This window comes from Phyllobates terribilis, unplaced genomic scaffold (genome assembly GCF_046119375.1).
Source record: "Phyllobates terribilis strain yellow unplaced genomic scaffold, ASM4611937v1 Scaffold_3__8_contigs__length_932513732, whole genome shotgun sequence".
Classification (NCBI taxonomy): domain Eukaryota; kingdom Metazoa; phylum Chordata; class Amphibia; order Anura; family Dendrobatidae; genus Phyllobates; species Phyllobates terribilis.
This window is the reverse complement of record NW_027362763.1, coordinates 693,993,677-694,065,765: the sequence shown is the minus strand read 5'-3', so window position 1 is coordinate 694,065,765 and position 72,089 is coordinate 693,993,677. Positions and strand designations below refer to the sequence as shown.

Genomic DNA, 72,089 nt, shown 5'->3' with positions numbered 1-72,089 from the left:
GTGGTAAGCACCTTGTGGACTCATCAGAAGACACTATTATAAGGGCACTGTATTAGACACCTTGTGGACACATCAGAAGACACTATTATAGGGGCACTGTGGCAGGCACCTTGTGGACAAATAAGAAGGCACTATTATAGGGGCACTGGGGTAGACACCTTGTGGACTCATCAGAAAACACTATTATAGGGGCACTGTGGTAGACACCTTGTGGACACATCAGGAGGCACTATTACAGGTACACTGTGGTAGACCCCTTGTGGACACATCAGAAGGCACAATTATAGGGGCACTATGATAGACACCTTGTAGACACATGAGAAGGCACTATTATAGGGGCACTGTGGCAGGCACCTTGTGGACACATCAGGAGGCACTGTTATAGGGGCAGTGTGGTAGGCACCTTGTGGACACATCAAAAGACGCTATAATAGGGGCATTGTGGTAGGCACCTCGTGGGCACATCAGAAGACACTATTATAGGTGCACTGTTGTAGGCACCTTGTGGACACATCAGAAGAACTATTATAGGTGCAGTGTGGTAGGCACCTTGTGGACACATCAGAAGACACTATTATAGGGGCACTGTGGTAGGCTCCTCGTGGGCACATCAGAAGACACTGTTATAGGTGCACTGTTGTAGGCACCTTGTGTACACATCAGAAGAACTATTATAGGTGCAGTGTGGTAGGCACCTTGTGGACACATCAGAAGACACTGTTATAAGGGCACTGTGGCAGGCACCTTGTGGACTCATCATAAGACACTATTATAGGGCGGTGTCGTAGGCACCTTGTGGACACATCAGAAGACACTATTATAGGGCCACTGTGGTAGGTACGTTGTGGACTCATCAGAAGACACTATTATAGGGGCACCGTGGCAGGCACCTTGTGGACACATCAGGAGGCACTATTATAGGGGCACTGTGATAGACACCTTGTGGACACATGAGAAGGCACTATTATAGGGGCACTGTGGCAGGCACCTTGTGGACAAATAAGAAGGGACTATTATAGGGGCACTGTGGTAGGCACCTTGTGGACACATCTGAAGAGACTATAATAGGGGCAGTGTGGTAGGCACCTTGTGGACACATCAGAAGACACTGTTATAGGTGCACTGTGGCTGGCACCTTGTGGACAAATAAGAAGGGACTATTATAGGGGCACTGTGGTAGGCACTATGTGGGCACATCAGGAGGCACTATTATAGGGGCACCGTGGCAGGCACCTTGTGGACACATCAGGAGGCACTGTTGTAGGGGCACTGTGATAGATACCTTGTGGACACATGAGAAGGCACTATTATCGGGGCACTGTGGCAGGCACCTTGTGGACAAATAAGAAGGGACTATTATAGGGACAATGTGGTAGGAACCTTGTGGACACATCAGTAGGCACTATTATAGGGGCACTGTGGTAGACACCTTGTGGACACATGAGAAGGCGCTATTATAGGGGCACTGTGGCAGGCACCTTGTGGACAAATAAGAAGGCACTATTATAGGGGCACTGGGGTAGACACCTTGTGGACTCATCAGAAAACACTATTATAGGGGCACTGTGGTAGACACCTTGTGGACACATCAGGAGGCACTATTATAGGGACACTGTGGTAGACCCCTTGTGGACACATCAGAAGGCACAATTATAGGGGCACTATGATAGACACCTTGTAGACACATGAGAAGGCACTATTATAGGGTCACTGTTGCAGGCACCTTGTGGACACATCAGGAGGCACTGTTATAGGGGCAGTGTGGTAGGCACCTTGTGGACACATCAGAAGACGCTATAATAGGGGCAGTGTGGTAGGCACCTCGTGGGCACATCAGAAGACACTGTTATAGGTGCACTGTTGTAGGCTCCTTGTGGACACATCAGAAGAACTATTATAGGTGCAGTGTGGTAGGCACCTTGTGGACACATCAGAAGACACTATTATAGGGGCACTGTGGTTGGCTCCTCGTGGGCACATCAGAAGACACTGTTATAGGTGCACTGTTGTAGGCACCTTGTGGACACATCAGAAGAACTATTATAGGTGCAGTGTGGTAGGCACCTTGTGGACACATCAGAAGACACTGTTATAGGGGCACTGTGGCAGGCACCTTGTGGACTCATCATAAGACACTATTATAGGGTGGTGTCGTAGGCACCTTGTGGACACATCAGAAGACACTATTATAGGGCCACTGTAGTAGGTACGTTGTGGACTCATCAGAAGACACTATTATAGGGGCACCATGGCAGGCACCTTGTGGACACATCAGGAGGCACTATTATAGGGGCACTGTGATAGACACCTTGTGGACACATGAGAAGGCACTATTATAGGGGCACTGTGGCAGGCACCTTTTGGACAAATAAGAAGGGACAATTATAGGGGCACTGTGGTAGGCACCTTGTGGACACATCTGAAGACACTATAATAGGGGCAGTGTGGTAGGCACCTTGTGGACACATCAGAAGACACTGTTATAGGTGCACTGTGGCTGGCACCTTGTGGACAAATAAGAAGGGACTATTATAGGGGCACTGTGGTAGGCACCTTGTGGACACATCAGGAGGCACTATTATAGGGGCACCGTGGCAGGCACCTTGTGGACACATCAGGAGGCACTATTATAGGGGCACTGTGATAGACACCTTGTGGACACATGAGAAGGCACTATTATAGGGGCACTGTGGCAGGCACCTTGTGGACAAATAAGAAGGGACTATTATAGGGCCATGTGGTAGGAACCTTGTGGACACATCAGGAGGCACTATTATAGGGGCACTGTGGTAGACACCTTGTGGACACATGAGAAGGCGCTATTATAGGGGCACTGTGGCAGGCACCTTGTGGACAAATAAGAAGGGACTATTATAGGGGCACTGTGGTAGGCACCTTGTGGACACATCTGAAGACACTATATTATGGGCAGTGTGGTAGGCACCTTGTGGACACATCAGAAGACACTGTTATAGGTGCACTGTGGCTGGCACCTTGTGGACAAATAAGAAGGGACTCTTATAGGGGCACTGTGGTAGGCACCTTGTGGACACATCAGGAGGCACTATTATAGGGGCACTGTGATAGACACCTTGTGACACATGAGAAGGGACTATTATGGGGCACTGTGGCAGGCACCTTGTGGACACATCAGAAGACACTATAATAGGGGAAGTGTTGTAGGCACCTCGTGGGCACATTAGAAGACACTGTTATAGGTGCACTGTGGTAGGCACCTTGTGGACACATCAGAAGACACTGTTATAGGGTTACTGTGGCATGCACCTTGTGGACTCATCAGAAGATACTATTATAGGGGCAGTGTCATAGGCACCTTGTGAACACATCAGAAGACACTATTATAGGGGCACTGTGGTAGACACCTTGTGGACAAATATAATGGCACTATTATAGGGGCACTGTGGTAGACACCTTGTGGACTCATCAGAAGACACTATTATAGGGGCAGTGTGGTAGACACCTTATGGACTCATCAAAATACACTATTATAGGGTCACTGTGGTAGACACCTTGTGGGCTCATCAAAAGACATTATTATAGGGGCACTGTGGTAAACACCTTGTGGAATCATCAGAAGACACTGTTATAGGGCACTGTGGTAGACTCCTTGTGGACACATCAGAAGGCAGTATTATAGGTGCACTGTGGCAGACACCTTGTGGACTCATTAGAAGACACTATTATAGGCGCACTGTGGTAGACACCTTGTGGATTCATCAGAAGACACTATTATAGGGGCACTGCGGTAGACACCTTGTGGACAAATAAGAAGGCACTATTTTAGGGGCACTGTGGTAGACACCTTGTGGACAAATAAGAAGGCACTATTATATGGGCACTGCGGTAGACACCTTGTGGACACATCAGGAGGCACTATTATAGAGGGACTGTGGTAGACACCTTGTGGAGTCATCAGAAGACGCTATTGTAGGGGCACTGTGGTAGACACCTTGTGGACACATCAGAAGACACTATTATAGGGGCACTGTGGTAGACACCTTGTGGACACATCAGAAGACACTATTATAGTGGCAGTGTGGTAGACACTTTGTGGACACATCAGTAGGCACTATTATAGGGGCAGTGTGGTAGACACTTTGTGGACACATCATGAGGCACTATTATAGAGGGACTGTGGTAGACACATTGTGGACACATCAGAAGGCACAATTATAGGAGCACTGTGATAGACACCTTGTGGACACATGAGAAGGCACAATTATAGGGGCACTGTGGCAGGCACCTTGTGGACATATCAGGAGGCACTAATATAGGAGCTCTATGATAGGTACCTTGTGGATACTTCAGGAGGCACTATTATAGGGGCACTGTGGTAGACACCTTATGGACGCATCAGAAGGCACAGTTATAGGGCCACTGTGGTAGACACCTTGTGGTCTCATCAGAAGACTCTATTACAGTGGCACTGTGGTAGACACCTTGTGGACACATCAGAAGACACTATTATAGGGGCATTGTGGTAGACACTTTGTGGACACATCAGGAGGCACTATTATAGAGGGACTGTGGTAGACACCTTATGGAGTCATCAGAAGACGCTATTGTAGGGGCACTGTGGTAGGCACGTTATGGACACATCAGAAGACGCTATTATAGGAGCACTGTGGCAGGCATGTGGTAGATTGTTACGGGGCCGAGTGGTGGAACCTCTGTGCCGAGGTGCAAGGAGGGACCCAGAGGGGCGTGACTAAGTATCCACCCGAACCGACCCTGGTCGTACGGCAGCAAACAACACCGTGACCAGGGAGGATCCGGGCTGAGGGACCAGGTGCTACTCTGGGGACGACCTTGTAAGAGAGCAGGTGGCTCCCATGGGTCAGATGGCTGGGACTGACCGGTATGGCGGATGGACACGGCAAGCAGGCGGAAGTCTCTGGTAGCTGGCAGTTGGACACAGTTCGAGAAAGCAGGGCAGGTAGCAGTCTATAGGTTTTAGCAGGAAGATGGTCACAACAAGTGACGGCAGGGTCTCCAGGCAGGCTGGCAGGAAACAGACAGGTGCTCCCACGTGAGCGGGCAGACAGACAAGGCGGGTAACTGGCAGGTAACTAGTGGGCGCTCCCAGGTGAGCGGGCAGACAGACGAGGCAGGTAACAGGCAGGTAACTGGTGGACGCTCCCAGGTGAGCGGTCTGACAGACGAGGCAGGTAACAGTCAGGTAACTGGTGGACGCTCCCAGGTGAGCGGTCAGACAGACGCGGCAGGTAACAGGCAGGTAACTGGTGGACGCTCCCAGGTGAGCGATCTGACAGACGAGGCAGGTAACAGTCAGGTAACTGGCGGACGCTCCCAGGTGAGCGGTCAAACAGACAAGGCAAGTAACAGGTTGGCAGGCAGGACGAGGAGTCAGGCTAGCAGCGGAACCTGAGGGCTGAAGCACAGGTGAGACACAGTGCAAACAACTTTGCTCGGGCACCTACATTTTGGAGGATGTGCCTTATATATGGGAAGTCCTCCGGCAATTGGCCGGGGACCCCTTAGGACGACGCGCGCGGCCCCTTTAAGAGAGGGGGAGCGCGTGCGCCCTAAGCACAGTGCCCGGGAAGGAGCGCGCGCCGGCAGCAGCGAGGGAAGGAGCGCAGGAGGACGCCGCGCGCTGAACAGGAAGGTGAGAGGGACGGCGTCTCTGCCTAGCAGGAGGCAGAGACGCCGATGCTACATAGATACTGTCACCGTCTCATGGTTTCCTTGTATTGCAGAGAACACTCCGCTCTGTGGTGCTGTATGCTACCTGGAAATAGCTCCAGAGATCTCTACTTAGATATGGCGGTACAGAGCCCTATTACAGAGCTCCCGTGCAGCCGCCATTGTCCTCCTACCTCAGAAGTGAATCAGACTGCCTGCCATAAACCAGCATTCTGGGCATTAGCCAGGCATGGATAAGGGGGCAGTCTGCTCGGAATAATTATTCCCGACAGGTATAGTTGCAATCCGGCTTTACACAGGGGGCGCTGAGGGCGGCTGACTTGGGCATGGTGGATTTTACTGTAGTGGGAGCAATGTGGCTGTCACCGGGAACTCCATAACTTATATGTCTGATGTTCCGGGAAGTGTTCGGATGTAAGGCTGTCGCTTTCATCTGCTCATTGCACCCTGTGACTCAGCCTGTGATTACCTATAATGCCATTTTCATATCTTGTGTTACTTGCGCTGTCTGCAGATTTCTGGGGTAACGTGATCCGCTCCAGATTGCGCCATTAACTGAGAACTCCACCAAAGTTTTATGTTGTGTCATGTGATCGGTGAGCAAAAATTGGTTGCAATTGCAACCTCACCCCCGATCACTAATCGAGAGGTCCAGGGAACCATTTGAAGGCAACACTAAATTTCAGCCCTCTGATTGGTCATCATGCACGTGTAGTCATTTAAAGGGACACTGAAGCTAAAGTCTGACTGTATGCACCATTTTAGTTCTTCATTGTTATGTAATTTTTTTCTTCTTCTTGATACTTTTTTTTTAGAACTTTGGAAAAGCTATAAGAACCGCCGGCCGCTACATGCTTATTGGACTGCAAGGACTGGCGAACGCTTATGTGGCTCCATTCGGGGTCACTTCAGTTGTGCTTTCAGCGTCATCTCATTAAATCTGGTTGGAGAACTGTGTCCCAGCATTTCATAGAAAAAAAGAAAAAAAAAATGGACCAAACAGCGGAAGTCACATGATGACATGATGAGGAACCGCGAGGAAGGAACATGGCGGCACATGATCATCTCTTGTATTTTACCACTGGACTGTAGTCGCCGTCTCCTCCTAAAGAAGTCTAAAAACTGGAAACACTGACCCTTTAAAAAAATATATGAAGTCACATAAACCCTTGGGTGACAACCAATATGGCTGCCATGACAGGTCTTAAAGGGATTGTCCTAAGAGTCATAATATAGTAAATTCAACATAAAATCACTTATTAATCACTGCAGAACTAGGACCATTCTGTCCTCTATCAATGTCTATGGAGACCCATTTGAAGGGCTATCATGGTGGCCATATTGGTTCCCGGAAACAGCTGAACAAGCTGATAAAAAAAGACGACCCAAGTATTTAGAATTACTGGCGATTTAGGAAAAAGGAGTTTCACAGTGTTTAGATTTACTCACTACATTTTCTACACCTGTATATTAGAAGATATGGATGTTGCTCAGGATCGCCTCCATTAGTCAGTCTCTATTGCTTTGATGAGGACTGGCCTCCACTGTGGAGGACTCCGCACAACAAAGGTTGTACTTTCAATAGTTGACATGTAATTCTCCATTTCACCTTTAGAGGCCACTATAGGGAAAATGAGTAACCTCTCCTTGCTTAGAAGGGTTGTCCGGCTTTGGGGACAATTTTTTTTAAAGGGGTTGTATAGAGGACTTGTCATGCTTTTATGAAGACAAATGTATGGGGATCAAAGCATAAATCAATGTCTAGCAACTTTCCTGTTGTGAATTTTTAGGAAGCGGAGTTTAGTAGCCACATCTTGGGCAGATTCTTGAGTGGTCCATGGCCCCCCGGGCTAAGAGGAGAGCAGCACTATCTGCGGTGGCATAAGGATACACTGTGTTTTCACAATATGATTACATTGTATGCGGAGACTATAAGCAATGTAACAATGTGTCAATGACAGCTCAAGGTCAAGCAGTCACCCGTAAAGTTTGAGGTTTAGGTGAAGATGTTGTATGGGAGCTCTAGAGCTTTAAGATACGTCTCTGCTGGTGCCACACCCTTATGTGAAGAGTATTTGGATTTATCTAGATAACACCGAGGCATAAAGTACCCCATGCCTCAATAACGTCATTCATTTCTAGTGTCTTCATAGGCAGAGTATTTTTCTTACAGTTAAACCACTGTAAGCAGGAGATATGTGCATTTTAGGAAGAGGATCAGAGAGATTTGGTATGTTGCTGAAGGATAGTCGGTTTGTATTATAGTAGAGCATAGGAGGAGGAGATTTTATTATTTGTGGTGAGGAGGATACAGGATGGAGTATGTGGCATTCACAGATGTCTCACAAGGGAATTTAGGGTTAAGTCTTGGTTGTATAGAATATTAGAATCGACGAGGTATTTTAGAAGGGTTCCTGAAAAACAAGCTGATCCTCTGGTGATCAGATGTGATGGTGATAACCCCAGTAACAGGTGGTCAATTTCCCTGCAGTGCCTCCAGAGGTGAAATGAGGTATTACATAGCACCCATTGAAATCTAAAAGTAACTGATGTAGTAGAGAGACATGCTGGGTCCTCCAGAAAGATACACTCTTTGTAGTAGCTTATCTCACTGGCTTATACATCGTGGTCCTAAACTGCCCCTTCTATTAACTCAAAATTGTCTTGAAAATAAGTTATGTAAACCAGAAAACCCTTTTAAAGAGGACCTGTCACCAGGTGAAAAGTAGTATTTTTTTTCTCTTATTGTATTCCCGCTGATCCCCTGAGTATTCTGCTTTTTGTTTTTTTAAAATCCGCCACACAGTTCCAGAGATATGGATCTTTTTATTTAGTGGTAATTTTATGGTCTTTACTAAGGGGGCGTGGCTCACAGGGTTCTCTGGGGGCGTGTCTTTAGGCTATGCTACATTATTACCGTTTGAGCCACGCCTCCTTGCAAGACACCAAAAACATTTGCACCAAATAGAAAGGCCCATATCTCTAGAACTGTATTTTGGATTTGAAAAGCGAAAAAACTGCAATACTCAGGGGAGCTGCGGGAATAAAATGAGAGCAAAAACTGGCCACTTCTGACCTTTAGACATGCCCCCTTTAAGCAGTGATATTTTCCTTTCTGTTTTAGACTCCGATCATCCGGGAATGTAGATTACACTGATTGTTCTTATGTTTACAAATGGGACTTTATATAAGTGTTATACCAGCAACTAATTGAACAGTATTGAGGATGTCTGCCTCATCCTATATATATGTAATGATAAAAAAAAATTGCGAAATTGAAATGATATAATATAAAACAAAACGTCCTGTATATTTTAATTAGATTTAATACTTTCAATACTTCTGCTTGCTGTTAGTGAATGGAAACCCGATTTTTATCTTTTCCGTCATGTCCTGCTGCTATAGGCTCATTACAAGAAAAATACACTGCAACTAGTCACTTACCTAAGTCTGTTGGGCATGATCAGAACAGATTTGCAGCCTCTGGATGCAAATAAAAACATTTCTAGCCAATAATCATAAGCAGAGATATTAAAAAATGAGAACGTGAAATAGAGTATTTCTGAAAAAAAAAAATCTTATACAGTGAAACAGCTTTAGTTACATAAACCCCTTTAAAGGGAAATTAGCATTATTAATAATACCCTAGCACATATTTGTATATTAGAACTGTCCCTTTAAAATAAAACTTCATCTTTAAACAACAGGTTGAATTTACATCTAAGACACCATGCTAAATTATTTTTTAATGAGTCTTAATAAGTTCCAGATCACCTGTATAGGTAAAAGTTGATAAGATTCTGGCTATCTGCAGTCACCACTAGAGGGAGCTGAGACGTTTACTGCATACAGTTTGCAGTGACCTCTAGTGGTGGCTTGAGGGAGACACTATTTTGTCCGTTAATTCTTTGTCTACTATGGAAATTCTATGGCCACTATAAAGATATATTAAGAAATGAATCAATACAGAACACCAAACCTTAATTAGATTAAAAACACAAAATAGTGTTCACATGGAGACATTCACCTTAAGGAGAAGGTGCAATTCACAAAAGGCAAAAAATATAGCAGTGATAGTTGATAGATATACTTGTTTACAATGACTCTGGGCTAAATGGTAATGTGACAGTGACATCTCAAGACATAAGGAAATTGGGATATATTTATATTAACTTATTTCCATATTCATTGATGGCTATTGTTGGATAGAGCTTTTAAAAACAAGCACTTTTGCAATTTACTGCTTGATAAAATTTTCAGCCGTTCTTGAGATATTAACATTTTGCTTTTGTTTACACCTCGTTGCCTAGGAGACCGGCCACCGCTGCTATTTAACTTGTAAGCACTGTGCTGAAGCTGGCCGTGATTAGCAGGTTAAGGCATGCTCTTGCGATCATGGGCAGCCTCATAACTGTGTTTAAAAGCTCAGGCTCAAAAAAAAAAGAATTTTGGTTTTTGTAAAAGCTCAAGCACAGCACATGCTCTGCTGTCTAGCAGCGGTGGTCGGTTTCCAAGGTAGCAGTCTGTAAAGAATAGGAAAATGTTAATATCTCGGGAACGGATGAAAATTTTAATAAGCAGTAAATTGCAAAATTGCTTGTATTTACACGATCTATCCAACAATTCCACCATTTATGAAGATGGGAATAACCCTTTAAATTAAACATGAAATAGCAGTGTCCTGTCTGTTTGTCAGTCTGGAGCATTTTCTGTATGATCAGTCTTAAATACAGGGGTTAATCTGCTGATGGTCAGTTCCATCTTTGACTGCTGGTGGAATGAAGTCCTGCTCTCTTAGCCTTAGTAATATTTTGTCCTCCTGCACACAGTTCAGAGGGGGGAGTCTCCTGCTGCAGCCAGGACAGTGAGGAGAAATAAGGACATGGTTGAGCTTGAGAAAAGATTTCTTTATATATTTCTCTGTAATCTAAAGCTACATAAGCTCAAAGGAGGAAATTAAAGGGAAGAATTGCTGCTCTGGTTGTGAATGGAGAAAACGACCTACAAAATAGCTAAAATCAGTACAAATACAGTAGAAAAGTTTTTTTCAAATGGACTCAACTTTTTAAAGAGATGTAATCTGTAGAAAATTGAATTAATGTATTGAATATATGGAGCAGAGATGCTGTATGGGACGTAGGAGAACCACCATGATTGGGACTGACAACTTATCGAGATCCTGTCTCCAACTAATCAGATTCAGGTTGTCAGATTTTTCCGTACAGGCTTAAAAGCCGTGATCTGATAGGCTGAATTCAACCTCTTATTATAGTCCTGCAACCACTGCTTATTCTGTATATTTGTTCTGTAGGAAGAAGTTTTGAGGGAAATTAACCCTAAAAGTATTTTGACACTGTAATCTTTGCCAATGTATATTCTGTATAAATAAAGTTTTTTTTCCCAATCTTTTCAAATAGAATCTTGCGGGAAACTAACAACTATTGTCAATACAAACAGGTCTCTTGACCTTGTGGACCAATCAAATAACAGATGTCTCCAAAGTGATTGTGGCACAGGCAGACATACTGGTTCAGCTGCACAGGGGCCCATGGGGAGTGGGGCCCAGCGAGGGTGTGCCGTTACTTATTTTGGGTTACACAGATTCATAACAATACACATCCTAGTACACGGGACACTATTATGTTCATTATCTCCCTGTGTGGACTGGGGAAAGTGGTCCTTCTCTGCATGTGAATTAATCTTCCCCTAGACAGGGTCACTCCTCTCCTAACATATAAAAGTGCTCACTAGATGCTTTTAAATATTTAAATTTTTTAATAACCAGAATTCAAACTCAGAACCCCTGACCTGGGAGGAAGAAACTGTAACAGTAAGCCATAGGCTGCACTGTTAAGTATAGGAGAATCTTCTCTGCCTAAAGATCTAAATAGTTTTCTTCACTTATAGTGGCACAATGTACTGGTACATAGAGGTAACAGTACATTAGGGATAAAAAAAAGAGGAAAAATTGAAAAAATAAATCTTGTTTTTCCTTATAATGTTACTAAAAAAGAATGAAAAACAATTTAAATAACTACATTTTTATACACTTTTTAAAAATATACATCACAAACTGGTAAATAACATAGTCGTATTTGGTATCCCTGTAATCGTAACAACCCGTCCAATATAGGCATCATAACATTTTCGGCTACTGGTAAATGGTGTAAATAAAAATGGTGCAAATGTTTTTGTTTTTTTTTCCATGTAACTCATAATAAAAGTTAATAGAATGGTAACACTTACATATACGAGTATGGTAAAATGGCATCTAAAAATAAACTCGCAAAAGAGTTTGACAAAGAACAAGACCTCATAAAAAAGTCGATGCAAAAAGTTATGTTTGTGAAGGCTTTGGATGGGGGAAGAGGAAAACAAGAATATTCTTCTTGTAACCGAAAATTACATCAGAGAGGGTAAACTACAAAATATGCAGCGGCAGCATACTGCGTCCTCTCTTCATTTTTAGGGTACGGTCACACATGAAGGGATTTTTGGTGTTCGGTAGAAATGACAGGAAACTGGCACGTGTGTAATGTGTATATGCGTGTAATGTGAACCTTTGTGCATAGTGTGCACATATGTGTTCACTATGTATATGTGTGTATCGTGTGTGCGTGCATATGTAATGTGTATTTTTTATATGCCTGTGCATGTGTATACTATGTATAAAATATATTTGTGATGTGCATAATAATATGGTGATGTGTGTATAAAGTGTTGACAAGTGTACATTTTATATACCTGTGTGTATATGTGGGGTCACAGCTGTGCTGCAGAACTGCACGTACCAGCCACAAATAACAGGGTGTGAATGGCGGCACGTGCAGCATGATATTTTTATGCAGCTATGCTGAGCTGTTTTTTTCTGGACTCCCATGGAAGTGCGTCAAGAAAACCCAACCTGCACAGCCATCTCTCCATTCACAGTGGTCACATCACTCGGCTGGCCAGGACATGGATGCCATGCCTAGAGCCAAGCGTGCACATTTTGGGGAAATTTTAGCTTGTATTTAGGTGAAGTAAAGAGCTTGGTTGTCCCATATGAAAAGCAAGGTAGATTTATGGACAGCTCAGCTAGCACACTGTTTGGAGCGTGCTCGATTAGTGCACATTTTGAATCACATCCTCATCTAATGCACTGATTGGATAAAGCTCAATACGCGCGGGGTTTGGAGCATGCTCGATTAGCGCACTGTTTGGAGCATGCTCGATAAGTGCACTGTTTGGAGCGTGCTTGATTAGCACACTGGAGCGTGCTCGATTAGCGCACTGTGTGGAGTGTGCGCAATTAGCATACTGTTTTGAGTGTGCTCGACTAGCTCACTGTTTGGAGCGTGCTCAATTTGTGCACTGTTTGGCGTGTGCTCGATTAGCGCAGTGTTTGGAGTGTGCACGATTATCACACTGGAGCGTGCTCGATTAGCGCACTGTTTGGAGCATGCTCGATTAGGGCACTGTTTGGAGCGGCTCGATTAGCGCACTGTTTGGAGCGTGCTCGACTAGCGTACTGTTTGGAGCAGCTCGATTAGCGCAGGGTTTGGAGTGTGCTCGATTAGCTCAGTGTTTGGAGTGTGCTCGATTAGCGCACTGGAGCGTACTCGATTAGCACACTGGAGCGTGCTCGATTAGCGCACTGTTTGGAGCGTGCTCGGTTAACGCACTGTTTGGAGCGTGCTCGGTTAGCACACTGTTTGGAGTGTGCTTGATTAGCGCACTGGAACATGCTCGATTAGCGCACTGGAGCGTGCTCGATTAGCGCACTGTTTGGAGTGTGCTCGATTAGCGCACTGTTTGGAGCGTGCTCGATTAGCACACTGGAGTGTGCTCGATTAGCGCACTGTTTGGAGTGTGCTCGATTAGCGCACTGTTTGGAGGGTGCTCGATTAGCGCACTGTTTGGAGTGTGCTCGATTAGCGCACTGTTTGGAGCGTGCTCGATTAGCGCACTGTTTGGAGCGTGCTCGATTAGCACACTGGAGTGTGCTCGATTAGCGCATGTTTTGAAGTGTGCTCGATTAGCGTACTGTTTGGAGTGTGCTCGGTAAGCGCACTGTTTGGAGTGTGCTCGGTTAGCGCACTGTTTGGAGCATACTCGATTAGCGCACTGTTTGGAGCGTGCTCGATTAGCGCACGGTTTGGAGCGTGCTCGATTAGCGCACTGTTTGGAGCGTGCTCGATTAGCGCACTGGAGCGTGCTCAATTAGCACACTGGAGTGTGCTCGATTAGCGCATGTTTTGAAGTGTGCTCGATTAGCGTACTGTTTGGAGTGTGCTCGGTAAGCGCACTGTTTGGAGTGTGCTCGGTTAGCGCACTGTTTGGAGCATACTCGATTAGCGCACTGTTTGGAGCGTGCTCGATTAGCGCACGGTTTGGAGTGTGCTCGATTAGCGCACTGTTTGGAGCGTGCTCGATTAGCGCACTGGAGCGTGCTCGATTAGCACACTGGAGTGTGCTCGATTAGCGCATGTTTTGAAGTATGCTCGATTAGCGAACTGTTTGGTGTCTGCTCGGTTAGTGCACTGTTTGGAGTGTGCTCGGTTAGCGCACTGGTGCATACTCGATTAGCGCACTGTTTGGAGCGTGCTCGATTAGCGCACGGTTTGGAGTGTGCTCGATTAGCGCACGGTTTTGAGTGTGCTCGATTAGCGCACTGTTTGGAGCGTGCTCGATTACCGCAATGTTTGGAGCATGCTCGATTAGCGCACTGTTTGGAGTGTGCTCGATTAGCGCACTGTTTTGAGCATGCTCGATTAGCGCACTGTTTGGAGCGTGCTCGATTAGCGCACTGTTTGGAGCGTGCTCAATTTGTGCACTGTTTGGAGCATTCTCGATTAGCGCACTGTTTGGAGTGTGCTAGGTTAGCGCAGTGTTTGGAGTGTGCTCAATTAACGCACTGGAGCGTGCTCGATTAGCTCATTGTTTGGAGCGTGCTCAATTAGCGCACTGGAGCGTGCTTGGTTAGCGCACTGTTTGGAGCATGCTCGATTAGCGCACTGTTTGGAGCATGCTCGATTAGCGCACTGTTTGGAGTATGCTCGATTAGCGCACTGTTTGGAGCATGCTCGATTAGCGCACTGTTTGGAGCATGCTCGATTAGTGCACGGTTTGGAGCGTGCTCGATTAGCGCATTGTTTGGAGCGTGCTCGATTAGCGCATTGTTTGGAGTGTGCTCGATTAGCGCATTGTTTGGAGCGTGCTCGATTAGCGCACTGTTTGGAGCGTGCTCAATTAGCGCACTGTTTGGAGCGTGCTCAATTAGCGCACTGTTTGGAGCGTGCTCAATTAGCGCACTGTTTGGAGCGTGCTCAATTAGTGCACTGTTTGGAGCGTGCTCTATTAGCACCCTGTTTGGAGCGTGTTCGATTAGCGCACTGTTTGGAGTGTGCTCGATTAGCGCACAGTTTGGAGCGTGCTCGATTAGCTCACTGTTTGGAGTGTGCTCAATTAACGCACTGTTTGGAGCGTGCTCAATTTGCGCACTGTTTGGAGCATGCTCGATTAGCTCACTGGAGTGTGCTCAATGAGCGCACTGTTTGGAGCGTGCTCAATTTGCGCACTGTTTGGAGCGGCTCGATTAGTGCACTGTTTGGAGTGTGCTCGATTAGCACCCTGTTTGGAGCGTGTTCGATTAGCGCACTGTTTGGAGTGTGCTCGATTAGCGCACTGTTTGGAAGTCATGGAAGTGCGTCAAGAAAACCCAACCTGCACAGCCATCTCTCCATTCACAGTGGTCACATCACTCGGCTGGCCAGGACATGGATGCCATGCCTAGAGCCAAGCGTGCACATTTTTGGGAAATTTTAGCTTGTATTTAGGTGAAGTAAAGAGCTTGGTTGTCCCATATGAAAAGCAAGGTAGATTTATGGACAGCTCAGCTAGCACACTGTTTGGAGCGTGCTCGATTAGTGCACATTTTGAATCACATCCTCATCTAATGCACTGATTGGATAAAGCTCAATACGCGCGGGGTTTGGAGCATGCTCGATTAGCGCACTGTTTGGAGCATGCTCGATAAGTGCACCGTTTGGAGCGTGCTTGATTAGCACACTGGAGCGTGCTCGATTAGCGCACTGTGTGGAGTGTGCGCAATTAGCATACTGTTTTGAGTGTGCTCGACTAGCTCACTGTTTGGAGCGTGCTCAATTTGTGCACTGTTTGGCATGTGCTCGATTAGCGCAGTGTTTGGAGTGTGCACGATTATCACACTGGAGCGTGCTCGATTAGCGCACTGTTTGGAGCATGCTCGATTAGGGCACTGTTTGGAGCGGCTCGATTAGCGCACTGTTTGGAGCGTGCTCGACTAGCGTACTGTTTGGAGCAGCTCGATTAGCGCAGGGTTTGGAGTGTGCTCGATTAGCTCAGTGTTTGGAGTGTGCTCGATTAGCACACTGGAGTGTGCTCGATTAGCGCATGTTTTGAAGTGTGCTCGATTAGCGTACTGTTTGGAGTGTGCTCGGTAAGCGCACTGTTTGAAGTGTGCTCGGTTAGCGCACTGTTTGGAGCATACTCGATTAGCGCACTGTTTGGAGCGTGCTCGATTAGCGCACGGTTTGGAGTGTGCTCGATTAGCGCACTGTTTGGAGCGTGCTCGATTAGCGCACTGTTTGGAGTGTGCTCGATTAGCGCACTGTTTGGAGTGTGCTCGATTAGCGCACTGTTTGGAGCGTGCTCGACTAGCGTACTGTTTGGAGCAGCTCGATTAGTGCAGGGTTTGGAGTGTGCTCGATTTGCTCAGTGTTTGGAGTGTGCTCGATTAGCGCACTGGAGCGTACTCGATTAGCACACTGGAGCGTGCTCGATTAGCGCACTGTTTGGAGCATGCTCGATTAGCGCACTGTTTGGAGCGTGCTCGGTTAACGCACTGTTTGGAGCGTGCTCGGTTAGCACACTGTTTGGAGTGTGCTTGATTAGCGCACTGGAACATGCTCGATTAGCGCACTGGAGCGTGCTCGATTAGCGCACTGTTTGGAGTGTGCTCGATTAGCGCACTGTTTGGAGCGTGCTCGATTAGCACACTGGAGTGTGCTCGATTAGCGCACTGTTTGGAGTGTGCTCGATTAGCGCACTGTTTGGAGCGTGCTCGATTAGCACACTGTTTGGAGTGTGCTCGATTAGCGCACTGTTTGGAGTGTGCTCGATTAGCGCACTGTTTGGAGGGTGCTCGATTAGCGCACTGTTTGGAGTGTGCTCGATTAGCGCACTGTTTGGAGCGTGCTCGATTAGCGCACTGTTTGGAGCGTGCTCGATTAGCACACTGGAGTGTGCTCGATTAGCGCATGTTTTGAAGTGTGCTCGATTAGCGTACTGTTTGGAGTGTGCTCGGTAAGCGCACTGTTTGGAGTGTGCTCGGTTAGCGCACTGTTTGGAGCATACTCGATTAGCGCACTGTTTGGAGCGTGCTCGATTAGCGCACGGTTTGGAGTGTGCTCAATGAGCGCACTGTTTGGAGCGTGCTCAATTTGCGCACTGTTTGGAGCGGCTCGATTAGTGCACTGTTTGGAGTGTGCTCGATTAGCACCCTGTTTGGAGGGTGTTCGATTAGCACACTGTTTGGAGTGTGCTCGATTAGCGCACTGTTTGGAAGTCATGGAAGTGCGTCAAGAAAACCCAACCTGCACAGCCATCTCTCCATTCACAGTGGTCACATCACTTGGCTGGCCAGGACATGGATGCCATGCCTAGAGCCAAGCGTGCACATTTTTGGGAAATTTTAGCTTGTATTTAGGTGAAGTAAAGAGCTTGGTAGTCCCATATGAAAAGCAAGGTAGATTTATGGACAGCTCAGCTAGCACACTGTTTGGAGCGTGCTCGATTAGTGCACATTTTGAATCACATCCTCATCTAATGCACTGATTGGATAAAGCTCAATACGCGCGGGGTTTGGAGCATGCTCGATTAGCGCACTGTTTGGAGCATGCTCGATAAGTGCACTGTTTGGAGCGTGCTTGATTAGCACACTGGAGCGTGCTCGATTAGCGCACTGTGTGGAGTGTGCGCAATTAGCATACTGTTTTAAGTGTGCTCGACTAGCTCACTGTTTGGAGCGTGCTCAATTTGTGCACTGTTTGGCGTGTGCTCGATTAGCGCAGTGTTTGGAGTGTGCACGATTATCACACTGGAGCGTGCTCGATTAGCGCACTGTTTGGAGCATGCTCGATTAGGGCACTGTTTGGAGCGGCTCGATTAGCGCACTGTTTGGAGCGTGCTCGACTAGCGTACTGTTTGGAGCAGCTCGATTAGCGCAGGGTTTGGAGTGTGCTCGATTAGCTCAGTGTTTGGAGTGTGCTCGATTAGCACACTGGAGCGTGCTCGATTAGCGCACTGTTTGGAGCATGCTCGATTAGCGCACTGTTTGGAGCGTGCTCGGTTAACGCACTGTTTGGAGCGTGCTCGGTTAGCACACTGTTTGGAGTGTGCTTGATTAGCGCACTGGAACATGCTCGATTAGCGCACTGGAGCGTTCTCGATTAGCGCACTGTTTGGAGTGTGCTCGATTAGCGCACTGTTTGGAGCGTGCTCGATTAGCACACTGGAGTGTGCTCGATTAGTGCACTGTTTGGAGTGTGCTCGATTAGCGCACTGTTTGGAGGGTGCTCGATTAGCGCACTGTTTGGAGTGTGCTCGATTAGCGCACTGTTTGGAGCGTGCTCGATTAGCGCACTGTTTGGAGCGTGCTCGATTAGCACACTGGAGTGTGCTCGATTAGCGCATGTTTTGAAGTGTGCTCGATTAGCGTACTGTTTGGAGTGTGCTCGGTAAGCGCACTGTTTGGAGTGTGCTCGGTTAGCGCACTGTTTGGAGCATACTCGATTAGCACACTGTTTGGAGCGTGCTCGATTAGCGCATGGTTTGGAGTGTGCTCGATTAGCGCACTGTTTGGAGCGTGCTCGATTAGCGCACTGTTTGGAGTGTGCTCGATTAGCGCACTGTTTGGAGTGTGCTCGATTAGCGCACTGTTTGGAGCGTGCTCGACTAGCGTACTGTTTGGAGCAGCTCGATTAGCGCAGGGTTTGGAGTGTGCTCGATTAGCTCAGTGTTTGGAGTGTGCTCGATTAGCGCACTGGAGCGTACTCGATTAGCACACTGGAGCGTGCTCGATTAGCGCACTGTTTGGAGCATGCTCGATTAGCGCACTGTTTGGAGCGTGCTCGGTTAACGCACTGTTTGGAGCGTGCTCGGTTAGCACACTGTTTGGAGTGTGCTTGATTAGCGCACTGGAACATGCTCGATTAGCGCACTGGAGCGTGCTCGATTAGCGCACTGTTTGGAGTGTGCTCGATTAGCGCACTGTTTGGAGCGTGCTCGATTAGCACACTGTTTGGAGTGTGCTCGATTAGCGCACTGTTTGGAGTGTGCTCGATTAGCGCACTGTTTGGAGGGTGCTCGATTAGCGCACTGTTTGGAGTGTGCTCGATTAGCGCACTGTTTGGAGCGTGCTCGATTAGCGCACTGTTTGGAGCGTGCTCGATTAGCACACTGGAGTGTGCTCGATTAGCGCATGTTTTGAAGTGTGCTCGATTAGCGTACTGTTTGGAGTGTGCTCGGTAAGCGCACTGTTTGGAGTGTGCTCGGTTAGCGCACTGTTTGGAGCATACTCGATTAGCGCACTGTTTGGAGCGTGCTCGATTAGCGCACTGTTTGGAAGTCATGGAAGTGCGTCAAGAAAACCCAACCTGCACAGCCATCTCTCCATTCACAGTGGTCACATCACTCGGCTGGCCAGGACATGGATGCCATGCCTAGAGCCAAGCGTGCACATTTTTGGGAAATTTTAGCTTGTATTTAGGTGAAGTAAAGAGCTTGGTTGTCCCATATGAAAAGCAAGGTAGATTTATGGACAGCTCAGCTAGCACACTGTTTGGAGCGTGCTCGATTAGTGCACATTTTGAATCACATCCTCATCTAATGCACTGATTGGATAAAGCTCAATACGCGCGGGGTTTGGAGCATGCTCGATTAGCGCACTGTTTGGAGCATGCTCGATAAGTGCACTGTTTGGAGCGTGCTTGATTAGCACACTGGAGCGTGCTCGATTAGCGCACTGTGTGGAGTGTGCGCAATTAGCATACTGTTTTGAGTGTGCTCGACTAGCTCACTGTTTGGAGCGTGCTCAATTTGTGCACTGTTTGGCGTGTGCTCGATTAGCGCAGTGTTTGGAGTGTGCACGATTATCACACTGGAGCGTGCTCGATTAGCGCACTGTTTGGAGCATGCTCGATTAGGGCACTGTTTGGAGCGGCTCGATTAGCGCACTGTTTGGAGCGTGCTCGACTAGCGTACTGTTTGGAGCAGCTCGATTAGCGCAGGGTTTGGAGTGTGCTCGATTAGCGCACTGGAGCGTACTCGATTAGCACACTGGAGCGTGCTCGATTAGCGCACTGTTTGGAGCATGCTCGATTAGCGCACTGTTTGGAGCGTGCTCGGTTAACGCACTGTTTGGAGCGTGCTCGGTTAGCACACTGTTTGGAGTGTGCTTGATTAGCATGCTCGATTAGCGCACTGGGGCGTGCTCGATTAGCGCACTGTTTGGAGTGTGCTCGATTAGCGCACTGTTTGGAGCGTGCTCGATTAGCACACTGTTTGGAGTGTGCTCGATTAGCGCACTGTTTGGAGTGTGCTCGATTAGCGCACTGTTTGGAGTGTGCTCGATTAGTGCACTGTTTGGAGTGTGCTCGATTAGCGCACTGTTTGGAGTGTGCTTGATTAGCGCACTGTTTGGAGTGTGCTCAATTAGCGCACTGTTTGGAAAGTGCTCGATTAGCGCACTGTTTGGAGCGTGCTCGATTAGCACACTGGAGTGTGCTCGATTAGCGCATGTTTTGAAGTGTGCTCGATTAGCGTACTGTTTGGAGTGTGCTCGGTTAGCACACTGTTTGGAGTGTGCTCGGTTAGTGCACTGTTTGGAGCATACTCGATTAGCGCACTGTTTGGAGCGTGCTCGATTAGCGCACGGTTTGGAGCGTGCTTGATTAGCGCACTGTTTGGAGCGTGCTCGATTAGCGCACTGTTTGGAGTGTGCTCGATTAGCGCACTGTTTGGAGTGTGCTCGATTAGCGCACTGTTTGGAGTGTGCTCGATTAGCGCACTGTTTGGAGCATGCTCGATTAGCACACTGGAGTGTGCTCGATTAGCGCATGTTTTGAAGTGTGCTCGATTAGCGAGCTGTTTGGAGTCTGCTCGGTTAGCGCACTGTTTGGAGTGTGCTCGGTTAGCGCACTGTTTGGTGCATACTCGATTACCGCACTGTTTGGAGCGTGCTCAATTAGCGCACGGTTTGGAGTGTGCTCGATTAGCGCACGGTTTGGAGTGTGCTCGATTAGCGCACTGTTTGGAGCGTGCTCGATTACCGCAATGTTTGGAGCATGCTCGATTAGCGCACTGTTTGGAGCGTGCTCGATTAGCGCACTGTTTTGAGCATGCTCGATTAGCGCACTGTTTTGAGCATGCTCGATTAGCGCACTGTTTGGAGCGTGCTCGATTAGCGCACTGTTTGGAGCGTGCTCAATTTGTGCACTGTTTGGCGCATGCTCGATTAGCGCACTGTTTGGAGTGTGCTAGGTTAGCGCAGTGTTTGGAGTGTGCTCAATTAACGCACTGGAGCGTGCTCGATTAGCTCATTGTTTGGAGCGTGCTCAATTAGCGCACTGGAGCGTGCTTGGTTAGCGCACTGTTTGGAGCATGCTCGATTAGCGCACTGTTTGGAGCATGCTCGATTAGCGCACTGTTTGGAGTATGCTCGATTAGCGCACTGTTTGGAGCATGCTCGATTAGCGCACTGTTTGGATCATGCTCGATTAGTGCACGGTTTGGAGCGTGCTCGATTAGCGCATTGTTTGGCGCGTGCTCGATTAGCGCATTGTTTGGAGTGTGCTCGATTAGCGCATTGTTTGGAGCGTGCTCGATTAGCGCACTGTTTGGAGCGTGCTCAATTAGCGCACTGTTTGGAGCCTGCTCAATTAGCGCACTGTTTGGAGCGTGCTCAATTAGCGCACTGTTTGGAGCGTGCTCAATTAGCGCACTGTTTGGAGCGGCTCGATTAGTGCACTGTTTGGAGCATGCTCGATTAGCACCCTGTTTGGAGCGTGTTCGATTAGCGCACTGTTTGGAGTGTGCTCGATTAGCGCACAGTTTGGAGCGTGCTCGATTAGCTCACTGTTTGGAGTGTGCTCAATTTGCGCACTGTTTGGAGCGTGCTCAATTTGCGCACTGTTTGGAGCGTGCTCGATTAGCTCACTGTTTGGAGCGTGCTCGATTAGCGCACGGTTTGGAGTGTGCTCAATGAGCGCACTGTTTGGAGCGTGCTCAATTTGCGCACTGTTTGGAGCGGCTCGATTAGTGCACTGTTTGGAGTGTGCTCGATTAGCACCCTGTTTGGAGCGTGTTCGATTAGCGCACTGTTTGGAGTGTGCTCGATTAGCGCACTGTTTGGAAGTCATGGAAGTGCGTCAAGAAAACCCAACCTGCACAGCCATCTCTCCATTCACAGTGGTCACATCACTCGGCTGGCCAGGACATGGATGCCATGCCTAGAGCCAAGCGTGCACATTTTTGGGAAATTTTAGCTTGTATTTAGGTGAAGTAAAGAGCTTGGTTGTCCCATATGAAAAGCAAGGTAGATTTATGGACAGCTCAGCTAGCACACTGTTTGGAGCGTGCTCGATTAGTGCACATTTTGAATCACATCCTCATCTAATGCACTGATTGGATAAAGCTCAATACGCGCGGGGTTTGGAGCATGCTCGATTAGCGCACTGTTTGGAGCATGCTCGATAAGTGCACTGTTTGGAGCGTGCTTGATTAGCACACTGGAGCGTGCTCGATTAGCGCACTGTGTGGAGTGTGCGCAATTAGCATACTGTTTTGAGTGTGCTCGACTAGCTCACTGTTTGGAGCGTGCTCAATTTGTGCACTGTTTGGCGTGTGCTCGATTAGCGCAGTGTTTGGAGTGTGCACAATTATCACACTGGAGCGTGCTCGATTAGCGCACTGTTTGGAGCATGCTCGATTAGGGCACTGTTTGGAGCGGCTCGATTAGCGCACTGTTTGGAGCGTGCTCGACTAGCGTACTGTTTGGAGCAGCTCGATTAGCGCAGGGTTTGGAGTGTGCTCGATTAGCTTAGTGTTTGGAGTGTGCTCGATTAGCGCACTGGAGCGTACTCGATTAGCACACTGGAGCGTGCTCGATTAGCGCACTGTTTGGAGCATGCTCGATTAGCGCACTGTTTGGAGCGTGCTCGGTTAACGCACTGTTTGGAGCGTGCTCGGTTAGCACACTGTTTGGAGTGTGCTTGATTAGCATGCTCGATTAGCGCACTGGGGCGTGCTCGATTAGCGCACTGTTTGGAGTGTGCTCGATTAGCGCACTGTTTGGAGCGTGCTCGATTAGCACACTGTTTGGAGTGTGCTCGATTAGCGCACTGTTTGGAGTGTGCTCGATTAGCGCACTGTTTGGAGTGTGCTCGATTAGCGCACTGTTTGGAGTGTGCTCGATTAGCGCACTGTTTGGAGTGTGCTCGATTAGCGCACTGTTTGGAGTGTGCTCGATTAGCGCACTGTTTGGAGTGTGCTCGATTAGCGCACTGTTTGGAGAGTGCTCGATTAGCGCATTGTTTGGAGCGTGCTCGATTAGCACACTGGAGTGTGCTCGATTAGCGCATGTTTTGAAGTGTGCTCGATTAGCGTACTGTTTGGAGTGTGCTCGGTTAGCACACTGTTTGGAGTGTGCTCGGTTAGTGCACTGTTTGGAGCATACTCGATTAGCGCACTGTTTGGAGCGTGCTCGATTAGCGCACGGTTTGGAGTGTGCTTGATTAGCGCACTGTTTGGAGCGTGCTCGATTAGCGCACTGTTTGGAGTGTGCTCGATTAGCGCACTGTTTGGAGTGTGCTCGATTAGCGCACTGTTTGGAGTGTGCTCGATTAGCGCACTGTTTGGAGCGTGCTCGATTAGCACACTGGAGTGTGCTCGATTAGCGCATGTTTTGAAGTGTGCTCGATTAGCGAACTGTTTGGAGTCTGCTCGGTTAGCGCACTGTTTGGAGTGTGCTCGGTTAGCGCACTGTTTGGTGCATACTCGATTAGCGCACTGTTTGGAGCGTGCTCAATTAGCGCACGGTTTGGAGTGTGCTCGATTAGCGCACGGTTTGGAGTGTGCTCGATTAGCGCACTGTTTGGAGCGTGCTCGATTACCGCAATGTTTGGAGCATGCTCGATTAGCGCACTGTTTGGCGCGTGCTCGATTAGCGCACTGTTTTGAGCATGCTCGATTAGCGCACTGTTTGGAGCGTGCTCGATTAGCGCACTGTTTGGAGCGTGCTCAATTTGTGCACTGTTTGGAGCATGCTCGATTAGCGCACTCTTTGGAGTGTGCTAGGTTAGCGCAGTGTTTGGAGTGTGCTCAATTAACGCACTGGAGCGTGCTCGATTAGCTCATTGTTTGGAGCGTGCTCAATTAGCGCACTGGAGCGTGCTTGGTTAGCGCACTGTTTGGAGCATGCTCGATTAGCGCACTGTTTGGAGCATGCTCGATTAGCGCACTGTTTGGAGCATGCTCGATTAGCGCACTGTTTGGATCATGCTCGATTAGCGCACTTGTTGGATCATGCTCGATTAGTGCACGGTTTGGAGCGTGCTCGATTAGCGCATTGTTTGGCGCGTGCTCGATTAGCGCATTGTTTGGAGTGTGCTCGATTAGCGCATTGTTTGGAGCGTGCTCGATTAGCGCACTGTTTGGAGCGTGCTCAATTAGCGCACTGTTTGGAGCGTGCTCAATTAGCGCACTGTTTGGAGCGTGCTCAATTAGCGCACTGTTTGGAGCGTGCTCAATTAGCGCACTGTTTGGAGCGGCTCGATTAGCGCACTGTTTGGAGCATGCTCGATTAGCACCCTGTTTGGAGCGTGTTCGATTAGCGCACTGTTTGGAGTGTGCTCGATTAGCGCACAGTTTGGAGCGTGCTCGATTAGCTCACTGTTTGGAGTGTGCTCAATTTGCGCACTGTTTGGAGCGTGCTCAGTTTGCGCACTGTTTGGAGCGTGCTCGATTAGCGCACTGTTTGGAGCGTGCTCGATTAGCGCACTGTTTGGAGCGTGCTCAATTTGTGCACTGTTTGGAGCATGCTCGATTAGCGCACTCTTTGGAGTGTGCTAGGTTAGCGCAGTGTTTGGAGTGTGCTCAATTAACGCACTGGAGCGTGCTCGATTAGCTCATTGTTTGGAGCGTGCTCAATTAGTGCACTGGAGCGTGCTTGGTTAGCGCACTGTTTGGAGCATGCTCGATTAGCGCACTGTTTGGAGCATGCTCGATTAGCGCACTGTTTGGAGCATGCTCGATTAGCGCACTGTTTGGATCATGCTCGATTAGCGCACTGTTTGGATCATGCTCGATTAGTGCACGGTTTGGAGCGTGCTCGATTAGCGCATTGTTTGGCGCGTGCTCGATTAGCGCATTGTTTGGAGTGTGCTCGATTAGCGCATTGTTTGGAGCGTGCTCGATTAGCGCACTGTTTGGAGCGTGCTCAATTAGTGCACTGTTTGGAGCGGCTCGATTAGCGCACTGTTTGGAGCATGCTCGATTAGCACCCTGTTTGGAGCGTGTTCGATTAGCGCACTGTTTGGAGTGTGCTCGATTAGCGCACAGTTTGGAGCGTGCTCGATTAGCTCACTGTTTGGAGTGTGCTCAATTTGCGCACTGTTTGGAGCGTGCTCAATTTGCGCACTGTTTGGAGCGTGCTCGATTAGCTCACTGTTTGGAGTGTGCTCAGTTAGTGCTCTGTTTGGAGCATACTCGATTAGCGCACTGTTTGGAGTGTGCTCGATTAGCGCACTGTTTGGAGCGTACTCGATTAGCGCACTGTTTGGAGTGTGCTCGATTAGTGCACTGTTTGGAGTGTGCTCGATTAACGCACATTTTGAAGCGTGCTCGATTAGCGTACTGTTTGGAGTGTGCTCGGTTAGCGCACTGTTTGTAGTGTGCTCGATTAGCGCACTGTTTGGAGCATACTCGATTAGCGCACTGGAGCGTGCTCAATTAGCGCACGGTTTGGAGTGTACTCGATTAGCGCACTGTTTGGAGTGTGCTCGGTTAGCGCACTGTTTGGAGCGTGCTCGATTAGCGCACGTTTTGAAGTGTGCTCGATTAGCGTACTGTTTGGAGTGTGCTCAGTTAGCGCACCATTTGGAGCGTGCTCGATTAGCTCCTCCCATTCAGTTTCATCCCATTGCTTCTAGTCTTTCCTTGTACAAATGAGAATAAAGATGATCCTTCTACAATGTGACAGCCCTTGAGATATTTGTAGACAGCTATTAAGTCTCCTCTTCTTTTTTGCAAGCTAAACATTCCCAAATCCTGTAACCGTTCCTCATAGGACATGGTTTGCAGACCGGTCACCATTCTGGTCGCTCTTCTCTGAACTTGCTCCAGTTTGTCAATGTCTTTTTTAAAATGTGGTGCCCAAAACTGGACGCAGTATTCCAGATGAGGTCTGACCAAAGAGGAGTAAAGTGCGATAATGACTTCACGTGATCTAGACTGTATGCTTCTGTTAATACATCCCAGAATTGTATTTGCCTTTTTTGCTGCTGCATCACACTGTTGACTCATGTTCAGTCTATGATCTATTAGTATACCTAAGTCTTTTTCACATGTACTCTTGCTTAGCTCTATTCCTCCCATTTTGTATATGCTTTTTTCATATTTATTGCCCAGATGTAGTACTTTGCATTTTTCCCTGTTAAAAACCATTCTGTTAGTTGCTGCCCACTACTCCAGTTTATTTAGGTCTTTTTGAATCCTCTCTCTCTTCTCTAGTATTAGCTATCCCTCCTAGCTTTGTGTCATCAGCAAATTTAATCAGTTTACCCTCAATTCCTTCATCTAAATCATTGATAAAGATGTTGAACAATACAGGTCTCAGGACAGAGCCCTGTGGTACCCCACTTGAGACATTCATCCAACTGGATGTGAAGCCATTTACGACCACTTTTTGAGTCCGATCACTAAGCCAGTTATGAATCCACCTAACAGTTGCCTTGTCCATTCCATACTTGGTCATTTTTTCAATAAGGATGGTGTGAGATACTTTGTCAAATGCTTTGCTGAAGTCAAGATATACTATATCTACAGCATTTCCCTGATCCACCCAGTCAGTGATTCTGTCATAGAAGGAAATTAAGTTAGTCTGACATGACTTGTTAGTTACAAACCCATGCTGACTCTGGCTAATCACTTCATTCTTATCCAGGTATGTACTTACATACATGTTGTTTAATAATTTGTTCAAAGATCTTTCCTGGTATAGAAGTCAGACTCACCGGCAGGGCCGGCGTCAGCACCCGGCGTACCCGGGCAAGTGCCGGGGCCCTGGAAAATCAGAGGGGCCCACCGCCCACTCACTGTCGGGGCCCTGGCCGCTTCCTCGGCACCTGTTCAATGACGCAGGCGCTGCTTGATTCCCAGCACTTCAGACATTGCCGCGCGCTGTGCGGCTGTGTCTGCTAGTAATGACACGGCAGGATTGATGGCACTGCACCTTTAATTGTGCTTGTGTGTCGCCCCTGCTGCGTCATTACTAGCAGACACAGCCGCACAGCGTGCGGCCATGTCTGGGGGAGTGCCGGCAATCAAACACCGTTGGAGGTCCTGCACAGATGGGGGGGAGCGGCCCGGACCCGACTGCAAGTGGGCCCCTTTGATGTTCCAGGGCCATGAAGTCTGTGACCCACCGGGGGCCCTGCACTGCCCCATACCCGAGGAGCTGCTGGACAGGACACTGGACCAGGGACAGGTGAGTGAGGCTTCCCCAATCCCCATATTAAAAATATTTGTAATGGGTCTGTGTGAGTGCATGTATGTGAATGTCAGTGTGTATGACTGTGTATATATATTTGTCTGTTTTATATATGTTTTTAAGAATTTGTGTAAAAATGTGTGTATGTCTGTATGTGTACATATCTGTGTACCATGTGTGCGTGCGTGTGTATGCGTACCGTGTGTGCGTGCATGTGTCTGCGTACCGTGTGTGCGTGCATGTGTCTGCGTACCGTGTGTGCGTGCATGTGTCTGCGTACCATGTGTGCGTGCGCATGTCTGCGTACCATGTCTGCGCACCGTGTGTGCGTGCGCATGTCTGCGTACCGTGTGTGCGCGTGTCTGCGTACCGTGTGTGTGCGCATGTCTGCGTACCGTGTGTGCATGCTCGTGTCCGCGTACCGTGTGTGCGCGTGTCTGCGTACCGTGTGTGCATGCGCGTGTCTGCGTACCGTGTGTGCGTGCGTGTGTCTGTGTACCGTGTGTGCGTGCATGTGTCTGCGTACCGTGTGTGCATGCATGTGTCTGCGTACCGTGTGTGCGTGCATGTGTCTGCGTGCATGTGTCTGCGTACCGTGTGTACGTGCGCATGTCTGCGTACCGTGTGTGCATGCGCATGTCTGCGTACCGTGTGTGCGTGCACATGTCTGCGTACCGTGTGTGCATGTCTGTGTACTGTGTGTGCGTGCGCATGTCTGCATATGTGAAGGATGAGGTGGCAGGCTGGGCCCTGTGTACTATATATATATTTCTCCGCTGTATCTGTGCATCATGAATCGTGTATGTGTTAAAGGGGCCCACAGAGACTCTTTCGCTCGGGGCCCAGAAAAACCTGGAGCCGGCCCTGCTCACCGGCCTATAGTTCCCTGGGTCCACCTTCTTCCCCTTTTTGAAGATAGAAACAACATTTGCTCTTCTCCAGTCTTCTGGGACTTCTCCTGTTCTCCAAGAATTTTCAAAGATTATGGAGAGTGATTCTAAAATTTCTTCTACGATCTCCTTCAGTACTCTGGGGTGTAATTCATCTGGACCTGGAGACTTGAACTCATTTATGTTAGCTAAATATTCCCTCACAATCTCTCTGTTTCCAGATAACTTGGATTCTTCTATTCCTTCAATAGGACAGTGAAGATCAGTTGATGTTACATTTTCTTTCTGAGAGAAAACAGATGCAAAATAGGAATTAAAAAGTTCAGCCTTCTCAACATCCTTTCTTACCATTTCACCATTTTCATCCTGTAAAAATCCTATAGCATCTTTGACTTTTCTTTTACTTTTGACATACCCCCAAAATCCTTTTTTATTGCTTTTGACATCTCTTGCAAGCCTTAATTCATTGTCAGCTTTAGCTAACCTGATACGTGCCCTGCAGGTTCTGCAGACTGCATTATAATCTTCTTTAGATATGCCTCCCTCTTTCCATTTGATAAACATTTCTTTCTTTCTTTTTAGCATGTGTTTAAGTTCTGTGTTCATCCATCCTGGTTTCCTTAAATGCTTCCCATTCTTACTACTTTTCGGCATTGTTAACGATTGTGCTTTCAGAATCTCATTTTTAAAAATTTCCCATCCTTCCTGGACATTTTTGTCCTTAAGGACATCCAGCCATTGGATCCCTCCTATTCTCTTTCTTAGTCACTTAAAATCTGCCTTTATAAAATCTAACCTTGAAGTTTGAGTCTTCACATGTCTTCCTCCTCTAGTTATCCAAAACTCTATAATAGCATGATCCCTTCCTCCTAGGGCCCCAGCCACTTTTACCTCCTCAACCATTTCCTCCCTGTTTATATGGATTAGATCCAAAGTAGCAGATCCCCTAGTTTCTCCCCTACCTTTTGGAAGATAAAGTTGTCAGCAAGAGAGGATAAGAATTTGCTTGACCTGTTAGCTTTACTTGAGAGAGATTCCCAACAAATGTCTGGATAGTTGAAATCTCCCATGACCACTACGTCATATTTTTTGGAGAACTTGGTCATTTGATACATAAAGAATTCATAAATATCTTCAGCTTGCCCAGGTGGCCTGTAGTAAATGCCTACAATGGTGTCCTTTCCGTTGTTCTCTCCTTGTATTCTTACCCAAACAGTTTCCACAGAACTCCCAGCTTCAATCTCTGTGCAGATATTCGCTTTTCTAACATACAATGCGACACTTCCTCCTCGTTTATCAAGTCTGTTTCTTGCAGATAAGTTGTATCCTTTTAGCCTTTTATTCCAATCATGTGTATCGTCCCACCAAGTTTCAGTGATTCCAATGACATCATATTCCTTTTCCTGCGTTAGTAGTTCCAATTCTCATTGTTTGTTGCCCATGCTTTGTGCATTTGTATGAAAACATTCTAGTTTGTGATTGGTTTCTCTTCCTCCCATATTTTTATTATTTAAATTTTTTGTCTTTGTTCTTCCTTTCCACTTCCAATAGCAGAGATCTCAATAGTATTTGTCAGCTGTACAGTTAGGTCCATATATATTTGGACAGAGACAACATTTTTCTAATTTTGGTTCTAGACATTACCACAATGAATTTTAAACAAAACAATTCAGATGCAGTTGAAGTTCCGACTTTCAGCTTTCATTTGAGGGTATCCACATTAAAATTGGATGAAGGGTTTAGGAGTTTCAGCTCCTTAACATGAGCCACCCTGTTTTAAAAGGGACCAAAAGTAATTGGACAATTGACTCCAAGGCTATTTCATGGACAGGTGTGGGCAATCCCTTCGTTATGTCATTCTCAATTAAGCAGATAAAAGGCCTGGAGTTGATTTGAGGTGTGGTGCTTGCATTTGGAAGGTTTTGCTGTGAAGTAAACATGCGGTCAAAGGAGCTCTCCATGCAGGTGAAACAAGCCATCCTTAATCTGCAAAAACGGAAAAAAAACATCCGAGAAATTGCTACAATATTAGGAGTGGCAAAATCTACAGTTTGGTACATCCTGAGAAAGAAAGAAAGCACTGGTGAACTCATCAATGCAAAAAGACCTGGGCGCCCACAGAAGACAACAGTGGTGGATGATCGCAGAATAATCTCCATGGTGAAGAGAAACCCCTTCACAACAGCCAACCAGGTGAACAACACTCTCCAGGAGGTAGGCGTATCAATATCCAAATCTACCATAAAGAGAAGACTGCATGAAAGTAAATACAGAGGGTTCACTGCACGGTGCAAGCCACTCATAAGCATCAAGAATAAAAAGGCTAGACTGGACTTTGCTAAAAAAAACATCTAAAAAAGCCAGCACAGTTCTGGAAGAACATTCTTTAGACAGATGAAACCAAGATCAACCTCTACCAGAATGATGGAAAGAGAAAAATATGGCGAAGGCGTTGTACAGCTCATGATTCAAAGCATACCACATCATCTGTAAAACACGGCGGAGGCAGTGTGATGGCTTGGGCATGCATGGCTGCCAGTGACACTGGGTCACTAGTGTTTATTGATGATGTGACACACGACAGAAGCAGCCAAATAAATTCTGATGTCTTCAGAGCCATACTGTGTGCTCAGATCCAGCCAAATGCAGCCAAACTGATTGGTCGTTGTTTCATACTACAGATGGACAATGACCCAAAATATAAGGCCAAAGCAACCCAGGAGTTTATTAAAGCAAAGAAGTGGAATATTCTTGAATGGCCAAGTCAGTCACCTGATCTCAACCCAATTGAGCATGCATTTCACTTGTTAAAGACTAAACTTCAGACAGAAAGGCCCACCAACAAACAGCAACTGAAAACCACCGCAGTGAAGGCCTGGCAGAGCATCAAAAAGGAGGAAACACAGCGTCTGGTGATGTCCATGAGTTCAAGACTTCAGGCAGTCATTGCCAACAAAGGGTTTTCAACCAAGTACTTGAAATGAACATTTTATTTACAATTATTTAATCTGTCCAATTACAGGTCCCTTTAAAAACAGGGTGGCACATGTTAAGGAGCTGAAACTCCTAAACCCTTCATCCAATTTTAATGTGGATACCCTCAAATGAAAGCTGAAAGTCTGAACTTCAACTGCATCTGAATTGTTTTGTTTAAAATTCATTGTGGTAATGTCTAGAACCAAAATTAGAAAAATGTTGTCTCTGTCCAAATATATATGGACCTAACTGTATATCTTTTTCTGGCCTTTTGCTTCCCTTCCCACATTGCTCTAGTATAAAGCTCTCCTGATGAGTGTAGCAAGGCGACTTCCAAATACATGTTTTCCAGTCTTCGTAAGGTGCACCCCATCTCTAGCAAGTAGTCCATCATATAGGTAATTCATTCCGTGATCCAGAAATCCAAATCCTTGTTGACGGCACCATCGACGTAGCCAGTTGTTCACCTGTAGAATCTTATTCCACCTCATTGTTCCATGGCCATCCACTGGGAGGATGGATGAGAAGACCACCTGCGCTCCCAATTCTTTCACTTTCTTGCCTAAGTCTTCAAAGTCACTGCAGATGGTTTCCAGGTCCTTTCTTGCGGTGTCATTTGTCCCCACATGTATTAGCAGGAATGGGTAGTGATCTGTAGGTCTGAAGAGTTGATATCCTGTCAGACACATCTTTAATTTTTGCTCCTGGAAGACGGCACATTTCTCTTGAGGTTATGTCTGGTCTGCAGATAGCGGCTTCTGTTGCTCTCAACAGGGAATCCCCCATGACCACCACTCTCCGTTTTTTCTTCACAACATTTTTCTTTCTCCATCCAGGAGGATTCTGAGGGCTTACAAGGTTCTTGATTGTGGGCAAAGTCTTATCTTGCTGTATTTCTTCATGGTTCTCCTGCGTGAGAGCCTGGTACTGGTTCCTGAGCAGTATGGGTGCTGACTGCCTCTCGATCCTCCTGCTTCTGTGGGTCACATGCTTCCAGTCCTCTGTTTCGTCAGGTGCAGTTCGAATTACTTCTCTTTCTGAATCATGAAGAGATAATTCTGCTGTCTAAGAACTCTTCACCTTCCTTAATGATTTTCAAGGTAGTTAACCTCTCTTCTAGATTTCGCAACTTTTCCTCTAACAGGGACACAAGCTTGCATTTCTGGCATGTGAAGTTTGGCTTTTCCACTGGCAAGTGTGTGAACATGGAGCAGGATATGCAGCTCACCAAATGGCTCCTGGACTCTTCCATGTTCTTATTGTTGATATGTTATGAAAACAGTGAAAAACGCTCCGGCACGCGGTTCACCGATGTCCTCCTTTCAGCTCCAACGGCCAAAATCCAGCTCATTGTTTGGAGTGTGCGCAATAAGCCCACTGTTTGGAGTGTGTGCAATTAGCGCACTATTTGGAGCGGGCTCGATAAGCGCAGTGTTTGAAGTGTAAAAAAAAAACTCTAGTGGGGGACTGGAGTACATTTGTGCAAAAATGTATCGACTTTATAAAAAGTAGCATTGAATGACCTAGCTGAAAACATCTGGAAAAGCCACATTGATGTAAAAATCAGAAAGTGAACTAAACTACAAAAGAAGATAAAAAAAGCTCCAATCCGTTGATGAATTTGTTCCAGATCAAACAAGTCACTGATTGAGAATCATTCACGCCAAAAAACGGTTGAAAATGCAATGATGAATTGGGCCATTAGTCCATCTCAGGTCTCAATCAGGTTTCTGTTAGATCTTTACCTTGTTCTATTCATTATTTTCATGGATAGAATACCCCACTATAACCACTAATCTAGGGAGCTGTTCACATGTCCATGGGGTTGTTTTTTTTCGTTTTTTGAAGGAATGTCTGAAAAAAAAAAGAAAAGAAGAAATCTCTGTTTTTCATCCAAATCGCAGATCAAACGCCCCCATTCAGTGGGTCTCTGTGTGCGCCTTGCCACAAATCCTACTCCAATCCCTACTGGAGTAAGATTTGTGGTTTTGCAAATGCCGCAGCTCCTTGTGAATTTGACGAGTGGCGGTCCCATCCCTGCCCACTTTATCAGAGCTGGAGGAAAAATGGCGTGAGTCTTAAGTTGCACCAAAATTTTGCAAATTTTCAAAGCTTTTTACGTAAAAGCTTTAAGGAATCAGTCCCTGTGTCTCCGCAAAAAAGTCTCGGAGACACGTCTGTTTCTGGTCGGAGTCACAAAATGATCCATGCAAGTCTATGGGTCCGTGAAAATCGTGGTCAGTGCACGGCCGGCACCGGTGCATACCCCGTGTGCCGTCCATGATTAACATTGCAATGGATAGAAGATTTGCAATATTTTTATATATTTTTTCATCCTTTATGAAACACTGATGATAAAAACGGACAAACACTGAACTGTTTTTTTGCTTATGTGAAAAATCCTTGATGTCTGAATGAGGCTTTATATACTATGTGCACATGGTACGTCTTTTGTGCTTTTTTTGATGCGGTAAATCAGCCCGAAATTGGCCCTAAAAATGCATTGCAAACCTTATCCCAGCATTTTCTATGGGATTTTGTAAGATCTGTGCTCATGATCAGAATTTTTCCTTACAGAATTTCATGTGCGGAAAAAGAAGCAGCACGTCCATTGTTTGTGCGTTTTTCCTATACAATGCATTGGAAAAAAAGCATGGCAAATCCGCAGGCAAAAACGCTCAAAAAATGTATGAAAACACAAAAAAAAAAAAAACGCATCAAAAAATTTCTGCAAGAAAATCCTGAACGTGCGCACATAACCTTATAGGTGACGTTCCCTGAGCAATCTGGAAAGTAAAAAGTTAAAACAGCCTAATAATGAGGTTGACGAGCCCGAATCATAGGAGAAACTCAGAGTTCTTTAACTCTATCCGTTCCAGAACGCACGGCTTAGAGGGCAGAGTGGCTGTAGGAAATTGCCTTATAGACTAAATTAATGTTTGGAAATAGTTAAATAAGAAGTCAATCAGCGAGGCCACCTCCTGGGACTGAAGCCAAACTTTTGTGGGGTGGGGGGGAATAAAGTCTTGATTTGCAGAGCTGGATCAGAGTTCAAGCCCTTCCCTTATATGCAGCATTCTTAGAATTGAGTGCAGCATTTTTGTTATGGAGACCGTCAGCAAGCAGCGCAGTCTCCTGCTCAGCGTGGCAGGGCTGGTGGCATCTGTGGCTGTCACCTTGCTCTTTCTATTTAGAAGGAAAAAGAAGAGGCAGATGCGGAGGGTGGGTGCAGTGTCCCAACTGTTCCTGTATCCTGTAAAGTCATGCAGAGGACTCGCCCTTGAAGAAGCGGAGTGTAGAGAGTATGGACTGAAAAACGGACAGCTCAAAGACAGGTATGGGGCGTACGTCACCCTCTGCACAGCACCCTGACCTGCACGCCCTGGGGGCCGTGAGCTCCAGCCGGTGGCTCTCTAGCTGTTGTAACACCACAACGCCTAGTATGCTCTGATAGCTGGGACATGCTTGGAGTTTTGCAACACCTGCTTCACTACAAATAGAAGATCACCTACCTGGGGCTTACTGTGACAGCCCTCACTGTTTAAAGGGATTGTCCACTTTCTGGAAAGTGAGCCCCATATTGTGTAAAATGCCTAAAATAAGAACCTCAGCGGGTACTCTCCCTCCCCGAGTCACCACCGCAGTGGTGATGTCACTTCAACAGCGAGTGTCCCCGCTCTACCCGGTCACCGAGCTCAGCAGCTGTGCCAGGGTTGACTGCACGCAACAACCCCTTTTAATGACTTCTGTTGGGTTTGGTTTATTTCTAGTGGTGAAAGCAGGAATAACTTTATTTTTTTTTTATAAACAATGTAATGGTATGCCCCTTTTAAAAGTATGAAAATAATGGCTCATGGTAAGAGCACGTTCAGTATTTTTTTACATCAGTATCTGTAAGCCAAAATCAGGAGTGGAACAATCAGAGGAAAAGTATAATAGAAACACGTCACCGCTTCTGCATTTCTCACCCACTCCTGGTTTTTACTTACAAATACTGAACATGTGAACGTGACCTAACAATGAAGCAGAGCCCAGCAATGTAGCAGAGCTGAAGCGATCAGCTGACTAAAATTAAATAACTCACTATAATGATGTAGCAGTTAGCTTGACAACTTTATTTTTACGGACAGGGCAAAAAAACTGCCCTATTTTTACAGACTTGGAATTATCTGGACAGTGGGCAACCCAGTGTAGCAGAGCTTGGTGATTAAAGTTGAGCAGGATAGGTGACTCACTGTCAGAATGTAGCAGACTTGAATAGGTTAGGAGACTCACTGCAGTGTTGTAGCAGAGCCCAGCGATGTAGCTGAGTGCGACTATACTGCTTACTCAGTTTCAGTTCTTCACACACAGGAACCAGTCTACAGCCATCCCTGGGGTGACAATCTTCATCATACTAAGACCACCACATATTGGGAAAATAAGGGTTAAACAGAAGTAGTAAATGTCTAGTATATTATCATCAAATGCTATATTTGGTCACCTATATGTGTGGTCACATTGCTGTCACAAGGCAGCTCTGACCCGGAATTGTAAAATTGAGGGATATCCTTCTGGGGGCTCTTTAGTACAATATCTCACATAAGGGATGACATGGTCACGGTGACCCGGTGTCGCTGTGCTTCAGACCAACGTCTGGTAATCTGGCGATTATATACAGCATGGACTGCAATATAATGTGGATATTCCCAAACTCAGAGGCAGAGCGAAGATTACGAAATCCCTATGATTATGAAGGTTTGGCAGCAGATTTATGTGTCAGCATTTTATTCTGTCCCCTCTCCCCCCAAGGTTTCTGTTACATAACTTTTTGTATTTTTCTGCCGACATAGCGGGTTGATTGTGTGGGGGTTTTTTTTGGAACAAGTTTTAGTTTTGAGCGACACCTTTCAATTTACCATGTACTGGAAAAAGTGGGGTGAAGTGGAACTTTTCCTATTGTTTTGTTTTCACATCGTTCACTTTATCGTAAATATGAGCGGATAGCTAGAGGTCACTTCAGTTATGGTGATTTTAAAAAAAATAAATAAATAAATAAAAAAAATAATAATACTTAAACACAATGTAACTCCATGTCCATCCCACTTCTGTGAAATGAAGCAACACTGCTTGTGAATCAAGTTCTGCTGGTGTTGTGCAAATGGAACAGACAACAGATAGAAATGATCGGCAATTAGCAAGTCACCCCCCCCCCCCCATATAGGAGTGGTTCTGCAGATGGTGACCACAGACAATTTCTCTGTTCTCATCCTTTTTGGCTGTTTTGGTCACACTTGCATTTTTCCATTGCTCACACCTAGAGGTACAGTAGCATGAGGCCGTGTCTACAGTACAACCCACAGAAGTTGCTCAGGTAGTGCAGCTCATCCAGGATGGCACATCAATGCAAGAAGGGAACCTGTATCTGTCAGCACAGTGTCCAGAGCATGGAGCAGATACCAGGAGATGTGTAGGGGGGCCATAGGAGGGCAACAACCCAGCAGCAGGACCGCTACCTCCCCTTTGTGCAAGAGGAACAGGAGGAGCACTGCCAGAGCCCTTCAAAATGACCTCCAGCAGGCCACTGACATCCATGAGTCTGCTCAAACTGTCAGAAACAGACTCCATAAGGGTGGTATGAGGGCTCGATGTCCACAAGTGGGTATTGCGCTTACAGCCCTACACAGTGCAGGGTGATTGGCATTTACCAGAAAATACCAAGAGCTCCAGATTCCACATTGTGCTCTTCATGGATGAGAGCAGGTTCACACTGAGCACGTGACAGTCTGGAGACGCCGTGGAGAACGTTCTGCTGCCTGCAACATCCTCCAGCATGACTGATTTGGCAGTGGGTAAGTAATGGTGTGGGGAGGCATTTCTTTGGGGGGCCGCTAAGCCTTCCATGTGCTAGCCAGATGTACCGGGACGAGATCCTCAGACCCATTGTGAGACCATATGCAGGTGCAGTGGGCCCTGGGTTCCTCCTAATGCCGGACAATGCTAGGACCCATGAGGCTGAAGTGTGTCAGCAGTTCCTGCATGATGAAGGCATTAGTGCTTTGGACTGGCCTGCCCGTTCCCCGGACCTGAATCCAATCGAACATCTGAGACATCACGTTGCACCACAGACTGTCCAGGAGTTGACTGATGCTTTAATCCAGGTCTGGGAGGAGATCCCACAGGAGACCATCCGCAACCTCATCAGGAGCATGCCCAGGCGTTGTAGGGAGGTCATACAGGCACGTGGAGGCCACACACACTACTGAACATCATTTCTTGCCTTGAGGCATTTCTACTGAAGTTGGATCAGCCTGTAATTGGGTTTTCCACTTTGATTTTGAGTATCATTCCAAATCCAGGCCTCCATGGGATATTAACTTTGATTTACAGTGATAGAACAAAAATTATTTTCAACGCTTTCCACTATGTAATGAATAAAGATTTGCAACTGGAATAATTCAGTGATGCTTAGGATGTGGTATTTTAGTGTTCCCTTTATTTTTTTGAGGTATGTATTTTTGCCATAAATGTACAGTGGATGTAATTAAGGCACTAAAGGGATTTTCCCATGTCCAACAGGATAGATGATCAATATATGGTAGAATGCTGACAACCAGAAACCTATATCTATCGCAACGCATTTGTGGGACCACTAGTCCATTCATACAGGGTCCCGGAGATGCCATATATTTATCACCAATCTGGTGAACAGGCTATGCATGTTTAGGGCAAAACCTATTTAAAGGACCATTCCACTTTCTATGCTTTAATTCATGGGCAGACATATTATTGGTGCGGCCGCACAGGGGCCAGGGAGGTAAGGGGGTGTATTTCTACCTCCAAAGCAGGTGAAATTTTGCACTTTTAGGAGCTCTTGGGCTACAAAGGGCCCATATATTGTTCCTGCACAGGGGTCCTTTTCTGTCTGTGTCCGCCAGTGCTTTAACTTATAGCTTAGGAAATCATAGTTATATAACATACATGTATTGAAAATGATAAATTGTGGTGCAATAGTCTGTCCACCAGAAAAATAATCAAGTGAAGCGACTTGGATTATTCCTGAGTAATGTGCCCATAGCCTTATATAGTTCTGCTAACTATGGAGCCAGTCATGTGATGGTGTGGACCCCTTGAGGGCCAGGGAATGCTCCACTTCTCTAGAATTCCGTACTTTTTTTTTTTTTTTTTTTTTTTTTTTTTTTTAAAGCCTAATCTTATATAATAGCACACCAGGATGGATTGGGGTACGTGTGCGGTCACATGGCTTCCGATACTGAAAATACAGCCTCAGCTCTCCATGTACGATAAGGGGTTATTGGTGAAGTTAATCATATGAAGAGTTAATATTTATATTGGGGTGACACCAACTCATGTCACATAGCAACTGTATATTGTGTTTATATTTGTTAAGATAAACCCTGGCAGGCTCAGCAACTCATAAATGGCATAATATACCCCTTGTGGCAATTATAAGACCTTGTGGTTGTAGACATTTATGCACCAGCTTCCTGAAGGATTTCCAACGAGTTCGTGATTCTCTTACAGTAGGGATGTCAAACTTAAACATGCAGAGGGTCAAAATGAAAAACGTAAACAAAGTTGTGGGCCAACCAATATACAGAATAATGGGTCCCCCCCCCCCCCCCCCCCTGTAGGCTTCCATACAGAATGGGTCCCCCCGTAGGCCTCCATACAGAATAATGGCCCCACATAGAGGTGGCAGTTTTGGTGTCGCGGGCCAATATAACCACCCTGCAGGCCAGATTAACAAAGATCACATTCATGATACTGTTAGGCCTACTAACTAACATCGGTGTTGGTAAAAGAGGGATCTTTAAAAACTGCCCCCCCATCCCTAAACTGGGTGAGCAAGGGAGCGGGATCTGGAGGTTGTGGAGTCCTCCATATTGTGAGCTGAACATACAAGAACGCAAACCATGGAAACCAGAGCTTGTCCAGTAATATATACAGTCTCTGGTCTCTCCACGTCTCCTGTAGCGTTTGAGCTCACGTTGACACTTTTAAGGGTTCGCTCACACGAGGATAGCACTTGTCCAATGTTTTATCGGATAGCCTTGGACCAAGCTTATACTATAGGGCCGCGCACCAATTAAAGTCTGAGTGCATGGAAATCATATGACTGCACTCGGATGATGGACTCGCACAATGGAGAATATGGAGAAATTCTGTTCTCCATCTTCTACTCACCTGTGTTACGATTCCCGAATCGGAGCACCTAAGCTGGCACTGATCAGAGTTTGATCGGAGTGTCATTATAATCGCTCTGATTCTTTTGGAGGAGAGACTCTACGCTTGCGTGACCCCGGCCTAACTCTGCTGACCTTGCAATCTCTGTCTGCCCGCACTTCAAGCCCCATCACACTCTTAGAACCACTTCTTTGGTTGTCTCCATGAGACACACACTCGCACACTTTTTATTTTTTATTTTTATTGTGACTGCTCTCTGCATTAGTCACCCTCAACACTCTCTAGATCCTCATTTTAACAGGATGGTCCCCTCATGCAGGGCTGCCACCAGGAATTTCAGGGCCCCATACTGGCAAAAAAAAAAAAAAAAATTTTCTTGACTCCGCCGCCATCCCTTGAACCTTCTACAGTCCCACCGCCCATTCTTGGAAAAACTCCACTTTTGCACCACGTCCTCGCCAATCACATGTTACCAGTTCCCATCGAACACCAGATCATATACATAGCCATTAGCTTTTGTCTTGGCCAAAATATTTTTTAAGCCGCCACCATGACAAGGTAAACTCTTCTGGTCGGGTCCTACTCTACTCTAACCTATTAAACATTTTTTAAACTATCCAATACACTTTTTTAGGTATATTTTTATTTATTTTTCTTTAAAGAAATGTCACATACATATTTTAAAATGACCAATAATACCACATAGAAGGGACGAATACCGCCACACCATGACTGGACCACGTATTACCACCACATACTGAATGAATACTGATCATTTAATAAGAAAACACAATACTAATATTACCATAAGTGCCATTATACAAGAGGGCTCTGTACATGGTATACGGTGTATTAGTGTCAGTGCACAGAACACACTGACTCACCGGTGATGTCCTTCATCCAACACCACCACCATCACTTCTTCCAGCCAGGACTTAACTTATTTTATGCAGAGACATCTAGAGCACATTTCCCCAACTTCTACACTACGCAGCAGAATACAGACATGCACCCACCATTAATATATAATTAGTTATTATGCAACCCATCATTCTAAATATAAATTGTAATCCACCCCTTCGCCCCCCACTATCTGTAAATAGCCACTTCTCCACCTAATAATAAATATATAAATTAATTGGAACCTGTACTTTCCCCCAATTCATTGCCAGTCACACTCTGGCATCCTCAACGCCCCCTACTTTGTACCTCCTCCCCCGATTCATTATATTTACATGCACCCTCTGCCCCAATTCAATGTGTCATGTCCATGCTCTCCTCACCCTCTATTCATCATCATTTACTTTCCCCCACTCCCAATTCATAATTTGCTCCTCCCCAACTCCCATTAAATCTGAAAACCTGGGTTCTTCTGTGGGTGTAACACTACTCAGACAACACAAGGTGAGGGTAAAACAGTGTGGCAATACTTTATTGAACCACAAAAGCAAACAGTCCCAGCAAATACCCAAGATAGTACAACATTACAGTCTTGCCCTTCCTTCTCAACTCACCTGGGATAGAACAGCTGCGACTTGGGAGACTTTCAGGGCCGACTACCTCAACCAGTGGCCCCCCACTTCTGGCGGGCCCCCACAGAGGAGGTAGCGGCAAGCTTAGGAAGCTAGCAGTCCATCGAGGTACAAGACCAGGAGACCCAAGGGTCCCAACCTGGCCTCTCCGAGTTTCCATAGGACCAGATGACTGGTGGGCCCCAATCTGGCTTCTCCGAATGTCTGTGTATTGCAGGTGACCGGTGGGTCCCTCCTGGCAACCTCAAACATATCCATGGGGCCAGGTGACTTCTTGGTCCCAACCTGGCCTCTGTGAGACGTATTCATGTCTCTCTGATGGTTAATGGAGCAGATCCGAATCTTTCCAGTCAGGGCCGTACCCTTAGGCTGGAATCGTCTAGAATCCAAATCTGTGTCTCTTTGGATGCCATGCTACCCATCTACTTTCCTGAAGGATGTCTCTCATTCTCCTTGTAAAATCCTTTCTGATTCTGTGTCCCAAGTCTGACTGCTACCAAAAACGTGTCCCTTCTGCCAGGGCCGGCTCCAGGTTTTTGTGGGCCCTGGGTGAAACTCTGTGGGCCCCTTTAACTTTAACACATACATCACAATTCATGATGCAGAGAAATGTGTATGTATTCACAATTTTTAGTACAATGCCAATGATTTCACTTCTTGCATTACATGAGCGATATCTATTGTAAATTCCACAATGGCTCAAAAACCGGCGCATCGCTCCATACAGGATACTGGCCCCCACATAATGCTCCATGCAGGCTTTTCCCTCCTTTTTATAATGCACCATGCAGGATGTCACCCCCCCCCCCCCCTCCCTTATGATGCCCCATGCTTCCATACATTAAAAAAAAATAAAAAATCAAATACTCACCTCACTTCTCACTTGCTGCCGCTGCTCTGGACTCCAGCGTATCTGCATGTCAGGCTTGACATGTCACACTCTGCAAGGATAAACGTTACCCCTTGGTTTTCTGAAGGTCAAAACGCTTGGACTACTGTCAACACATCTGCACATTTGTGGTGTGACTCTATGCACGACTTATTTTATCAAACATTACAAAAGTAATAACTGTAACACTGCTCATCCCCATTTCTAGCTAGCTATGATGCAGACATGCCAATCTGTATACCTGTATGTGTCTGACCTCTACTATTGGGGGAAACAGGACATGGGGTGGAGGGGGCGGTAATGCGCTCATCTAGCTGTGCCCACCTGACCCAGCTGTGTCATCAGCAACTCAGTGCATTGACCTTAAACACAGTGCAACCCTTGCCTCTAGTAAAGTGAACCTCAGACGACCTATTGGTGACATCATGCCTCAGTATTCTAAGACTGCCCATATATTTGTTATTCACTCACATCCCTTATGCAGGGTCAGTGAATGTGTGATGCCCAGCTGCGCTTGGTATCACAGATCCTAGAAGGGTGTATTGAAGGATTCCTGCACAAGAGGCCCCCATAACCATTCACACATCTCCACCTTCCACCTCAGACCACCAGAGGGAGCCCGTTAGGGATATAAAAGGGAAGGTGGAGCCAGGCAGCAGTTAGTCTAGACTGGAGTTGACAGAAAGCAAACCTGTTGAGAGTTCCTGCAGTGCAAAAGCCTGGGCGAGGTCAGTCTGCAGTGGAGCACGGTCTAGACTCAGTTGTAGCTCAGAGAGGTGAGCTTTAGGTGTGTCGGCGCCATAAGATCGGTGAAGCACGGCAAGCTGCCGTTAGTGTGAGTAGCCTATTGAGGGCCCGAGTAGGCCGAAGGGGAGTAGAGAGTTAGCACATAGGGGTCAGAGGAACTTAATTGGCTGACCGCGAAGCAGTTACTGGACACCGGGTCCGAAGCTTACCAGGATCTCCACGACCTAGTAAGATAAACCGGAATCCCTGGAGAACTACAAGTCCCAGGATCGCTGAAGTGCTGATGCGTAACCGAGCCAGGAGACACATAGGCCCCGTAAGTCGGGAGCGTGCACTCCAAGAGAAGGCCCAACCACAAGGTCAGCCAGCGCAGAACCGAGACAAAGTTAGGCCTAGCTCCAGGCAGGTCATAAACTTACTACGCAGAGGCAAGAAACAGGAGGCCCGAAACCCGCTCATTGGGGAGGATCCTGATATGCACCCTTCACCCTACAGTGCTCTGGGACGTGCCTGAATTTCAATCAGTAAAAGGTACTGAAGTGACTATCGTCTGTCCCTGTTCTTGCTCTGACCCGGCTGGGTCTCGTCTGTCCTGCATTCCCTCTTCATATACTGCCCTGAGGCCTAGCTCCACCTGTGGGGAGCTATACCATCGAGCTGCCTTATCGGCCTCAGTGGACTGCGCAGCGCTGGTGATCCTCACCAGAAGCCACGGGTGGCGTCACGAACTTTCATAAAATTAACAAACAACCACCCTTTTTAAGGAGAGACCCCAGGGTACGGGCCCGGGAGCCGACCACTGCGGCATCCCTAAAGGCCCGGGTACCGAGTCATCCCCATTCCCCTGGGCGAGTCAAATGTGTTCCACAATTTGTTGTGCACTTATTGCAGGAGCCACATGTAAATCTCACTCAGCATTAAACAATATAAATGGAAAATGGTGAGTAGGTAACTGCAATGACATGATAGCAACGTGCTACTGCTCGGTTGTAACAGTGAGCTGCAGGCAAAACCTAGTTGGAATTTATTGGGACTGCCACAATTTTTCTATTACATTAAATTTGAGGCACAAAAAAAGTGGGATTTATGTAATCTATACTTAAAAGTGGCGATGGTAAGATGGTGATTGTGGACTCTGGCCACTCTTACCAGTTGATTTTTCCATGTATGATTTTATTCCTGGAAGAAGATGAAATGTAATATTGTTTCCTGCCATCATATGGATTTATGTTCAGTACAGTTCTTTTGATTATTTCCAGCAATGTATTCTGTGTTGTGTGCTCCTGAGTTCTAACTCAAATCATGCTAATGTTGCAGCAGTTTAAAGTCTGTCCATGTGACAAACCGAGGTTATTTAGGGGCTGGTTTTCATCCATCTAGTGTCAGTTTCAGAGAACCTTGTTGCTGAATAGTGGCTAGCAGATATGCAATGGAAACATCTTGAACTGTGTGCTGCAGAAGGAAGACTGCGTGTGTGTGTGACTGTCCAGGGCGCTGTGAGGAGACCGCTGTGTCCAGTGTAAGGAGATGGACATATGAGAGAACTCACAGTTAATGCCTGAGTGTCTGCAAGTGAACACTGCCATCTGATGGTCAAAAATTATAGGAAAAGCGGAGAGAATTGCATCAGCAGGAACTGAAGAGTAAAGTGCATGATACCTGGGGGAAGAGATTAGAGGAGACACCAGGTCAGGTGATGGCTGTGGCGCAGTTAGTAATTATCAAAGGCACAGGAGGGCAGTGATGGGGAGGAGTTGGTGTCTGAACCTGTAGCAGGACAGACGTGCGGTGCAGCAAGGTTGGCTTATAGCTGCCATTACGAGTGATCAGACCCAAGTGACCAGATCCAATTAGGGAACCCAGTTACCAGACTGGGACCCAAACCGAGAAAAGAAGCGAGTGACCAGAGCTGGGTAGCCTAAACCAGAGACCATAGCTAAGAGCCGAGAGAGCAGAGACGAGAGGGAGACAGCCAGGCTGTTGAAGGACATTCATGTTAGTTGTGGCTTCCGGTGTAGACGTACAATACTCGGAGGACTAGGGCCATGCTTAAGAGAATGAAGGCAGCCAGTGTAACGGGTGTACGTAGTGACTCATTGATAAGGAACTTGCGGCCTAACAGTGTGGCATCATAGGCCTCCATTAGGTCCTGTAGTACGGCTCGCATTGCCTAAAAAGTGACAGACGGCAGTAACGTGCCCGATAGAGACAGTGACGCACCGCAGGTTAAGGTATTAGGACCACGACAATATTTTGTTTATTTGTAATAGAACAATGGTGTGTGATTAGAATTGTTGATATTGTTTAGCTGAACTGCTGTATTCCATTGTACAATAACTCATGGTCCTTCCACAATTTACTTTATTCTTTATATTGTGCCATAGTTACCATTTGTACTTGTGTTTAATCAAATATTCGTTGGTTGTTACCCCTGTGTCCTCCTCTGTGCTGTTGTAAACAGGTACGCGGATGCAACAGAACTGCTTATTTACTGAAATTAACTATTGACCTGACTTTTTGTTAAATGTGGCGTACCTACTGAACACAATCCTGAAGACATGATTCTTTGTGGAGTAGACTGGGCTACTCTAACAGTAGCATTCACTTTTATATGGTGCGTTAGCCCTGGTGTATAGATTGTGCCACAGAATAGCAACCAGTACTATACTACAGTTGTAGTCTGTTTGGGGTGAAGGAGAACAGCTCGCCAGCATGAGAACCTTGTTATACACCTGTCTCGGGTAACCCGGCTCTGCTTCCTTCACCCTGATACGCTGCCCTTTGTTGTGCTCCACATTGGGTTTTGCTGGTTCTCCAGCATAGCTCAGTGACGTCCTCTCCGTAATCCTACTTAAGGCCCATTAAGACACACCTTTCTATTAGCATTGAGACTCTAGTGTTCCATGTTTGGGTTGCTCCATCTCCTGAACTTGCTGTGTCTTTAACTTGCATCAACCCTTGCGGAGTTCCACAGCATCTGTCTAACTGCTTCTGAGATTCCAGATGGTCAAAGTCCTTGATTCCACGCGTCCTTTGACCCTGGGTGTTGGAGCAGCTTCCCAATGTGCACCCCAGGACCAGAGGCTTCGCAGCTCCACTGCACAAGGAGAGCCTTACACCTCCATTACATCGCCTGTCATAGATGTAATGGTAAAATCCATAAAGCAATCTCTTAAGTGGGGACGTATCGCCTTCATATTGAACTGATTTGGATTAATTATAACTTGGCAAGTGAAGAAGAGCTCACACTTAATTCCAATTCCTCCTGTCGTTAATCAAAGTAGGATATCTGCTGAGGGACAGACAGTCTGGGATTTGTATATTCAAGAGGCTGACAAGTGAAAAATCTATCACCTCCAGACGTAACCCTTCCACTCTTCAAAGCGGCATTGGACAATTACAGCTAGATACCCTGGCTCCATGGTCAGGGTATGTTTCTTGTTTTTAGTGTGACAGGCATAGGTCCTATAGTCATGGGAGATATATTTCAGCATTGTTTCGAATGTGAGGCCTGCCCATCACCCCAAAATTAATATGGATATGGAAATATGGCATTAGTATCTCCAGCCTGGGACCTCCAGTGGCAAAGATATTGTGAAAGTTGGGGATCCTATAATTTTCTAAAGACCTAGCCACATCCCCTGACCAGCCCCCATATGAGCTCACTAAAGGGGAGTTACAGTATGTGGGTGTAATCTTTATCTACTAAAATTAGAGTTCGCATTTGTGGAATTTATTTCTGGAAGACTGTTTGCTGTGAGGTTTCAATTTTCCTAACTGGAGCACTTCTGTATTGATCACTGATTGGAGGCTGCGGAGTCTTTGTTCGGGAGAATATCTGCGTGGTCTCCAGGCTGTTCCCTTAACCTCGCCCTTGTAGCAGATGAAGTCACCCACAAGGGACAAAGTTGTCATGTTAGTGATTCTTTATGCTTATGCCTACGTGTGAAGGGGTTTTCCACCACAAAGATGGCAAGGAAACTGGTGCTCGAATGTGAGGGACTGAAATTGTGTGAGCAGGTGATGTTATGCGTAGTAAAGTACTTTGTTGTAAGGGGAGAGGTGACTGGGAGAGGGAGTCGAGGACTGTGTGTATAGTGACAGACTGAGTCAAGGTGAGTGACGCTGCTAAAATGATTGTCTGCAGCGCTGTGTAACTCGCTGCATATGCAAGCCTAAGTTATTTATAAATACCAACTATTTACCACTTCTGCCTCTTGTAAAATTGTTGGAACCATCAAGCTTTTTGCCTTTCTTGCATAAAGCTGTTGCTGATTTGCATTAATTTGCCATCCCTAAGTGAGGGAACCTCCACCACCATGGACTATTGACGTGCCCCCTGGGCTGTGGGGTACTCGGCTGCCGGGCCGGTGGGTGCTGGGGATGTCACAGTGGCAGTGACCCGGTCCGTGACCCAGGGCGGTCAATAAAAGGGGAATAAAGTATATATTATATTAGTTTGTGATGCCCCCTGTGGTATGCGGCTATATGGAGCCGACGCTGCGGTGCAGATCCTCTGGAGCTGATGGTGACACAGCAGAGTTGTTACAGCTCTCCACAGGCAGAGCTAAGCCCCAGGGCAGGAAATGGTGATATTATGAGGTAGATGTTGCTGGTGCTGTGTAGTGCAGGGCTGGTGATGGTGCAGCAATAATTCTAGGACACAGTGGGGTGCAGTCTTCAGCTTTACTCAGTTATCAGACTCCAGGTTCCCAGCGCCAGGGTAACCTCCCACGCCGTCCTGTGTTTACCAAGGCAGGAGTTCAGCAGTCTCCCATGTGTTTCAGGAATACATAACGGGACCCCATTCTGTGTGCCTTCCTCTGTCGTCTTCCTGCACTGGCTCTCACCCTCTCGCCCTGCGCCTCGCAACCAGTGTCCCAAGCCTGTAACCTCTGATTTTGGTGGGCAACGAACAGTCCCCTGAATCCTATGTGGCTACCTTCTTAGCGATTTAGTTGCGGTTGTGAGCAGCTGAACCCTGCCTCCGGTTTCTAGCTAAGCCTTGTAATTCTCCACTAGTTAGGGGCCTGATTCCTCCACGTTCTGGTAGATTCGGGCGCACAGGTGGCTTCCGCACTTGCCGTGCCTCTGGGATCCCCTCACTCCTGGAGCCTTCCCTCTGCTCCCGTCCTCTTTCAGCCTGTCCTCCTGGGCCTCTCAATCTAGGCCCTCTCCTCTGAGCAGAGCTCCTACACAGCTCCTGCTCCCACTCCTCTCAGACTTCCTCCTCAGACTGATCTGTCTCTCCCAAGATGGTTCCCCTCTTTATACTCCTACTCAAGTGCTCCCCTGTTGCGCTTCCTCCACCCACACCCACTACATGGTCGTCGTCCCCCCCACTTTGAACCAGGGACAGGGCACGGCTTAAGCCAGTGCATCTTGCCCTGACCGCTGGTCTGGAGTAGTGTAGTGCTGGATGCAGGTGGGTGGGTCCCGGGCAGTACTTCATCCTTACCTGAGAGTGAGATACCACACCTCTGGGCGAAATGCAGTACCTCTGTGGCGACTGAACCCGCAGGGGTGCCACACTATTATTTCATATATTTATAATTTGGGGTACACCAACCCTTGGTTACCCCTAGTAGGCTGCTGCAGAACCTCTTCCACTTTGAGAGAGGTAAGATATCACCATATACACAAACTTTTGGGCTGTGTATCTAAGAGTATCGCGGGTGGCCACATCTTTTTGGGCCTATGCTTCCTTGAAAGCACAATTAGAAGTGCGAGTTCCATTGCTAGATGAAGTTTTCATCCTATGAATGGGGTTGATGCCAGGCTGGTGTATCACTGCTGGAATCCAGTGGCCGAAGGAGAACAAGCAGGAACAGCAAGCGGTGGTAGTTCTTGGAGTAAGCAAAGGAGTTTTGGAGAAACAATCCGTAGATGGGTGAGAACAGTCTGGGTAAGACAGACTTTCCAGTCTTCAGCACCTGGACTTAGACTAAACAGCTAGACACAATAAGTAGGCCCAAACAGGAAACTAGATGGATTCTGTGTGACTCACGCGCGCCCTCTGTAAGCCCTACCCTGGGAGATGGGGGACTCTGAGTCGGGTCCTGTGAAGTAGAAATGGGGTGCAGCCGTGGCCCGGACTCGCTCCGTGCCCAGGGTCGTCACACTAAAACAAAGATGGTACGGGCTTATCCGGGTTGAGTGGCTGATCTTGACTATGCCACCTGTGGCACCTGATGAAGGCCACCAGCGCTGCTGCAGTCCGCCGAGGCATGGTGTTATAGCAGCCGATGTTGTTACTACTCCTCACAGGCTGAGCAGGGCCTCGGGGCAGAGAGACAGGATGGAGGGGGTAGTAGTCTAGGAGGTCTGGTGCTTCGTAGCGTGGTGTAATGCAGAATAAAGAGTCCGGAGGCCATAGGGGTTAACTTCCAGGGTTTTTACTTATGATGGAGATGGCAGTAGGAAGGCGTCTCCCTGCTCCTCGCGGAGTTCTGCGGTCACCAGAGACTGGGTAAGTCCAGCGTTCAATCAGGACCCCGCACCAGAGTGTTCCTAGACTTCAGACCGGGTGCTTTCCTGTCTGTGTAGATAGGCCGGGTCTCCCTCTGAACTTCTCTCAGAAAAAGGGTACGGGTGGCAGCTCCGCTCCTTCCGATACCCGGTGGGATCCTCAGGGCCTACCGGACTTTCCCGATCAGTGCGTGGAGTAGCAAGGTCGGGGGCCGGTACCACTCTTGCAGCCGGAATCCCTCTGAATATATCAGGTTGGCGAGGACAGGTGGCGTATACCGCTCCGTCTGCATCCTCCCTGGGATCCATTTGCGGTGGAGCTACACTCCTAAGCTCTGGGCCTTCTTGGTCATGGTCCTTGACCGGGCTGAGACATACAATATCTGCAGCCTGCCCCTCGACCCAAGGCCAGGGTACGAGGGCCGTGTCCCCGTCCTCTGCAGGTCTACACAGGATCCACGCTCAGGGAGGGAGGTCATGATATGGAACAGTCAAAGAACCAAGAGCCAAAATGGCTGTGAATTAAATATGAAATTTAAAGTCACTAAATTGTGAATCCTCCACCCTCACCCACTAATTGGTTCCCCAGTCTCCCAACTTCCAGCAGGGGCAGCACCTAGTGCCTTCTAGCCCCCTCTGGTGGGAGTAGTGTGGTGTTGAATGTGAAGGAAGGGTCCTGACCATCGCACGGTTACCTCAGAGGAGGAACACTACACTCCATAAGAGAAGTGCAGCATCCCTGTGGCGGTCGAACCCTCAGGGGCGCCACAATTCCACAGGTCCATAATCTGCCATCTTGGTAAAGGGCAACTGCAGAAAACAGCAGCAGCCTCCAGTGGTAAGGCGTGGAATTGCTGCACAATTAATGTGAACCATAGTAGCCAAACTGTAGGACAACAGGAATCCTGACACATAGCCATGGACATAGTGGTGCTTTTTTTTGGGAAAAAATAAAGCCCATCCTCTTAATAAAATCAATCCCTTTTAACCTCTTCCTGCATCTACAAGTGTATGTATGCTAGGAGAATCTGTATGTTCCTGCATCGCCCACATACACAGCTATGATTTGGACTTGCACATGGGGTGATTGGCGGGTGTGTAAATGGACGTATATGAAATGATTGACCTGATACCTGAATAATCTTTCATTCCAGGCATTGGCTTGTTGTAAAAGAGGACAAAGTTCACGTTTCAGCTAGAGAAGAGCCACGACTGGTGCTGATAACTGCGACCATTGACAATGATCACTTAACTCTCCGTGCCCCAGAAATCGATGTCCTCCAAATCCCATTAGAGCTACCGAAAACTAATGCAGTTTTTACATGCAAGTATGTGATATATGATATAAAGGGTTGTTCTCACATCTATGAGTGAGTGGGGCGCTGCAGTTTTCTGAACTTTCACACAAGTTAAAGTAAATAACTGCCTTTCCACTCTGTAGTGGGGACCACTCCCAAAATAAAAGCTGAACTTGGACCAGCGTCTTTCATACATTTCTTGGATGACATATGCCTTAAATGTAGAAAATGGGACTTCTCCTTTAAAAGATACATTTTTCTGTCTGTAGCCACCACTAGAGGGAGCTTGGTGCATACAGTGTATCCTTCAGCTCATTTCTAACAAATTATATGGGCCAGCACAATATTATTTTTTTTTCAAATAGAAGATCAGACTTGTGACCCTGAAAGTCCAGTTGACGGGGTGGTTTTAAGCACACAACTCCATTGTGTTATTCTTTCAGAGTTCATGGCCATGAGGTTCAGGGCAGAGACTGTGGAGATGAAGCCTCGGACTGGGTGACTAACTACTTAAAGAGCTCCCAGGCCTATCGTCTTGTTTATTTTGAGGACAAGATGAAGACAAGGAATCCAAAAAATGAGTTTTCACTGTATACGGAGAGCGGTCAGGTTAGTTGGTGGCTGGGTGGACATTAAAGGGAAAATCTGGGTAAAAAACCCCACATGTGATGCAGTCCTATACAGTGATACAACACAATCTTTACCATTTTCTGATTTAGAAGGGAGCCTGCGCAGAGTTTACCTACTTTTATCATTTGGCGACCTATCGGGGAGGGGGGAGTCGACACTACAGTTATATGAAAAAGTTTGGGCACCCCTATTTATCTTAAGCTTAATGTTTTATAAAAATTGGTGTTTTTGCAACAGCTATTTCAGTTTGATATATGTAATAACTGTTGGACACAGTAATGTTTCTGCCTTGAAATGAGGTTTATTGTACTAACAGAAAATGTGCAATCTGCATTCAAACAAAATTTGACAGGTGCATAAGTATGGGCACCCTTATCATTTTCTTGTTTTAAATACTCCTACCTACTTTTTACTGACTTACTAAAGCACTTTTTTTGGTTTTGTAACCTCATTGAGCTTTGAACTTCATAGCCAGGTGTATGCAATCATGAGAAAAGCTACTTAAAGTGGCCACTTGCAAGTTGTTCTCCTGTTTGAATCTCCTCTGAAGAGTGGCATCATGGGCTCCTCAAAACAACTGTCAAATGATCTGAAAACAAAGATTATTCAACATAGTTGTTCAGGGGAAGGATACAAAAAGCTGTCTCAGCGATTTAACCTGTCAGTTTCCACTGTGAGGAACATAGTAAGGAAATGGAAGAATACAGGGATAGTTCTTGTTAAGGCCAGAAGTGGCAGGCCAAGAAAAACCTCAGAAAGGCAGAGAAGAAAAATGGTGAGATCAGTCAAGGACAATCCTCAGACCACCTCCAGAGAGCTGCAGCATCAACTTGCTGCAGATGGTGTCACTGTGCATTGGTCAACTATACAACGCACTTTGCACAAGGAGAAGCTGTATGCGAGAGTGATGCGAAAGAAGCCATTTCTGCAAGCAGGCCACAGATTCGGCTGAGGTATGCAAAAGCACATTTGGAGAAGCCAATTTCTTTTTGGAAGAAGGTCCTGTGGACTGATGAAACCAAGATTGAGTTGTTTGGTCATACAAAAAGGCGTTATGCATGGCGGCAAAAAAACACCATTCCAAGAAAAACACTTGCTACCCACAGTAAAATTTGGTGGAGGTTCCATCATGCTTTGGGGCTGTGTGGCCAATGCCGGCACCGGGAATCTTGTTAAAGTTGAGGGACGCATGGATTCCACGCAGTATCAGCAGATTCTTGACAATAATGTTCAAGAATCAGTGATAAAGTTGAAGTTACGCAGGGGATGGATCTTTCAGCAAGACAATGATCCAAAACACCGCTCCAAATCTACTCAGGCATTCATGCAGAGGAACAATTACAATGTTCTGGAATGGCCATCCCAGTCCCCAGACCTGAATATCATTGAACATCTGTGGGATCATTTGAAGAGGGCTGTCCATGCTCGGCGACCATCCAACTTAACTGAACTGGAATTGTTTTGTAAAGAGGAATGGTCAAAAACACCTTCATCCAGGATCCAGGAAATCATTAAAAGCTACAGGAAGCGACTAGAGGCTGTTATTTTTGCAAAAGGAGGATCTACTAAATATTAATGTCACTTTTCTGGTGAGGTGCCCATACTTATGCACCTGTCAAATTTTGTTTGAATGCAGATTGCACATTTTCTGTTAGTACAATAAACCTCATTTCAAGGCAGAAACATTACTGTGTCCAACAGTTATTACATATATCAAACTGAAATAGCTGTTGCAAAAACACCAATTTTTATAAAACATTAAGCTTAAGATTAATAGGGGTGCCCAAACTTTTTCATATAACTGTATAAAAAATCCCACTTATTCCCCATATCAGACTGGTATGATATTTGGGAGATCAATATTTCACTTCTTGGGTAGCACTGAGCACTACATCATTCAGGATCACAACCACATTCACAATTCTACTGCTTTCCTGTTAACTGTGTCGAAGGCTGTTTTTTTTTTTTTTTCTCTTCTAATAATGGGTGGGGGAACCATTTATCATGAAAAAGATGGAGAATAGGGCAAAAGCTTCACTTTGAGTCTGGTCACCAGGGCTCTCTGCTTCCAATACTATTGGAGTTGTAGGAGTAACATCAGGTACTTTGCTATAGATTTTGTTGCAGGTTTGCTGCTGCGGAGTTCTCCCGTTATGTTCTCAGCATCTGTTACTCTTCGTAATCGTGGCCAATTATCGTGAGTTTCAGCAATGTCCTGTTTTATTTTTTTTCCCATCCCTGTCCTGCAGGTGGCGTATCCTGATCTTGCCCCTTATCTGGTACTTTCTGAAGCCTCACTTGAAAATCTGAACACCAAGCTAGAAAATAAAGTATCCAATAGAAATTTCCGTCCTAATATAGTGTTTTCTGGATGTGAGGCATTCGCTGAGGTATGTGTGTGTGTGTGTGTGTGTGTGTGTGTGTTTTTTTTGTTTTTTTTTCAATTTTTATTTGTTGCGCCATCTTGATCCTCCTCTTACACCAGTGGTGTACGTCTATAGCCAGACCAGTTTTTGTCTGCAGCTGCCACAAGGGGGCACTCGGTGCTTAGATATTTCTACAGTTGTGCTTGAATTCACTGCAGTGAGCTCCCCCTAGTGGTGGCTGGAATAGATCTGTATGTAGTGAGCTCCCCCTAGTGGTGGCTTTATAAAACTGTATGTAGTGAGCTCCCCCTAGTTGTGGCTGTATAAATCTGTATATATTGAACTCCTACTAGTGGTGTCTGTATAATTCATAGGGAGTGGCTCCCCCCCCCCCCCCCCACCACCACCACACCCCTTAATAATGAGAATTTAAATCATATGCAATGAGCTCCTCCCAGTGGTGAATGTATGAATCTTTACATGGCTCACTCCCCCTTGTTATCTCTTCTGTGGAACCTGTCGCCAGGAAAATGCCGTCCAATCTGCAGACATCATGATACAGAGCAGGGAGAGCTGAACAGATTTGGTATATAGCTTTAGGAGAGAAAAAAAAATAGAATATAGCCTGTATTTTAATAATTTAAACCTCTGCTTTCTGTGATTTTTCTGCCCACTGGACCGAAAATCCCAGAAAGAACAGAGGATTCAGTATAACGTGTTTTAATCCTTTCTCCCAAAACTATATATTGATCTTCTCTGCTCTATAACTTGTCTACAGATTGGACAGCACCTTCCTGGTGACAGGTTCCCTTTAAATTCATATGCAGTGAGCTCCCTCTAGTGGTGTCTATGTAGAGTTAGCTTGAAGTTCATAATTTTAACTTTGAGTTTTTATAGAGGGATGCAAATATATTATGGGGAACATCAGGCTTTACTGTAAGTGACTTAAACGCACTTATATTTTGGGATTTGTCTCTGTACCTGGTTCCCCAGCTCTTGGATATCTCATTCGTGACTGTGACATCACATCCATTGGTCACCTGCACCATTGTGCAGTATTTCTTTAATTAAGTGGCCTAATATGTGCTTGGGCTAACTCCCCAAGACTGCGCAGCAGTAGCCCTGATGGTGGCACCATGTCAGTCCACTGAAACCCATCATGTATAGTACATCCGCAATGGCGTGCAATACATTTTGGAGCGTTATGTACAGCATTGCCTGCGCTGCCATACATAATTATCACGACAAATCCACAATTCATTCTATACAAGATGAACCACCTGAAACTGTAAAAGATGGATAAACCCCAAATCATCCAGGACATCCGTATTACACCCTCGATGGGTGCAAATCCTGCATAATCAATACGTACATGTATGTCTAAGGCCATGAACGTTTGTTTCCATGAAAACAATAAATGGAAATGACTTTGACAAAACCATCTCTCGCCTCATGTGAAGGGCGAGGATCTACTGCTTATGAATCGGTCAAGTTTCGCCATCTAGTGGGAGAAGGGCAGAACAACGTTTAACACACTGTCTGTAAGAACAGTCAGACTTTTCGTCAAATCACGTGCTAGTTTGGACACAATTACCACGAAATCACTACAGATTCACCATGCTTTGGAAAGCAGCATGATGTTTTGTTGGGATTCTGCAAACAAGCGTAATTAGACAGCAATTTTTCCAAGAATTACTCCAGAAACTTGACTTGGTTCCATATTTTTAAGCACCGAACTTGCAAAATGTCAGGGGATATGGCTTTACATGCTCTTGCAAATGCAGGCCGTGATTCCTCAAGACTGGTGACTGTTTTTTTCAGTCTTGATGAGGGGGCATGGTGGAGTCACACTCCTGATTCATGAAGTGCGGGCCTCATTAATCCGGAACGTCTAATGAACGACGTGTGCCACCTCAGAAATTGTACACCAGGCCCTGACTGGTGTAAGATATTTGGCATCAGTAATAGCACAGCTCGTCATAAAATAGACGACCCATGGCGCCACACTCCAGCTCAGCCCATTTTAGCGTAGCTGGAAGAAACTGGAGTGAAAACTACAACAATTTTGTGCAACTCTTTAGCGTGGCTTTTTTTTGTTTGTTTTTTTTATTATGCAATTTACACCAAAATTTTGGCAAAATTGCTTTGATGAATTGGTGCCATATTCTCTTCTGCTCAAAAGTGTCAGTTCGACTTTTGTGACATGCCAATGATCCTCCCAACTCTTGCTGAATAAAAAAAATGAAAACCGGGCTTTATTACACTCAAGGCATTGGAGTTCCAGTGCCTAGGGCGGTGCCTGGCACGAGGAGATGCAGGTGTTTGTTTTTTTTCTGGACTTCTGAAGACCTGAAGGGTTTCTGGCATTGGTTGAACGCTCTATACTAGAACCCTACAAAGTGTCCACATATTTGATTCCCATTCAGCGGGCCATTACCAGCTTTCTCTCATTTCTTGTTGTCCTGTAGGACACTTGGAAGGAAATACAGATTGGCAGTCAGGTGATTATGAAACGCGTCATCCCGTGTTTCAGGTCAGTGTTCCCTTACGAGGTAAGCCAATGCTGTGATCAGTGGGATCACTGACTCCTCGCATTTTTTTTTTTCTCATCTGACAGATGTATCCTGACCACTATAGATCCTGATACTGGAATCATTAATATGATGGAGCCGCTGAAAACACTGCGCAGGTTGGTAACTGGTGCTAAAAGATATATTTGCCTCCAAAAAAACAGGTGTGTGTGGTGTTTTTTTTTTTTTTTTTTATCTTATATTGTGTATATAGCTCCTTTGCAGAAGTATGTGTCTCCATGGGAACCGTCTACAAACGGGCCATGTGTAGACTTCAGCTTCTTGCTAACCTACAAAAGTTGATTAGCGAAAAGTACAAGAGTATGAAAGCAAGATCAGACTACTGCTTGTTTGTAGTCTGTTACCATGGAGACACACAGCTTTGTCCATAGAAATTGCTGGTGTATCACTGGTGGGGATCTGACGGCCAGGCAGGGCCTTGGCCACACATTAGTCTAAACTTGATTAAAATACATGTTGTCCTTCAAAACGTTCATAGTTTCAGCCAACCAATCACGTCGCCATCGCTGTCTAGACAGAAGGCGGCCATATTTAAGTTTTGCCCAATAGTCAATCTGTGAAAAACTAACAAAAAAAAAGCTTCCATCTTTTTCCCCCATGGATTTTATCTGCACAACAACGTTCCCTTCCACCCCTTGTGCAGGAAAATCCCCCATTTTGGTATGGTAGTAGACATGTATGACCTTGTGGCCGAGAGTACAAGTCTAATCCCCAACTTAGCCCCTTCCCCTCTCTGTGACCGCTTCTGCACACTCCAGAAATAACCCCACCCAACTCTGGGTATGGGGTATCATATCTTTCGGCCTAGGAGTCTCAGAAAACTTAGGACAGGTGGCAAGTATGTAAGTGCATTTGAAGGCCCTAAAAATCTGTACCAAGCCAAAAAAAAGATTTACACTGTGTTCCAAATTATTATGCAAGTAATATTTTCTCAGATTTTCCCAAATTACCTATATGAATTGCAGTCATAGTTATTTGACTGGAAAATTACAATTAGAGTACAATTGAAATGTTTTTGTACAAACTGCCTATGATAACAGTATATTTTAAAAAAAATAAAAAACTCAAACTGCACTCAAAATGCATGTTCCAAATTATTACGCACAGCAGAGTTTTCAGCCTTTTCATTTGAATAAAGAACAAAAAAATGGTCATTTTTTAAATTATAAGCATCAGCAGGTTATTACAAACTGAAATCAAACAGTTTTCAACTCAACTTTATTCTAGGTGATGTTACATTTGTACATAGAACCCCTTGTTCGAAAGGAGCTTCTGAACTCTCTCGTCCATTGAATTTGTCATGTTTTGGATGGTTTCTGCTTTAATTGTTTTGCATGAGGACAGAATACCATCCCAGAGCTGTTGCTTAGATGTGAACTGCCTCCCGCCATCATAGACACTCCTTTTGATGATGCTCCAGAGGTTCTCAATGGGATTGAGGTCATGGGAGCATGGGTGCCACACCATAAGTTTGTCCCCTTTTATGCCCATAGCAGCCAGAGATGCAGATGTGTTATGTGCAGCATGAGACGGTGCATTATCATGCATGAAAATGATCTTGCTGTGGAATGCACGGTTCTTCTTCTTGAACCATGGAAGGAAGTGCTGTTTGAGAAACTCAACATACATTATGGAGTTCATCTTTACCCCTTCAGGGATCCTAAAAGGGCCGACAATCTCTCTCCCCATGATTCCAGCCCAAAACATTACTCCACCTCCTCCTTGTTAGCGCCGTAGCCGTGTTTGCATGGGGTGTCCATCAAACAGCCATCCTCCACTCCATCCATCTGGACCATCGAGATCATTTTCATGCATGATAATGCCCCGTCTCATGCTGCACATAACACATCTGCGTCTCTGGCTGCTATGGGCATAAAAGGGGACAAACTTATGGTGTGGCACCCATGCTCCCCTGACCTCAACCCCATTGAGAACCTCTGGAGCATCATCAAAAGGAGTGTCTATGATGGCGGGAGGCAGTTCACATCTAAGCAACAGCTCTGGGAGGGTATTCTGTCCTCATGCAAAACAATTAAAGCAGAAGCCATCCAAAACCTGACAAATTCAATGGACGAGAGAGTTCAGAAGCTCCTTTCGAACAAGCAGTCCTATGTGCAAATGTAACATCACCTAGAATAAAGTTTTGAGTTGAAAACGGTTTGATTTCAGTCTGTAATAACCTGCTAATGCTTATAATTTCAAAAATGACCATTTTTTTGTTCTTTATTCAAATTAAAAGGTTGAAAACTCTGCTGTGCATAATAATTTGGAACATGCATTTTGAGTGCAGTTTGAGTGTTTTATTTTTTAAAAAATATACTGTTATCATAGGCAGTTTGTACAAAAACCTTTCAATTGTACTCGAATAGTTATTTGACTGGAAAATTACAATGACTGCAATTCATATAGGTAATTTGGGAAAATCTGAGAAAATATTATTTGCATAATAATTTGGAACACAGGGTAAGTCAGTAAAAATAAAACACAGCTCCCTGAACTTCATAATTTTCAACACCTGGCTGTCGCGTTTTTGACCAAAAAATTAAATTAACTGGGACCTTTATGATCTTTTTTTTTTTTTTTTCTTTCCCATATCAACCAATCAGAGCTCAACTTTCACTTTGTATTCTGCTCTTGAAAAATGAAAGCTGCACTGTGATTGGTTGCGATAGACATCATTATGTTCTAATGTCGTGGTTTTTTTTTTTTTTTTACTTTTCTTTCAGTTATCGCCTTTGTGACACAGAGGACAAAAAAGTGTTCAAATCGTCTCCATTGTTTGGGCAATATTTTAAGATGTTGAAGAGGGGTACAATAAGAGTTGGGGATCCGGTGTACGAGATAACGGACTGAGCACTGAATGGTCCCGTCCAGCGTTTCAACCAATCAGGAAACTATAATTAAATTTAATAAATTCCATATATATATGTAACTGGAAACTTCCGTTATTTTTTCTGACCGCAGCAAATTGTAGAATCGGAGGGAAGCAGTAAACGTACTGCAGACTATGCTGCCGTTCATGTACGTGTGTCCCGGGGGTTAATAAATCTAGGGATAATCCCAAGCAAAACAATGGAAGCTGTCATTTATGTGCAAGATGTGTTCATTCTCTGTAGAAATATGCACCCAAAAATGGTGGTGGTTTTGTTTGTTTTTTTTTTTCCCCTTCCAACAGCTGAATACTGATTCAATGAAGTTGGTTTAAGGGAATGATGGTCTGCTGCTTTTACAGTGCATTGTAAAAGTATTCATACCGTGTGAATTTTCGCACATTTTTTCACATTACACCCACAAAATCCAAACAAACATTTTTAGTTTGTGATACCAACACCAAGTAGTAAGTATTTGTGAAGTGTAAAGGAAGTGATACAGGGTTTTCTAAATATTTTTAAATTATAAATCTGAAAATTGTGCCTTGTATTTGTATTCAGCCCCCCTGAGTCAATACTTTGTAGGACCAGCTTTCGCTGCAATTATTGCTGCAAATCTTTTGGGGTCTGTCTCTACCAGCTTTGCACATCTAGAGGATGACTTGTTTGCCCTTTCTTCTTTGCAAACTCGCTCTGTGAGATTGGATGAAGGCGTCCGTGAACAACTTTTTTCAAGTTTGCCGCAGATTCTCAGTGGGATTTAGGTCTGGGCTGTTCACACACGAGGACAGATTCTCCCATCTGAGCTGTGGATCTCAGCAGCTCCTCCAGAGTGACAATGGACCTCTTGACTGCTTCTCTAATTAGTTCTCTCCTTCCTTGGGATGTCAGTTTAGGTGGACGGCCATTTCTTGGTAGTTTTGCTGTTGTGCCATACTCCTTCCGTTTTTGGATGATTGAACAGCGCTCTGTGAGCTGTTCAGAGCTTGGGCTATTTTTTTTTTTTTTTATAGCCTAAACCTGCTTTACTCTTCTCCACAACTTTATCCCTGACCCGTCTGGTGTGTTCTTTGAACAGCATCATGAAAACCAATATTCTCAAACAAACCTCTGAGGCCTTCACAGAACACCTGTAGCTATATTGAGAATAAACTACACACAGGTGAATGCAATGCACTAATTATGTGAATTCTGGAGGTGTTTATCCACTCAGGATTTTATTTAGAGATGTCGGACTACAGGGGGCTGAATACAAATGCACGTCACAATTTTCAGATTTATATTTTTAAAATAAATTCCAATGCAAACTCGCTACTTTGTGTTGGTATATACCAATAAAATACAGTTAAGCTTATGGGTGTAACGTGAAAAAATTTAAAGTTACCAAGCATGAATAATTCTTCAATGCACTGTAAATGAGTTATATTATGTCGAAATCAGTCATTGTATAGGAGGAGGAGGGGAGCTGTGACATCACCTATTGTGAATGGTGGATCCTGTGTTTTCAGTCTTTGAAATCTTGTCTCTGATGATAATGAGACCAGTGAAAAGTCTTCTGTACAGAACAGGAAAAGTGAATCTAGTATAAGGTCCACATTTCACATACTCTGTTTAAACAATTCGCCATTTTCTGATGACTCATACCCCTTAAGTGGTAACTGACGAGCCCAGGGGATGGGGACGACTCGGCCCCTGGGCCTTGTTGTTGCCTGACCTTGGGGGATGTCGCGGTGGTCGGCTCCCGGGCCCGTACTCTGGGATCACTCTTAAAAAGAAGGGGGGAAGTTTATTTGGGATAGGGGAATGTTCGTGACGCCACCTGTGGTGTCTGGTGAGGATCACCAGCGCTGCTATAGTCCTCTGAGGCCAGTGATCAGGCAGCTTAGTTGGTACGGCTCCCCACAGGTGGAGTGGGGCCTCAGGGCAGCGTAGGAGAAGGGATGCAGGACAGAGAGGACCCAGCCGTCTAAGGAGGAGAATAGGCACACTCACTACGGTTCACTTCAGTACCTTTACTGGTGGTGTTTCAGGCACAATCCAGGGCACTGTAGGGTGAAGGGTGCATTTCAGGACTCTCCCCAGTGAGCGGGTGTGGGGCCTCCTGTTTCTTGCCTTTTCCTGGTAAGTTTATGACTTGCCTGGAGCTACGCCTAACTTTGTCTCTGTCTGGCACCTGCTGACCTGGTGGTAGGGCCTTCTGTTGGAGATCACACTCCCTGGTCTCTTGGGCCTCTGTGATTCCTGACCATGGGATAACGGTCAGCTTCTGGTGTTCCTGGGACATGTAGTTCGCCAGGGGATCCGGTTGTTTCTGCTGGTCCTAGAGATCCTTGCAGACACAGACCCGGTGTCTGGTATATGGTCTTGGGGAGAGCTGGCTAAGCTCCTCTGCCCCTATGTAGCTCGCTTACTGCACTCGCCTTCGGCCACGCTCGGGGGCCCTCACTAGGCTTCACACTGGCAGTAGGCCTCGCTACTCTTCACCTCTCTTATGGCGTCGGCACGCCTTGGGCTCACTAACCTGAGCTCCCTGAGTTTGGGCTGGACTGGACTTTCTCACAGACTTAGACAGACTGACTGTAGACTCCAGACTGTAGATCCCAGACTGACTTGCCTAGCTCCACCTTCCCTATTTATATCCCTAACGGGCTCCCTCTGGTGGTCTGAGGTGGAAGGTGGAGGTGTGTGAATGCTATGAGGGCCTCTTGTGGAGGAATCCATCCATGCACCCCTCTAGGATCTGTGGCACCAATGTGCGCCACATAACCACATGCTAGAGGTATAGCACAGCAAGGACTGAAAGACCACACCAGGTTTAAAAATGCAAAGTTCCAATGTAAAACTAGTCCACATGACAGCCCACATCAGTTGGGGCTCACAAGCTAAGCAGTTATTGCTCAGGATGAGGTACAGTGGGTCTCGCAAAGATAACTTGCACAGGCTTTTAGTAACGCAGCCTCAAGTAACAGGAGATGGACCTCCGTATAATGGCTTTCCCTTTAAGACTGGGTAGGGAACTTTTTTTTTTTTTTTTTTCTGCCAAGGGCCATTTGGATATTTATATCATCCTTCAGGGGCCAGTCTAAATTATCAACTTGAAAATTACCCTGCTATGTTTGGTCAAAAATTTTAAAGATGTTGTCCACTACTTTTTACTTTGATGGCCTATCCTTAGTATAGGTCCTCAATTTCCAACCGGCTGAGGTCGGACATCCGGAACCCCCGCTGATCAGCTGGTGTCGGCCACCGCAGGGTGCTGCACATCCACCTCCTATTGATTTGAATAGGAGGTGGATGTGTAGTACCCTGCAGCAGCCACTACATATAAAGTAGATGGAGCATCTCGGCAAGTGAGTACTTCAGGCTGCTGACACCGATAACAGCTGATAGGCGGGGGTGCCGAGTGTAAAAGTAGTGGACAACCTCTTCATGTAACTTCTCCCTAATGTGATGGCTGCAGCGTGTTCTGTTAGGTGATGATACAGACCTGGGAAAATCAGTTGTAGTATCAGTCTGGAGCGCTGTCGACTCTTTGTGATAATGCTGCGAGTTCTTTACAAAACTTAAGTTGTACTGAACACAGATGTACAGTGGGGAAAATAAGTACTATATTTTTCGGACTATAAGACGCACCTAGGTTTTAGAGGAGAAAAATGGAAGCAAAAATGTGGTCATGATGCACTGTTGTGGGAAGGTCTGCTGCTGCCAGTTATAGGGGTAATGTCCCCCAATTCTGTACTGATATCCCCCATCCTGGTATATATGGCCCCCCTTTCCTGTTATACGCGTGTAGTGTCCTAAAGTTGTAGGTGTATGCCCCTTTTAAGATGTAGCAGCGGCCAGCGGCCCGCGCCGGACTGGAGTACCTGGGGCCCACCAGGAAAAAAATCAATCTTGGGGCCCACCAGCACCATACAGTTACCGTATATAGGAATAACATGTCCACAAACGCTTTCAAAATGAATCAACTTTATTAACCAATAAATAACCAATATAATGAATAAATAACAAACTAAAGAAACACTCCTGGCAAAAGAGGAACACTGTTAGGCTGTGTGCACACGATGCGTTTTTCATGCGTTTCCCCTGCGGAATTTCCGCAGCCGAAACGCATAAAAAACGCATGGTAATCCGCACCCCATGGTCCCCAATGGCATTCCGCAATGTCAATGCACATGCTGCGGATTTTTCCGCAACGTTTCTGCAGCGCTCATAAATCCGCAGCATGTTAATTTTGCGGAAGCGCCGCCATTGACTTGCATTGAGACGCATAATATCCGCGTCTGTACATTTGTACAAGCGGATATCATGCGTCTCTATGTGCGGATGGTACCCAGTTCTGGAGGAGAGAAGACTCTCATCCAGACCTGGGTACCATTGTACCTGTAAAAAAAAGAATAAAATAAAAAATAAAGTTATATTCACCTGTCCGGCGGCTTCTCTCTGCATGCCGGCAGCGCTTCTCCTTCCAGGACCTTAGATGACGTCACGGTCATGTGACCGCAGGCTGTCTCGCGATGTGCCGGCAACCCGGAAGAAGCCAGGACGAGCGCTGCAGCACACGCCGGGGCATCGGGGGTGAGTATAGCTTTATTTTTTTTATTTTTACGGTCACACTGTATAAATCCATGCTGTTTGCATGGATTTATACAGTGTGACCTAGTTGTCAAGCACTTTCCAAGTGATGCTATCGCCTGGAAAGTGCTTGTCAGTCCGCATGCGGAAACACATGTGAATCTGCATGTGGATCCGCATGTATTCTGCAGGAAAAACGCATGCACAATCTGCATGCGTTTTTTCTGCCAGGGAGATGCAGAAATGCTGCAGAAATTTTCTGCTTCATTTCTGCATCGTGGGCACATAGCCTTAAGGTACATTCTCTTAAAGTATAAGTGCCACAAATTGAACCTGAATCATTGTAGCAGCACCAAACTTGGCCCACTGGGAAAACTTAAAGAATTCTGTAAGCATTTTGGAAGTTTGTACCATTCAATTGTTAGTGTGTGTTTATTTGTTGTTTTGGGCCTTTCACTAACAGTCATTCAACAGCAAAATTACAAAGGTTTTTTTTTCAGAACAGAAGAGGACATTGCATATGTACTAACCCCTTCATGACCGGAGCATTTTCCGTTTTTGCATTTTCGTTTTTTGCTCCCTTTGTTGCCATAGCGTTTTTATTTTTTTGGCAATATGGCCATGTGAGGGCTTATTTTTTGCGGGACGAGTTGTACTTTTAAACGCCATTACTAGTTTTACCATACCGTGTACCAGAAAACGGGGAAAAAAATTCCAAGTGCGGTGAAATTGCAAAAAAAAAAATGCAATACCACAGATGGGTTTTGTTTTTTGTTTTTTACACCACGTTCACTGAATGCTAAAACTGACCTGCCATTCTTATTCTCCTCCAGGTCATTACGAGTTCGTAGATACCAAACATGTATAGGTTCTTTTTTATTTAAGTGGTGAAAAAAAAATCATCCAAAGTTTGCTAAAAAAAAAAAATGGCGCCATTTTCCGAGACCGTAGCGTCTCCATTTTTCTGGGGCCGGGTGAGGGCTTATTTTTTGCGCGCCAGGCTGACGTTTTTATTGATACCATTTTGGGGTAGATATGATGTTTTGATCGCCCGTTATTGCAATGTTGCAGCGACCAAAAAAACATAATTCTGGCATTTGGAATTTTTTTTCTCGTTTCGCCGTTTACCGATCGGATTAATTCTTTTTTTATATTGATCGGGCGATTCTGAACGCGGCGATACCAAATGTGTATGTGGGATTTATTTTTTATCATTTTATTTTGAACTAGATGGTTACCCGATTCTAACGCATCGAGTATTCTAAAATATGTATGTGGCCAACCGGGCGCGACTAAGCAGCGAAGCAGTATTTAAATGGGTTTTGCACTACTTTAAATTAACCCCCCAATGTATCCCCCCGGGGCCCCTAATGAATTTTGTAATTACGTCATGTTGTCAATACTGCTTGTGACAACATCGCTGACCACGCACAGCCAGCACGTAATTCCCCCGGCTCTTGCTTCCGCTTACATCACGACTATTTGCATCTTGATAATGCTGTTGCATGTTGCGGGGGCTACCTTCAAATGACGACGGGAGAATTACTGTTTTTCCAATTGGAATTCCCTTTTGAATATATTGTTTTTGCAAATGTTCTTGAACGCAGTAGTCTTCAACTTTAAGTTGTTTTTGGTTCATTTGTATGAAATCGAGCCGATTAGCCTCAATTTTAACGTATGCGTCGACTAAGTACTGTTGTGTCAGTTTCCCACCGCTTAAAATAGGATTGAAGTAATTTCGGACAGACAGAAGAAAAACTGTAGTACTGTAGTTATGTAATTCTTCTTGAAGTTCCTTGCTGGTGTAGGTTTTCATGCCAGCCTTGATCACCGCTTGGAAAGAACAGCGGATACAGAAGAGCATCAAGGTTGCTGTGAAAAATGCTAATTCGTTGTGTTTTAGAAATGAAAGGGTAGTTTTGGTCTGGCTTAAGATGGACTAATATATCCCTTTGAAAACGAGGCTCTCCATCATCGTTTTGAAAAACATCTGCGACCTCACTTACACGTGGTTTGTTGTAACATCGGGGATCTTGTTTACGTTCTTGTTTAATGCCCATTATAATAGAAGGCATTTCCGTCCCATTTTGTATAGCCCTCTGTTCCTCCTCAGCTTCGACGTCTTTTAGCATGCGATATGCGGCAGCAAATGGGCTGATTGTTTGTAAATGTACGGCAATTAGGTTCATCAGTTCAGCATTACACTTTTCATTTTCTTTCAGGTTCATCCTTTGTTCTGTAGCCTCATTTGTATCAAAGATGTATAATTGTGCAAATTTTGGTGGTGGTTCTATTTCTGGGTGAAGTGTTCCAGTGCGGTGGTAGATCTGGCCATGAATTTTAAAACAATACGGTCCCAATCCAGGGGGCGGTGCAATGTTGGTACCAAATGAAGCAAACGCATGAGAACTGTTGATACTTCTGATATTTTCCATAAAATTTCTACTGTGTTCATGTGTTCCTTTCATCAACTGCTCAAACAGATCTGAGTAGTGACGTCTCGGTAGCATAACTTTTCCTTTTTGGCAGCATTGAGTAAACTGATTGTCAGATGGTTTTTCCTCAATGAAATTCAGAGAGTCGCATTTAGAACAAACTACAGTCATATTCCCACAGTATTGTTGAATAATTATAGTTTCATTGTCTGTTACGTAACGTGCAAGTTGTTGAAAATTCTGCTGGGTTTGCCTTAGTTGATAGAGCATTCATTTTTGATAAATTTGGTGATCGTGTTCTCTGTTTGCCCTGGATTCTGGAGATTCATTCACCCGACATTGTCTATGGGATTCCGCATCGTGTTCCTGCCTAGCGGCAGTGTGGTGCGGTGTCTCCCGTTCCCGACGTTGTCTGTGAGATTCCGCATTTTGGACTTGTCTGGCGGCAGTGTGTTTCGGTGTCTCCCGTTCCCGACGTTGTCTGTGAGATTCCGCATCCTGGGCTTGTCTGGCGGCAGTGTGTTGTGGTGTCTGTTGCTCTCGACGTTGTTGTTTTCTTGCTGCTGCTTTTCTGTCATCCTCAGTGGCGTATTTTCGCTTACGACCCATTGGAAGACAGGAAGCGTAAAGAAGTATCTCTTAAGTGCGCTGTGACTGGCAGAACGTGTTCAGTACACGTGACAGAAGTACATCACACACTGTGACTGACAAAACATGTTCAGTATGTCATGGACAGTTGGTGAGTCACATGACCACATGGGCGGAGTCTCTCGACAGTGGCGTGCTTATTTTAAATCCGGCGCCAATTGGCCGGAGAGCGGTGTTTAAATTTGGCGCCAATATCGCTGATTGGTCGCGGCCGGCGGCTGCGACCAATCAGCGAACCGTGTTAGTGAGGACCAGGGAGTGGCGCTGCCTGTGCGGGTACTTCCGCTGTGAGCAGCCGGGAGATGAACGGCTAGCGCCGGTCATCTCCCGGCTGCATCGCCGCTGACCTCCGTGCGGCAGATGAGCCGCTAACGGCTGCCATCTTTTTCTGAAATCCCGCGTCGCTGATTGGCCGCGGCCGGACCAATCGGTCAATGCGGGATTTCCTGGACAGAAGGACAGACAGACGGAATAAGACGATTATATATATTAGATGGGGCGAAAGGGGGGTGATTTAAACTTTTATATTTTTTTCATACTTTTTAAAACTCTTTGCATGCTTCTATAGTCTCCATAGGAGACTAGAAGCAGCAACTGTCCGATCGCCTCTGCTACATATAGATGATCAGCAGATCACCTGTATGTAGCAGAAATGCTCCTGTACTATGAGCGCCGACCACTATGTGGCGCTCATAGCAATCTTTTCATGACAACCACTGGGGTCTGCTGCAGACCCCGGGTTATCATGCCGACCCATCGGTGACCCGCGATCATGGGGTCACCGATGGGCGGGGTAAGTGACGCGCTTCCGGCGCGGCACTGTTAAATGCCGCTGTCAGATTGACAGCGGCATTTAACTAGTTTACAGCCGCAGGTGGATCGCGATTCCACCCGCGGCTGTTGCGGGCACATGTCAGCTGTAATAATCAGCTGACCTGTGCCCGGTTCAGTGCGGGCTCACCGCCGGAGCCCTCATTGAACCGGGTGTCATGACACATGACGTATTAATACGTCATGTGTCATAATGTCATCATAGTCTAAGTTCCTTGAAATGCCATACTCAATGTTCAACAGAAGGAGTGACTCTAAAAGCTCCTGTCCAATCGAAGCCCTCAGACGATTTTTTTACAATTTTCAGCTTTGAGAACACTCTTTCACATAAAACCTGGGTGCAAGCAAGTGTAAGAAGTGTCTTGTAAACTGCAAAAAATGTTTGTGTAAGCAGCAGAATGTAAATTGTAGTCATATAATAGTCTGTAGCGGCAGGAAAGACAGTTGTTTTTTTTTGCGGGACGAGTTGTACTTTCAGATGCAATCATTTATTTTACCATATAGTGTACAGGGAAATGGCAACAAAAATTCCAAGTGCAGTAAAATTGCAAAAAAAAGTGCAATTACACCTTTGTTTATTGGGTTTTTTAGTCACCATGTTCACTATATGCTAAAACCAACGTGACAGTGTGATGCCTCAGGTCAGTATGGGTTCGTAGATACCAAACATGTATATGTGGCACCCCAGGGGTCTGGTTTCCACAGTAATGCAATATTATGTCTGAGAGCAGGTGGGAGGTCTCTTGGTCAGGAATCCTATGCATGCCACACCTCCTGCCCAGTCCTGGGAGGGGAAGAACTTCCCCTATATAAACCTGGGGCTGAGGCAGGGTTAGTGAGTAGAGAAGAAGTAGAGACAGAGAAGCAGCTATAGGAGAAGCACACCAGGATCTCTGTGGGAGCAGTGTTACAAGGAGTCAGGGGCTGGCAGCTGCAGAGCTCGCCCTGACTGAGAAGTTATCACCGGACCCGGAGTCCGAGGCTGTGGGGATTAACTCCTATCCAGCAGCAGAAACCGACCGGCAGGGGATTGCAGGTCCTTTGGCCCAGAAGCCCGAAGGCCCGGTCACACACTTGGGACCAGCACCGCCGTCGTGGAGCGGAAGCTACTAGAAGGCCCCGAGTCACCAGCCATACGGGTGAGCACCACACGGTACACTCAGGGACGTGGGCTACTTATACTCGCTTCTAGCAAGGTAGCCAGAAGAGTATCGTTAGTTTGGGAGGCCTACAACTCCGCCTGGCCAGGGGAGATCCCATCTGCTCAAGGACTGACCAGGCCCCAACCGCTAGCCAGTACTCCGGGAGGGTCTATCTTTGTCACCAGTAAAGACCCTGAACTACACCGCATCGTCTCTGAGTGGTTCCTGCTACCCCCATCATCCACGTCGGCTGCCCTGAGGCCATACCCCTCCCGTTGGGGGTTATACCATCCACGCTGCACCATCCTTCCACCGGCCTCAGCGGTCTGCCCTGCAGCGGCAGCTCCATAGCTGCATTCAACGGGTGGCGTAGTCGTCCATCATCTACCGCTGATACAGCGCCACTTAGTCTGACTCCCTGGGCACGGACCGGATCACCGCCACGAGACTACAACCCTCAAGAGATCCGGCTCCGTGTAAGCTCCCGCGTGCGCAACGCAGCGCGACACAGGCCCAGGGGCGCGTCAACTTTTGGCGTAGTCGGCAGGATTTCGTGCCCGCAACCACCGGGTACTGCGTGCCTGAAAAAGACTGTTCAAACTTACCTGTGGTGAAGATTCCCGCCATCCGGCGCCATCTTCCGCTTCCTTCCCGCCATCGGTGGAGTTTTCCCGCCATCTTTGGCCTTCTTCCCGCCATACGTGGAGTTTTCCCGCCATTGGACGCCATCTTGAGGACGCCGCGCGGGAAGAAGAGGGGCGTGGACTCCGAAAGCGCGCGAGAACTGAAGCCCCGCCTCACGTCCGGACGTTGTGTAAGGTCCTGGAAGGAGCCCAGCCGACGTCACAGGAGCGCGACGGAAGGTCCTCAACCCTGACGATCCACTGCGGAGCCGCGGCCTACGGAAGAGGATCATCGCAAGGTAGGCCACGGTCCACTAGGGGGGAGAAGGATGTCGGATACGGAGGAGAACTTCACCGCTTCAACCCCCGCCAGCGCCACCGCTGTTGCGGTCATGCCTTTCACCATGCCCGTGACAGCGGAGCCTCCGGGCTGGCAAGCAGGCAGGTAACGGAGAAGCGCTCCCAGGTGAGCGGGCAAGCTGGTCCATAGACAGACTGACCGGAGTTGTAAGGCAGACCGTCGGACCTCTGGCAAGCAGGCAGGTAGCTGAGGTGTGCTCCCAGGTGAGCGGGCAGGCTGGTCCTTAGACAGACTGACAGGAGTAGTAAGGCAGACCGTCGGACCTCAGACTAGCAGGCAGGTAGCAGATAATCAGGCAGGAATCTGGCAGGTAACTGGCAGGTAACTGGCAACGGGACCTGAGGGCTGAAGCACAGGTGCAAACAACATTGCTCGGGCACCTCCATTTTGGAGGAGGTGCCTTATATATGATGAAGTCCTCCGGCCATTGGCCGGGGACTCCTTAGGACGGCGCGCACGGCCCCTTTAAGAGGAGGGGAGCGCGCGCGCGCCCTAAGCACAGGGGCCGGGAAGGCGCGCGCGCTGAGAGCAGAGCGGGAGGAGGACGCCGGGAAGGAGCGCGCGCTGACAGCAGAGCGGGAGAGGGACGCCGGGCACGGGGCAGAGCGGTGAGGGGAGCAGCGTCCCTGCCTAGCAGAGGGCAGGGACGCCGGCACTACAGTACCCCCCCCTTTAGGCCCCCCCTTTTTTAGGCCAGACAGAAATTTAGCTAGGATGAGAGGGGCATGGATGTTCTCCCGGGGCTCCCACGTTCTCTCCTCAGGACCAAACCCCTTCCAATCTACCAGAAAAAAGGTCTTTCCTCTTACCCTTTTGGTGGCAAGAATGTTCTCTACCTCAAACTCGTCCTCAGCAGAAACCGGAGCAGGAGGCGTACCTGTAGACTTGGAAAAAGAGTTAAGTACCACAGGTTTGAGGAGAGATACATGGAAGGAGTTAGGGATCCGTAAGTTGGCCGGGAGTTTCAATTTATAGGCCACCGGGTTGATCTGACTGATGACCTCCAGTGGGCCGATGAACCGAGGCCCTAACTTGTAAGAGGGTATCTTGAGTCGAACATATTTAGATGAGAGCCAGACCTTATCTCCTGGACGAAATTGAGGAGGATCCAGGCGTTTTTTGTCAGCGTGTCTTTTCATCCGCTCGGACGACTGAAGGAGTGCGGATCGGGTACTCTCCCAAATGGAGGAAAATTTGCTAACGAGAGATTCCGCAGCCGGGTTGTCCACCGAGGTGGAGACAGGAAAAGGAATCCGAGGATGCTGACCAAAGACTACAAAAAACGGGGATTTGGAGGAGGATTCGCTCTCGTGATTATTGTAAGAGAACTCGGCCCATGGTAGGAGATCCACCCAGTCAGAATGGTGGGCATTAACGAAGTGCCGGAGGTAACTGGTCAGGTTCTGATTGATCCGCTCCACTTGACCATTGGACTGTGGGTGGTAAGCGGAAGAGAAGTCCAGGGTGACGTCTAGTAGTTTACAAGTGGCTCTCCAGAAGCGTGAGGTGAACTGTACCCCACGATCCGACACTATGTGGAGGGGCAGGCCATGAAGACGGAAGATGTGACGAATAAAGTCTCTAGCTAGCTCGGGTGCAGACGGGAGGCCTGGCAGGGGAACGAAATGAGCCATCTTGGAGAAGCGGTCAGCGACCACCCAAATGACCGTACAACCGGCAGAGAGTGGGAGGTCAGTTATGAAGTCCATAGCAATATGCTGCCAGGGGGCAGCAGGTACTGGGAGCGGAAGGAGGCGACCGGCTGGCAGATGTCTCGGAACCTTGTTGCGGGCGCAGGACACACAGGCAGAAACAAAGTCTATTACATCCTTGTGCAGGGTAGGCCACCAGTAGTGCCGGGAAATAAGCTGGAGGGTCTTCTTCTGACCAGCGTGGCCAGCCAGTTTAGACGAGTGACCCCAGTGAAGGATCTTCTCCCGATCAGGTACTGATACGAACGTCTTTCCGGGAGGGAGACGATTTAGACTCACGGGAGCCACCTGCATTACTCTGGCGGGATCGATGATGTGTTTCGGATCTTCCTCGAGATCAGATACCAGAAAGGATCGAGACAAGGCGTCCGCCTTGACGTTTTTGTCAGCCGGGCGAAAATGAAGGACAAAATCAAAACGAGCAAAAAACAAGGACCACCGGGCTTGGCGCGGGTTAAGTCTCTGGGCATGCTGGAGGTAAGCCAAGTTCTTGTGGTCAGTGTAAATTATTACCGGGTGAAGAGCCCCCTCAAGCAGGTAACGCCACTCCTCCAATGCCAGTTTGATGGCCAATAACTCTCGATCTCCTATGGAATAATTGCGCTCAGAGGAGGAGAAGAGTTTAGAGAAGAAGCCGCAAGTTACCATCCTCCCGGAAGAAGATTTTTGAGTAAGTACCGCTCCAGCTCCAGAGGAGGAGGCGTCCACTTCCAGGAAAAACTGCTTGTTGCCGTCCGGGCGATGCAGCACCGGGGCGGAAGAGAAGGCCTGTTTTAAGGAAAGAAAGGCTTCTTCTGCTTCGGGCGGCCACTCTTTGGGATTAGTACCCTTACGGGTGAGCGC

General features: G+C 46.6%; 2 protein-coding genes across 2 annotated transcripts in view; both read left to right on the top strand.

Annotated features, from left to right (window-relative positions):
- The window catches only part of CUNH1orf115 (chromosome unknown C1orf115 homolog), a 66,394-nt gene extending 54,461 nt beyond the window's left edge, over positions 1 to 11,933 (top strand). The window contains exon 2 of the mRNA XM_073671909.1: positions 6,504 to 11,933. Within this exon, the coding sequence (XP_073528010.1) occupies positions 6,504 to 6,626 (123 nt within the window). The 3' untranslated portion in view covers positions 6,627 to 11,933. The remainder of the gene's footprint in view (positions 1 to 6,503) is intronic.
- Positions 11,934 to 34,364: 22,431 nt separating this feature from the next.
- Positions 34,365 to 59,122, top strand: LOC141257406 (mitochondrial amidoxime reducing component 2-like). The gene is made up of 7 exons (XM_073671908.1): positions 34,365 to 34,676; positions 50,319 to 50,492; positions 50,906 to 51,071; positions 53,342 to 53,482; positions 55,927 to 55,991; positions 56,076 to 56,147; positions 58,776 to 59,122. Exons 1-7 carry the CDS (start codon positions 34,447 to 34,449, stop codon positions 58,900 to 58,902), a joined length of 975 nt encoding a protein of 324 aa, XP_073528009.1. The 5' UTR covers positions 34,365 to 34,446; the 3' UTR covers positions 58,903 to 59,122.
- Positions 59,123 to 72,089: the final 12,967 nt, after the last annotated feature.

Coding starts and splice junctions, on each gene's coding strand:
- LOC141257406 (XM_073671908.1), top strand. CDS start 34,447: ATGGAGACCGTCAGCAAGCAGCGCAGTCTCCTGCTCAGCGTGGCAGGG. Junction 51,072..53,341: donor TGTATACGGAGAGCGGTCAG/GTTAGTTGGTGG, acceptor CCTGTCCTGCAG/GTGGCGTATCCTGATCTTGC. Junction 55,992..56,075: donor CGCGTCATCCCGTGTTTCAG/GTCAGTGTTCCC, acceptor CTCATCTGACAG/ATGTATCCTGACCACTATAG.